This window comes from Cydia splendana, chromosome 9 (genome assembly GCF_910591565.1).
Source record: "Cydia splendana chromosome 9, ilCydSple1.2, whole genome shotgun sequence".
Classification (NCBI taxonomy): Eukaryota; Metazoa; Arthropoda; class Insecta; order Lepidoptera; family Tortricidae; genus Cydia; species Cydia splendana.
The window spans coordinates 16,357,574-16,408,741 of record NC_085968.1 but is presented as its reverse complement, the minus strand read 5'-3'; the positions used below and the strand labels follow the sequence as shown (position 1 = coordinate 16,408,741).

Genomic DNA, 51,168 nt, shown 5'->3' with positions numbered 1-51,168 from the left:
TTTAATGCTAGTGGTAAAAATAAACAGGTTTTTTTCAAATAGGTAGGTTAGGGTTATTTTTTTTGATGACCCTATAAACGAAACTGCTCCCAGAGATAGGTAGGTTAGGGTTATTTTTTTTTGATGACCCTAAAAACGAAACTGCTCCCAGAGATAGGTAGGTTAGGGTTATTTTTTTTTGATGACCCTAAAAACGAATCTGCTCCCAGAGATAGGTATGGTTAGAGTTATTGGCTAGCAGCGTTTGGTTTTTTACTTGTAGTTTTTTAGATTATGTTTTAATTTTAGTGTTTTTGATATTTGTTGTATGTGAAATACCTACAAGTAACAAATATAATTACTACACTATTAACATACAGTAACAAGAAAATATTATCCTAGATATTTAAAAGAACGAAAACTATAAGGAAAAGATTAATTTAAAAATATTAAAAATAGGCGATTGCGGAAGAAAACCATTGGGAAAATATGGGAACGGAGTAATTGCTACCGAGAATGAATGATTTCGGGAAATTATGGGCAACGCAAAATATGAGAACGGAGTAATTGCCTCGAAGAAAAAATTATTTTCGGAAATTATGGGCCACACTCGCGCACGAAGCTTCTTAGTTGCAGTGTACAGGTTAATTCAAAGGTAATGTTGGTTTCCTAACATAGGTAGAGTTAGACCAAGAAAAGTCTGCAGAGATTTTGACACTGGCACAAATAACATTGGCACTGCGTGTGCTGTCAAAATCTCTGCAGACTTTTCTTGGTCTAACTCTATCCACTTTTCTATACAATTAGTATGGCGACGTGTATACTTAAGGGGCATCGACCGTACACTGACATCGGGATGATATTTTTATCATGTTATTTAGTAGTCATCGTGCGTCTCGCTTGCGCCAATACATGTACGGACAAGAACGAGTGAAATGCACGATAACTAAATGACATCAGTTAGATGTCTTTCTGATATCAGTGTAAGTTTGAATTGGCCTGTTAGCCAAAAATTGTTTCGTATGTCCATATGTTCTACTCTACAGGTCGCATATCTAAACCAATTCCCGAATTTTGTAAGCAATTGATAGTTAAGTTTTTATGGTCAAATTAGATTCTCGAAATTCTTCAAAACAACGGAACCATACATTTATTCAGTTTTAAACTCTGCTCGCGAGGTCTACAGCTCACAGAGCCACTAGTATATTATGCTCCGACTCAAGATGATTGAACATTTATCAGGGCTACCCTGGGGCTACCATATAATTTTGCTGCTTTTACAATTCATACGTGGCATCATCATAAAGGTTACTAAAGTGTCATTCTATGGAACTTGCTAACTATGTAAACAAATGTCACTAGTAAATTCATCATTCAGAGAATTTCAATATGGCGGTTTGTTTACATAGTTAGCAAGTTCCATAAAATGACACTTTACATAGCTGTAATGATACCATAAACTATATACCTTTAAATATTACTACATACTGCACTACGGTATCAAATAATGTAACATTGCTTTATAACTGCCACATCTTTATAGTATTTTTCAAACTCTAAGGGTACGCTGATCGGTGTCATCTCCATAAAATTTATAACCTAAAAATACCAAATGTCGCAAAATTGTCTTGATTTGACATCAATCAGCGTACCCTTCCAGTTTGATAAATACTATACAGGGTGTGGCCTGTAATAAGAGCAAAAAATCAAACTGGAGATTCCTTGGAGTACCCAAAGTTACCACCAAGTGGTCCCGATGGTTCAAAATTCTTAATTTAGGAGAAATTTTAATTTAAAGTCAAGTTTAGCAAGCAATGGATTTTCACATTGCGTTACGGTCGCTTATCTGGCGTAACGTAAGATGTCATGGTACCGGGACGTCTTGGTACGCGCCTTTTAGTACAATTAATTTTAAAAATGAATACAGAGAAGCTCTTATTATTAGGAAATCAGAACTCATTCAATGTGCAATGACACGTTATGTTTTGTTGACAAACTCAAAAAAACTTTTTTTTCTATGTAATGGAAACAGTTTTTAAAATAATTTAATTTCGTAATAAAAACCTCCATAAAACACTTAACTTCATTACCTACCTATTTGAAAAATGCTTTGAACTTTGTCAATATTGACAACTGTCAAGCGAATGCACAACAATTATTTATGTAATCCAATCTTATTTATGATTGAATTACATGATTGAACGGTGGAGCCAGAAGACGTTCAAACCAAGCTGTTGCACCGCAAACGATTTCCCGATAGGAGGCATACTGACAGTGACATCGTCAACGTTGAACGTAGTGCCACGTTTGCGGGACAACGAGCCTGCCTGTGCCCGGGGCCCGGGACGGCGGTGCAGCCTATCAGCCAGCGTGCAGGCGGTGATATTCGAGTCAGTTGCTGGCGGTATACCAGAGAATACTCCGCAATTTTGGACAACTACCAGTACCAATAAATCAAAACTATGTGTATTCTATTGATCTGACCCAGAAGTCGATTAGAGGAGAAAAAGTACCTCATACATAATGAAGTCATTTGATAAAATAAGGATACTTAATGATACATCACATCGAAAAAAGAAAAAGCACAAAAGCAGTCTATCGGGCAAGATTATGAATGGAAACTGAAAAGTGTTATTCTTATAAATTTGTTAGATGTGTTAATGTAAGTACTTGTGTTATGTAGTTGTTTATGATTAATAAACGCAGTAACTATACGTGTTTGTTCATTATTTTTTTCTTGGTGATGTAATTATTTACATAAAGCGAAAGATGTAGAGGGATATGCTTAGCCCAATTTCCATCGATGGGCAACTAATCACTATGTGCGATCAGTACAAGTATCTGGGTAGTATGATGCACCATTCTGGGAATGTGGATGCAACATTCAACACCGAATAGCCGCAGCTTGGCTAAAATGGCGAGAAGTGACTGGTTACGTGTGACAGAAGAGTGCCGGTCAAACTCAAGGAGGGTCTGGTATACAAAAGTATACTAAGGCCGGTTCTTATGTATGGCAGCGAGACGTGGGCATCGACTCAAAGACACGTAAGTCGCCGAGATGAAGATGCTGAGGTGGATGTGCGGCGTTACCAGGCTTGACAGAATCCATAACGAGTACGTACAAGGAAGCGTAGGCGTGCGCGACATCGCCGATAAAATGCAGGAGAGCAGGCTGCGATGGTATGGTCACGTAAAAAGAAGGCCTTCTGACTACGTAGGAAATTTGGCACTACAACTTTCCATTACAGGTCGAAGATCTAGTAGGGCAGACCCAGAACAAGATGGAAGGATGTAGTGCTAAAGGACATGAGTGACTGCAAGTTATCCGAGCACGATGTCGTGGACAGGGCGAAGCGGAGAAGGTTAAGCAGGAGAGCTGACCCCACCACCATGTGAGAATAAATAGCTAGGAAGAGAGAGATAGACGTAGCTACGACCTGGTCAAAGTGATCTTTGTATGAGAAATAAAGCTTTCCATTTCAAAAACTTCTTGGAAACTTTCACTTTCCACAACTTCCACATCTGTAGGTACTGTACATGGCTCTAAAGCGACCAACTAACCAAATTGGTTGGCCGTTCTTTAGTGTTATCGAAGGTACTTTATCACGGAAAAGAACAGAAGGCCGAGCTAAGATGCCAATCGTTTGCGCTTGTAGCGAACGAAACGGTTATCTCTCTCTATCAGTCGTCGATATTAGTGCGACAGCGAGAGAGAGAGAGAGAGAGAGAGAGAGACATTAGCGTGTCGTTCACTACGGCGCAAACGATTGGCATCTTGGCTAAGCACCCTGTACATATTTAGTACTTTGCTACAACAAGTACGTTGCGTTTTATTATAAGTAAAGTTCATAATACTTCTTTTCATTACGCACAGACTCTACCACTGTTTTCTACCGGAGTGCGTCGCCTTTCAAAAAGTTCATAATTATTGTATTAAACCTTCACAGTCACAAGACATAAACCACGCATTGCAAATTTTTTAGGGATTGTTTACTCTATTCCTACATACATGACAATGTACGTCAAGTTGCAAAATCAAAATAAAGCAAAATACAAATAATAAAATTTATTATGAATTAATCAGTTATGCACGTGAAATATGTAACATGATATTAACGAAACAAGAGTAAATGTTAACCGAGCTTTATTTTCAACTCAGAGCTACGAATGTGGGTGCACCAAATTGATTCTGATGGTGACCGTACGCCGTGTACATACAGCCAGATGAATTAGCTGTGAAATTCTTCGTTCGTTTTGAGACTTTTGAGAAGGCCCTACACCTAGTATTGCACATGTCGATGTCGTGTCGGAGCGGAGTCAAACGGAGAACAGGTTGTACCGTCGTTCGTAGTCGTTGTCGTTGAAAGGAAACATTCTTACAAAATTTTAAAAGTGCAAGTTATCTCGTGAATCGTGAAGTTATCCAGTAAGATTGGCATAATTATTATCAGTGATTTTATAAAAGTGCGCATTTTTTGTTGGAACTGCTTAATAAACAGCTCAAGTTACTTTATAGCATCTCATTTCGCCCTTTTGCCCGTCAGGTCCATTTGATAAGAAAACTGTTAAGTAATGTTGAAAGATGTGACTATTTAATTAGAATTGCATATGCTTATAAAGCAATATTGATGTATTTAATACGTTTTTCAATATTATTGAAAACGATCGTAAACGTCAATGTCAAGTATTCCGACTGGACACATAATGTCTGCAGTACATTGCTGGGTCGATTAATTTTGTTAGAAAATAATCAAAAAAATTTTTTCATTTTAATTAATTGAAACTATTTGGTCTTAATTCCTGACTAGTTAAAGGGTGTGTACTTTAATTTTTTGCTCTTATTACAGGCCACACCCTGTATAAGTCATTGCGAGATACTACCTACAATTCGATCATGATATCAACATATTTAATATAAAAGTTACGCTACGCTACCTAACTAAATAACCGCAAAACGATACCACCAGCACTTACTGTCACGTTAGGAACCACATTCGGCTCCCCAACATTTTTTAGTATTTTTAGGATTCCGTACCTCAAAATCCTAATAAACGGAACCCTTATAGGATCACTCGTGCGCCTGTCTGTCCGACCATCCCCCCCCCCTCTTTATCTCTGAAACTACTGGTTTTTCCCCTAAAAATAACCTCAGATTATTGAGTAGCCGTCTTTATACATTATCAGCAGAACCTGCTTTAGATAAAGCTTTCGATAGTATCATATTTAGCGGCATTTACGCATAAATCAATTACACCGATATCAGTAAGAACAAAGTTAATTGACTTTTAAATTCCTACCACGTATGTCACACCGCGTTATCATCAAAGAATTTTAGTAAAAATCTGTTAGTGTAAAATACTCTTAATTCAAACTCGAGAAATGCAGGGCTGAAAAACAAAAGACTAAATTATTTTGTCCTAACGTGTAAGCAAAACTAAAGCTATTCTACATCGGAAAGAATAATTGCTTTTGATGTCGTTAAGTATTTTTGTTATTGTACTTATTTGTAAAGATTACATTGACAAATCCGTAAATAGTCGATACCGTTATAAGAGTGACACATTTATATTGTCTACCCTTAAAACTAGTAAAAATAAATAAAATCGGATTTTATATTGTAGACAGTACTCCCTTACCCACTTACTACCTACTTACTACATATATCCGCACCGCAGGTCCAACGCCAAAGACGGATTAATCGGTCACAGACCACAGAGCAACATAGACCTACGTGCATATGCATAAAGTTCAATTTCAGTTTTGACACTTCGGTGACGTGGCGTCCGAAAAACAGCATTTGTGTTTGACACGGCGTCGAAAAGGTTAAGTGGCTTTGATTGAGCATCGCCCGCTATGAAATGGCTATTTATTGTTTCGTTTTTATATATTACATACCTATACATAAACCTATTCCATCAATAGGTAGGTTATAATTAGGTAGGTACAGTCGCCATCAGATATATCGGAGCGGCCAAGGTGTTCACAATATCTGAACACGCGCTCTAACGCCCTGACAATAGAGGCGTGTTCCGATATTTGTGAGCACCTTGGCCGCTCCGATATATCTGATGGCGACTGTACACTAAAAAAGCATTAGGTACGTCTAAAACTATTATCCGATATCATAAGTGTGATTTAATCGCAAATCATTCAAAAACAAATACTTAATTATCACATTTGTCGCATTTCCAATGTTATCGCTTCATTATCGCTCAACTTCCTCTTAAACGATATCAATCGATTGATAATAATGATTATCTTACATGAAGTTAGTTTCATATACATTTTTGTACACGTTGACGTACACAATACAGGATATATATATTATAACAGCTAATATTGTGCAACAAATAGTATTTTATTTATAAAATTGTACATACGAAAGTGAGATACTTATACAACGTGTGCCTAAGTTAGGAAAATCAGTAAACAGTATTTCACCTACCACCTACGCGGTATTGTGTGATTTTATTGAAAGTGGTTTGCGTATAATGGTAATCCAAACAAAATGGGATTTAGGATGAATTATTTATTCATCGGGTGCCTTCTGGCATCGATATACAGCAGTAACGGTAAGTTTTGAGTATATTTTTATTTTTATTTTATATTATAAAAGGCCATAAACCAGCTAAACGAAGGAACCGTAATATTTTTGAGTAGTTACCGTATAATGTTCCCACTTCGCTCTCTAGAGTGTAATGTGCTCCAACAGTTTTTTTTATACGAATACTATATCACAAACTCATTTTAGTGTAACAACATGATAGTAGTGATGGTCTTCTTTAAATCAGCATAATATATGTAATTGTATATAACTACCCTACCACAAATGAATACATTTATAATTGAAATTCAACTTCTAATTCAGATACAAATTTTAAAGCAAAGTAGGGACATTTTACGGTAAGTAATAATAGTACTCGTAGTAACTAACCTAATGTAATTGATGCAATGCCTAAGGTTACCGGACGCTTAATATATCAGTCAAAATAGTTTTATAGTGGGGTAACATTTTAAAACAAAATTTACCCTATAGCTTTCGGACCAAATCCTTAGTCTCATTGTAATTCAATGAAGGTAGGCCTATTTATTTAGGGTAGGAGCCTACAAAGCAAGTAGAGTATTACCGTGAAAGCTTACACGGCTAAAATCGCAAACCTCATAAATCTTAAAGGCTTGGTATTTGTCTTCCGGGGTCAGTAAGGGGGTTTAGTAGGTAAATACAGTTTAAGCTCTGCTTTAAAAGACTTGACACTTCGACGGTCGCTCTAGTAAAGTTAAATACCCATTATCATAGTGAACTAGAGGAAACCCTAGCCTACTCGTATTCTTGCCGGTACTCACTCTGGGCTGGGTCACGCGTATTAATAGTTGACCGTCATGTATCCGGAGCTAGTAATCTGAATGGGTCAGTAAAACATATTCTGCAGTGTATAATTATAATTCCTAGATTTTTCTAAACGATTCACATTCGAGAACTGTTCAACATAATGTTAGCTTTATTCTAATTATAGTATTTTACTTTTTTCCCAATACCTAAATGTGCAAAATTTTAAATGACACGAGAGTTCGAGTTAAAAAAACTGAAATCGTTTCGTCATGTTTCCTTGAGCGTTTAGTACTTTTATTATTAAAATAAAATATATATTACCGAACAATCTTACATGAACTACCTAGTCCTACAGTAAGCGCAAGAAAGCTAGTGTTGTGAAAACGAAAGAAAAAGTAATACCTAACTATTTTTTTTTTTTATCAACAAACTTTCATGAAGCGTACTTACGTTAATGTGAATAATGGACAAAATCATTTGACAAGTTCCAACTACACGAGTTAGGAACATTTGCGTAGGTATCTAAATCTAAAATCGTTAACATAATAATTCAAAGGCGTTATTAAGTAGTATGTACATACCTATATAATAGTCGGCGTCATCAGTCACAACAGCCGTAGCAACAACGTAACAGCCCTTGGAAAACAGTTTGAATTTTCAATCTATTGCACCAAAATATGGTAAACAATTAAATGAGTTTATGTTAGTAATGCGTGGGAGGTCATTGGTATCCATATTACAGACTTTACTAAGTGAGGTACAGTAGAGGTTTATCAAAAAAGGGGTGTACATACAGGTTTTTAAAGGGTCGGTAACAATGAGCATGTGACACCCCTGGAGTTGTAGCCACCCATAGGCTACGGTGACCGCTTACCATCAGGCCATGGACAGTTTGCCACCGATGCGAAAAAAACTAGGTCCATTTCTGTAAGATTGTCACCAAATACGTATTAACAGGCGTAGGAAACTAGTGCGTTCGGGCATTAACGGCTCCGTTCGGCTCACTATTGCTCCAAGCAATTATTAGGGTTGGCACAACTTGACGTCCCTTTGCGTGTACAACCACAGATAAGATAATACCCTGAATCTTGACAACCCTAAATAGCCTAAAGCTATAGTACCATACATAAGAAAGGGACAGCATGATTTATCCCTGAATCGCTGCCAAACTTCGGTTTTGTAGGAAGTTTCCTTTTTGTACGGTAGTACTATTACTTATTCTGTGATATTAATAAATTTCAGGTTGCACAATGGAAGGTGTCACGACTTGGCAGCTGCCGATCACCGTTGGCATCGAGGATTATCATGAGGGCATTGTTTTACAACGCGCTGTTGCTGATATTGGAGGTGAGATTGCAGTTATAATTGACAGTGGATTAATATGGCTTATGGCTTACACGAAATTAAAAACAAAACAACATCGTTTCTGAAAATTAATATTTAATACAAGTGGACACATGCACATCTCACAAGTGTGTCGCTTAACTTCAAACTCGGGTAAATCCATTCGACCCTCTCGGCAAATATCTACCCTATTACTCCTCCTCCTTCTTCTTCCTCGCGTTATCCCGGCATTTTGCCACGGCTCATGGGAGCCTGGGGTCCGCTTGACAACTAATCCCATGATTTGACGTAGGCACTAGTTTTTACGAAAGCGACTGCCATCTGACCTTCCAACCCAGAGGGTAAACTAGGCCTTATTGGGATTAGTCCGGTTTCCTCACGATGTTTTCCTTCACCGAAAAGCGACTGGTAAATATCAAATGATATTTCGTACATAAGTTCCGAGAAACTCATTGGTACGAGCCAGGGTTTGAACCCGCGACCTCCAGATTGCAAGTCGCACGCTCTTACCGCTAGGCCACCAGCGCTTCTCCCCTATTACTACCCTATAAATAAAAATATATACCCTATTACTATTTACTATTTTCTTAATACCAAAATCGCATAATCTGACAGACGGATTTACCCGAGTTTGAAGATAAGCGCCACAAGTGTCACTTTGATGATTCCATCAAAGTGACACAATGAAGTCAATTTTGACAGATTATGAATTGAGCCTCATATTTACGAATCTAAGACCTACCGGTTAACTGACACTAAGGATATCATTAAATAAGGGTCAATTCATAATTCTTAGCTGCGTTAGACTATAATTGGGCGTTTTCAGAAATAAATATTGAAAACCTGATTATTTCACATCTGGACGTTCTTGGGCTCATTCTACTCAGAATCGACAGCATTCTCCATCCCACCATTAAAAAAAGATGTCCCTAAATGTCCATTCCATTACGTCACGTGTTAGTATGAAAAAATGTTTCACTTGTATGTGCGTGACGTAGTGGAATGTACAATTTTCATACAAATTTTTGGGACATTTTATTTTATCATCAGAATTGAATATGCTAGTGATTCTGAGTTGAAAGAACCCAAAACACCGGGATCTGTGAGAATCGGGTTTTCGATATTTATTTCTGAAAACGCCCAATTACGTTATTTCCGTCATTTCCGTGTTAAGGGTTCTCCAATAATCAACGCCTCACTGGCTTCAAAAATATTTCCTTGTTCTTTGAGTTCAATGAAAAGACAATTTTATTCGGAATTCTTCAAAGTCATTCGAAGCGTATTTTGACGCGCACGCTAACTGATAGCTCGTTTAAGTTATAAAATTGTGTTTTGATCGACAGGCAGCAGTTTGCTTGCGCCTCATCCCTTACAATGCTCAAAAAATTTTTTTTTTTTGAATAATAAACAATAATATTTAAATGACAATGATAACTTTTATAATACAATTAAATTAAAATTACATTAATCAAAAACAAAATATTAACATACACTATTCTAAATTAATAAAAATAAAACATCCCTAAACCTGAATTGCAATAAAAAGTCACCCCTGGGCAAGTGATTCGGTCAAATTGTGTTTTTTGAAAAACAAATTATAGCCAACATTCGATGAATGTAGTATGATACCTTTGGGTATGGTGCTTTACGCACACTAGCGTCCCATGCCCTCCCCCTGCCGCAACCCCCCCTTTTAGCATGAAATATGTCCCATTTGACAGTTTTTTTTATGTTTTGGGGGAAAGTATACAATATAGGAAAAAAGTGTCAATGAAAGAAATAATCGCTATTAAATTCTTAACAAAAAAGGTTACATTCATTTGTTTGATATGACGCACCATATTGATGTTATGGCTAGATGAACTTCGGTAAAATTTAACCGTTGAAAAACTTGTTGAAGATCAATATAACATAGTATGTGATAGTACTGAAAGAAATTTTACACGGAGAATAATTTTGCAAGCTTATTTTCCGTATAAGATTTCTTTCAGTACTATCACGTACTATGTTACATTGAACTTCAACAAGTTAATACATGGATATGGTGAGTCTTACCAAAAAGTTGCATGTAACCTTTATTGTTTAAAATTTATTAAGGATTATTTCTTACCTTGACACTTTATTCCTAACTCTAATACTTTTCTCAAAAAATAAAAAAAGCCGTCCTCCGGGACATATTTCATGCTAAAAGGGGGGGTTGCGGCAGGGGAGGGCATGGGACACTAGTGTGCGTAAAGCACCATACCCATAGGTAACATACTACATTCATTGAATGCTGGCTATAATTTGTTTGTCTTCCCTATACATTAGAACACAACTTGACCGAATCAAAGGTGCCGTAGATGCTGGCAGCATTACCCCGCTGAATTTCAATACTAATGCGTTGTACGAGGAAGCTGCCAGTTTTCAATTAAAGCACCCACGGCTAGGACCCACGGCAAACAATAAATCGGTAAAATTGATTTCAGGCTTCACCCTTACATCGTCAAGTGATCTCAACCAAGGTCCATACATCGTTGCATCACTCGAAAATTCCGCCTTTGTCCTTCGTACAAATGACGCGTACAGGCTGTTTGAGGAATACGAGACTGCCGACCTTATTAGCTTGACGTACGCCTTCACGTGCACGAACGGACAAACACCGTCGTCTCCTCTTGTAAGTAAGGGAGCCTTCAAAGCAAGGAAATGCCTCTTTATGCAACCTTAAACTCCCTGGTTGTGTAATATAAGCTGTGTTTGTTATTAGTTGTACAGTAAGCATCAATAGTAACACATTTACAACAACGTGTACGAAAAGTATATGCCACGCTATAATGTAAGTAGATTTTTATATAAACACGTATCATTAACCCGCTACATATAAGAACAAATTTCTTATCTGTGCAAATGTATTATTGCGTAATAATAACGTCGATTTCGATTAAATATAAAAAAATATGACATACACATTATATAGATGGTCATTCTCAAAAAATATGTCTCCGGTCTAATTGCCGCGACCCATCATTGTCGTTTCATACAATATGCTAGATGACAAATTTTCATGTATGGTATCAATCAATCAGGTTTGTTTTTAGAATCAAATGTCTATATGGGACCCATTGCATTAAAGCAATACAAAAGTCAGAAATGATAGCCAAAGTCCGACAGTCGTACTTCACTCGCGAAACGCCCCTAACAAAACGATAAGTGACCGTGACGTCAAGGTCACTGAGAGTCCATCTTGAAGTATGAACAAAACAAGAAAATTGCGTTTTTGTCGGTGAAATATTGCGTTTATTGCTATACAATCTTTTTTTGGATAAAATGTGAGAAATCAAATGGTGTCTTTACTTATTTCGTTTTTGGAAGTTAAAAAAAAAACTTAAATTTTGTAACTTTCAGGTGCTGTATTTTTGTATTATTTCCATATATTTTTTTAACATCCACAATATGTCATAAATTGCTCATTTGCTATCTATTTTACTAGATTTTGTTATAAAATTCAACATGTGTGTATAGTGTGTCATCATCCCTATACATACGTATATAATGAGTCGTGGCAATTAGACGCGACCGCAGACATATTCTCATAGAATGACCCAGATACAGATATGCATTTTGGGAAATTTTAATTTTGATCAAAGTAACTTTTGGGGAATTGCACTGTAATTGTCCGAACATGTATTTTTTAATACATTTTGGAAATATTACGCGTTAGTAAAGAGATTTTTGTATTAAACAATGCTTTGACGGTTTTGATGATTGAAACACTAGAAATTTTTATTTGTAGAAAATATCGTTTTTCCTTGTAGTCCGCATGTAATTGTCCATTTAACGACTGTAGTTTTTTAAACCGACAATAATCAGCCAGATATTATAAAAAATAATTTGTTGTTGTACAGACGATCCGCATAGAAATAAACGACAACAACAACAATCCGCCATTGTGGAAGACACCAGACACCGCCGCATCAGAAACCACCACGTATGAGTTTACCATCGCTACGCCCGTGCCGCCCGGATTCCTAATCACCAACTGCGTCAGCGATATAATCGTTCGAGATATCGATCTCACTACGTACAGAATCGATTTCGGTATCGAGGACAATCCATATATTGGCATCGAGTATGATGAGGCGGCCTCGACCGATGCTAAAGAGTTTAAAGCCGTATTGAAGAGCACTGCGTTTATAAGATCTATTTCTGAGCCGATTATTCTGACAATCAGTGCTACGGTGAGTGTCAAACATTAAGAAATTAGGTTAAGTACGGCTTTTCATCTTCAACAATGGACTTTCGCATGTGTTATGATTTTGGTTAATTGATAGTAGTTTATTGATCAAACGAAGGTAGGTAAGTCCGACAAGGTATGCAGTGAAAGGACTATAAATTCTTGCATCAATCTTATAATGATAATCGGCTTCGAAAAATCTGTAATATAAGTAGGTATTTTATTTCCTTCTAGTCCTTGAGCTTAACCCCCTTTTTTTTAAAGAGGGGAAATGCTTTACGCATACCATCCGGCGCGGGGACGGGCCGGGATGGTTATATGAGACTCCCTGTTGTAGGCTAATGAGACCCCAGGTTTACCCACTAAAACCCCTCTGTTGCCGCCTCGCTGCTATACGGCGAGGTCCCAGGAACGCCGAAGTACTCTTCCGCAACTTGAGCTTAACCCCTAACCTAACCCAGCTCCCCGTAATTATCTGAACACTATATAAATAGGCTGAACAATATCTGAACACACACTAACGCCTTGACAATAGGCGTGTTCAGATATTTATGAACGCCTCGGTCGCTACGATATATATATCTGATAGCGACTGTACAACGCTGTCGAGATGCGCTCGCAGCGACATCTACATGCTTTAAAAAACCTTTTACAGGACGTCGACCTAACTGGAGACCCTCCTATAACGAGAAGCACAACAGTAACCATACATGGTAGTTCTGACTTCGAGCTGCCCCTCGAGCCGATTTTCAGTCAGGCGTTCTACTTAGCAAGTTATACCGAAAACGACCAAGTTACTGTGGAACAACCGATCACGTTGGAGCAAGGCTACGATGAACTCGTACAGTTTAGTTTGGAAGGAGGTATGACATCTTGTTAACATTGTTCTGCTAACTCTACACAGACATACAGAGAAACCTTTGCATATGTCAAGGGAAATTAAATCTTATTTTCAATGCTACAAAGACTAGCTTATTGTTGATTTCTTTAGGCTTGTCTCTCAACTGATTTATTTGTCCGTTTAATTTAGTCCCTATTACCGTTTAAAATAATATATGGAAGCAGTCGCCAAATATAGTAGTAACACAATTTAACATGCGCTTTGTTGTCCCAAAATAAGACAGCTAAATTAGCACCACCGAATCTGATAATAGCTTTTATAAGTCACTAAGAAAATTATTGACATATTCGTTAGAACAATTTAAAATTTTACTATCATATTTCATTTGTATCCCGACGTGATGAGGATTTAACCCTTACTAAAGATCGTCCACCTACACTAGATCGGGCCGGGGCCGGGCCGGAGCGTCCGGCGCTTCGTTTTCTATGGAAATCACCACGCGATCACTGCGATCACCGATAGAAAATGACATGTCGGACGCCTCGGCCCGAGCCCGGCCCGGCCAAGGGTGAATCATCCTTAAATTAAATTACATAACCCTAATGAAATTATTTTATAAATTTTCCGACAGATTACGCAATTCATTTCGCCATTACTGTCAACGGTAATCTAGTGACTCTGTCAGTCACAGATGCTTTACCCGCAGCAGCGTTACAAGAAGGACGTATTTACTTAGTGGTACGGGCTTCTCGGGAGGACACAAGCGGAGCATCCGCGACCATTGTAGTAGAGCTACCTGAAGGTTAGACCTCATTTCAATACGCACCTGTACGTCTGAATAAAATCTATGATAATATTGTAAATAGTCTTAATTGTAATGAAAGTCAGTTCTTGTTATGTTGCTTTTATAGTATGTAATTTTATGAGACCTCCTTACTATTTATTATAGTAACAGACTCAAATAATCAGTAGTGATCGGTAACAACGTTTTAATTTCATGACAGCATGGTCGAGTTAAAGTAAAGGATAGTATAACAATTTTGAAGAAGACGGTCAATTAAGGTTCATATCACGGTTCATATAAAGGTTGTTAACCTTAATCAATAATTTGTATCTATATCTGAATCCCTAAAGTCTTTTCTCTTATTTTTGCATTCCCTAATATTGTTTGTCATAATGATCAGTTGTCCTAACACTCGTGTACCCTAATTTTGGTTTCCCTATTATCGAATGGCCGATTTGTTTTTGTCCTAATATGTTTTTCCCTAATGGCACTTTCCATATTGAGTATTTATCCTAATGTTATGTAGCATAATTCCTTTTTTGCCTAATTATTGTTAGGCCTAAAAATTATATATCCTAACCGTCATGTTACCTAATTTTACTTAGCCTATCGTTGCTTGACCTAACACTCGTATGCCCTAATTTTGATTTCCCTATTTCGTTTCGTTTTTACAATGGTCGCAGTTCTAACCTAACCTAACCCACTTTTGTGGCAGCAGTTCGTTTTTGCGAGGATCACAGTTCTAACCTAACCTAACCCACTTTTGTGGCAACAGTTCGTTTTTGCAAGGATCGCAGTTCTAACCTAATCTAACCCACTTTTGTGGCAGCAGTTCGTTTTTGCAAGGATCGTATTTCTAACCTAACCTAGTTTTAACAGCAGTTCGTTTTTACAATGGTCGCAGTTCTAACCTAACCTAACCCACTTTTGTGGCAGCAGTTCGTTTTTGCGAGGGTCACAGTTCTAACCTAACCTACCCCACTTTTGTGGCAACAGTTCGTTACCATTCATTATGGAAAGTAATTGTTATGATAATTGATCAATAGGAAAAGTAACTGTTATGACAATTGATAATTAGGGCAATAGCCATTAGGTCAAAACAGTTAGAGCATATTATTTTATGCCAAACATTGTTAGGGATTTCGAAGAAAATGGTAAAAAAACATTAGGGATCTTGATAGTTATGGTACAAATGCTTAGGACAAATGAGTCTTAGGCTAACCATTACATTATGGAAAATAATCGTTATGACAATTGATCGTTAGGGCATGTGCCCATTAGGACAAACCAGTTAGGGCAAGTGACTTTAGGACAAACGTTGTTAGGGATTCAGAAGGACACCCAATAATTTCAACTGAATTTTACATTACAGATACAACGCTGCCATGAAATTAAAACGTTGTCACCGATCACTACTAATCAGACACCGCGTTATAAATTTTTACCGAAAACGGGTGGTCACCATTCAAGCAGCACTGCTGAGTTGCATCTCACACCATTTTATACTAAAGAAAAGACGCATCCACATAGATTTTCGTACCTTAATCCGCCTGTTGCTATCTCTATTGCACGTGCATAATTATATTGCTGTCTCGCCCATGACGCCGGTTGTCAATGTCACTGTGCGAGCTTGACAGCAATATAAATTATGCGCGTGCAATAGAGATACCAAGTTAATGTACGAAAATCTAGGTGGATAGTGTCTCTGCTTTATGTGGACTGTGGAAATATATTTAATTTACATGAGTACCTACTGGACCCGATTTCATGAAAGTACAAGTTACAAGGTACAAAACGTCGTTCGACTGACGCTTGACCAATAGTAGTTTTGGTCAGTGTTCCTGCTTTATATTTGTTAAATTGTTACTTATAGCTTTATAAAACGCGATGCTACTAAAATAAGCGATGGCGGCTGCAATACTAAATCAATACAGGGGCGCCTATGTATGGTGACCGCGGGTTGTCATAGCTCATTCTCTATTTGAGGTGATCTGTGGTTAATGGTGAAGACAAAAAGTTTCTTCATTTAAACTTATTACTTCATGGAATCGTTTCTACTAATTCAAATTGTTTAATAAGTAAACACTTGGTTAACAATTGAGCAAGAAATAGTACAGACGGAAATTAAATTTACAATACAAAGTTAGGTAATTGACGGGGGTATCTAATTACTTAGTTTTATTCTTTAACCCGCCTACCAGCGACCTACTTACTATCTTCCTACGAGTCAATGTTCGATGAAATTTAAATCATTTTAACTAGTTGAATTTGTTTTGCTTCGTTTGATTTTGAAACAACACTTTGTTCCTATTTTCTTGCATTCAATTTATTTTGTCTGGTGAATCGTCGCTAGACAGAATATATATGAAGAATACAATATTTATACCTTTCGCTTCGAATGATCCTTCACGTATATTTTGGTTGGGCTTAATTTATAAAAAAATATTGTAAAACATATTGACCACACGTACACTGTACAGCCACTTTCAATATTATGTTGAACAACGAAGTGCGCCAAAATATCTGAGTCTTACTTGTACCCGCAAGAACTTGTCACATATTTTTCGTTTTTATAAGATAATTTTCCAGGTGACGGCACGATCAATATAAAGTGATATACGAATAAAAAAAATAGGAACGCGACAAGTCGTAAGACCGTACAAATGTTTTTGCCACTTTGGCAATAGTGATAAATTTATGGGTACATTCGAGACAACGCGGCACAAATTCACAACACAAGTTATGTAATTTTGTTAGGATGAAATATGTGTTTTGCCTCAGCACTACCCCGTTCGCATGGACCGCATCGTAATTTGTGATCACGAGTGCTGTAAATTGCTTGCCAGAAAAAATGTGTTAACATTGTTGTTAGTAGATTTTTTTGTATCGCTTAGTTTCAAATAAAGACCAGCATATAACAAAGACTGTTGATAGGTACCTATATAAAGTTGCGTTTTCATCATTGTTCAAATTTCGTAGCCTCACCACGAGTTTGACACTGACATATTCACTAGCGTGTGCGTAACTTACTTTCCATGCATCTCGCTCGTACTGGCATATTAATAGGGCGAGCCTCGTGCTTAAGGCTAAAGGTTTCTTTAACGTGTTTTACTGCTTGAAACTGTAAAGCCGTATATTTGAATTCACTCAGATAGTATTCATCTCAACAATGACGAAGAAATAGAGCTCGACTTTGTAACGATTATGTCACCAACTTCTTATACTTCATGACGAGAGGCTCTTTACCATCCCGTCTCCCTGTCACAGATTTTATTTTATGTTTTAACAGACTTTATATATATCTTTAACTTATCTCTGTTTTCAACGAACTGTGTAATCGCTCTCGGAATTCCTGTATGTAACAGCTTTGACTATAGCCCTAACTTTAATTTTCAGTTGTGCACCTGGAATTTGAACGGCCTCATTACGAAGGAGAGATTGCGGACAACACTCTGCACTTAACGCAATTAATTTTAAGTCAAGGATACGAAGGATCTGTTGTAACTGTCACTGTCGAAGGTAATATACAAAATAATAATAAATAAATATTAGGGAACATCTTACACAGATCAACGTAGCCCAAACTAAGCAAATATACAACAATATACATACTTATATAGATAAATACATACTGATATAAGTCTCTACAAATGGTTCAAGTCTCTGACAAGTTGGGTAGAACTCGAATTTAGACTTTATTTTATGAGTCTTAAAGCAGAGAACTCAAAAGGACTTGAGTCTTAACCAACACTAATTTGCTTAAATTACTTATTTCTGAATTTATTTCAATAAATATTTCAGAAAAAAAGTGACTATTTTATATTTTCTTCTATATGCCATTTAGCCAGCCATATATACGTTTGGCAAGAGTGGATATTTTGCAAAAGACATTTCATTTTTTGGTACGTTTACTCTTGCATACTTTACCTAAGTAGTTATGCACGACCAGGAGCGGTAGCGTCCAACCAAAAACCCGCAGATTTGATGTGAAATTGTAGCAATAAACTACGACAATAATCAGTTTTTTTTACTACTAATTATGGTTGTAATCAAAAGAAAGAAAGAAATTGTCTTCATTTCAGAATTTTGCACATAAAATAATATTCGTTGTAAATTACGGTAATTTCACGAGCTTTAAGGGTAGCTAAACACGAAACCACACACAAGGCTGATAGGCAAGAAAATAAAACATGTTGATCCGCTTCATTGTCTTCTTTGTGTTCAAAGGAATTTTATCTTAAATTATGTAACATTTTTCCAGATTACTCCTCGTTTTTTTCCGCCACGGTCGTTGGAAACACAATAACCCTGTCGATGACTCCCTTGGATGATAGCATTATCCAACAGAATAATTTTATTAATTTGAGAGTCACCGCGTCTACTGGCTATAGCTCTGCTACAACTATAGTCACGTTAGAGATCGTGAAAGATGACGTCACAACTCCAGTATTTGATCAGAGTTTGTATACGGGAACGTACGATCCAGCCGCTGGTCTGACGGTGGAACCAATTTTATTGGCGCAGGGATATGATGAAACCGTCTCTGTAACTCTTTTTGGAGGTAAGATTAGAGATACATTTCTAATACATGTACATATATATGCTACCATGTTTTAAGACTAAAGTGCATTTGCCTATACTGCAGTCGTTTAATTTCCTTTACATATTGGTAAAGTATAGTACTTCATGTAAAGAAAACAATTTCAAATTATAAAAACTAATTAAAGACAAATCAAAATGCAAAAAAAAAATTGGGTGAACGTCACTTTATAGACAGTTATATACCTAATTTGGCACAATTAAACATTACAGAATACGAAAGTTACTTCGAGTTGACTCGGGATGGGCCCTCGTCAACGCTCCGGGTGGCCGGTGACGGCCTGCCCTCGCATATCTTAAGCCAGAGCCACCTCCACCTCTCCGTCGAGGCCGCAAAACCGCGAACCGTCGGCGCGAGCGCTGTGGTGGCCATCACTTTACCCGGAGGTGACATATTTAAAATGCTAATTGGTTGACTTCCAATTCGAATTCGAACTTTCAGTACAATTGTGGAAGCTGAAATAAATCCAGGAAACAGATGTTCCAAAGTTTAAAGCTTTACTGTACTTTACGGATCCGTTCCGCATTCTGTGGTGTGAAACTGGACAGATCGCATGGTCACACTCTGCATCGATTGCTGAATAATGTGGGCACTAAAACAAAGCACTATGTTGCTTTGGTCGGGATCAGATAGTAAGACCTACATGAAATTACTTAGTGTTAAGTAGGTACATACTTACAGTGTTTTTATTAATACATATGTGACTTTCCGTCAGAGAAGGGTCCTTCTCCTTATGCATCATGTGCATCACCCTTGAGAAAAGATGGACAGCTACATATAATATATTCGCATTAAGACTATACAGCGTGTATTTTTAATACTACCGCATATCGAAACAATAAAAAAAATATTTAGCCTTAACTAACAGACTATAGGTAATTTTTTTTTGGAGGGGCTAAGTATTTCGTACCTACTCGTATGTACATAGTCATCATTTGTGACAGTTATGACTTCGCGTCAGTAAGTGCGACATAAGTGCGACGTTTCGAATAATAACAAAGTAGGTACTTAATGATACATAGTGTGTTAAATTATATTATATGGAAAAGTGATAAAGCTAGCATACGAAAGTTAATTTCATTTCATTTTCATTTATTTCATTTTCAATTAGGTAATTTGGGTCATCTATACTAACTATATCCTTGGAATATGTGATCGTATCAAAAAACCACGCTGTAGGTACATTCATAAAAAAATTAACATTAAGAACGATAACCACAAATGTGTCTCACAGACTACAGGAAGTAATTTGCTGTTTCTAATTTTCGTTTCCTTTGTTTCTTCTTGCACACTTCTTTTCTCTAGTCTAAGACTTTCCTTTTCTTTTCTTCACTAATCCTTTTCAGCAAGGGAAATGCAATTTGAAGCTCAATCTTACAAAGGATCGGTACAAGACAATATATTATCACTAGACACGATCATTTTAAGTGTCGGTTACGAAGAAGACGTGACTTTTTCGCTCTCTGGCGGTGAGTAAACTTTCCTTTAATACAATTTTAAGTGGAAACTTTAGGTAAAAGTATGGTTGGCACGATATTACAACTTGGATTAAAAACACGATGAGCATTTTAAGCTTTATTGAAGTCCAAAACAGACACTATAGTCTTCTCAATAGTCTTGATATTTTATTGTCAAAGCAAGCCTGACCTCATAAACAGGCTGATCCCAATTAAGATCAGTATCATTCAATATTTGTCGCCTTTCAGTTATTGTCTGCAATTTTACCCACAGCTAACTTATCTTGGCGCCGTTCCAGATTACTCAACCTCATTCGTTGTATCGAACGTGCAAAATCAAGTGACAATAAATATGCCAGCACAGCTTCCTCAAGAGGTTATTTCAGAAAACAATTTCCTAATGTTGACGCTGTCGGCTGAAGGAGTGAACGCGCTGCCGACTACCACTGCTGTGTTACTTGAGATAATCAAAGCTGACGCAACGACGCCTGTGTTTAGCCAGCCCATTTATGATGGCACATACTTAGGTTCATTAGGTGTTGAGTTGGGGAATATAAATCTAATACAAGGATACGATAGCAGCGTCACGTTCAGGATTCAAGGAGGTACTAATATCACGCGTAAATTATTACCTATTATACAGGATGATTTACGGTACACCATGCCGAGCCACTTCCATAAAATATATTCTGACTTAAATATATTAGGTACGATGCAAATCACTTATTTTGCAGTATTTTTTCTTTGTGTATTTTATGCAGTTAATGCCTTTTTGACGTATGTTACCTTTTCCCAGACCTGTTAAAGACAGGTACCTATATCACGTTTTTTTTAAGTCGAAAATTGCTCGATATGTTCGCTCCATATCTAGAAGCTTCAACCGAAGCACGCGTTAGTGGGTCCGATACGTGACAAACTGGTCGTTATCGAGACTTGAGTTACCTAGCCGTTACCTATTATTTTATAGAGATCGACACTAATATTGTTATTTTATTTACAGAAAACTCTGAATATTTTTCTATTACTCAAAACGAAAATAGTGTAACATTGACTGTCCAATCAAGTATTCCTGAAGATGTTATATTCCAAGAAAAGGCATTTGTTTTCAACATATTCGCCGACAAACCACTGACAGTAGGCGCTAACGCTGCCATCGTCGTAAGATTCTCGGAAGGTTGGTCCATGTTTTACTTATTACATATATGTCTTTCCCATCACGGAACAATGAGGTTCCAGATATTTAGGAGGCATGCGTGAAGCCGAAGGCAACACGTAGAATCCCTTTTGAGACTTAAATTACATATATGTAATTGTTAAAATCAATCAGTTCATTAGATAAACACCTTTTGTTATTTTTAATCAATATTCATAATCAATATTACTTACCTTCTTCTATGTTATGTGTGAGTCTGTCGAGTCGCCTTCTGTCACTTTTGAGTAAAATTGGATCCCAGAAGTAATGTGTCTACAAAATTTATACATCTGAAAAATTGCTGGTGCCACTTGGAATATCGTTGAAAGCCATCGATCTTACTAACTAGGTCTCTTTGTCAAGAAAATTGCCCTCTCTTTCTGAAATACCCATGCAATCTCAGTATATCGACCAAGCCTGATTGGAAATCAATGAGCTCAATTTTCACTTTTTTTCAGACCTAATAGAGTCTACTGTTATGGAGTTTGCTAAAAATACTTATATCGGAAGCTTAGAAAACAACGAACTCGCACTGGAAAACATCGTTCTCGAGACAGGGTTCGCTGTTGGAACACAGTTTTATCTTTCTGGAGGTATGTTAATTGATAAACATCATTAATTAAACTAACCATAACATATCCTTGTATCACTCTGGAATTTTTTACGTTATTTTGTACAAAGTAAACAAAAATATTCCAAAAATATCGATAATTATTAATGATTTCTTATATTTTTTACAGACTATGCAGAATCATTTACGCACACAGTCACAGCCAACATAGTAACTCTTTCAATGACAAGTGAACTCCCCGCCGAAGCCCTAGAAAATAACAAATTTATAGTTTTAGAATTAGAAGCACGTAGAGACAGGGCGGTTTCAGTCGTCACTGGTATTATTATAGACATAGTCGAAGGAGAAATTATAACGCCCGTGTTCAGCCAAGCATATTACAGCGGAGTTTATACAGAGGAAAATGCTTTGCAGTTCCAAGATGTTATTACTCTCACGCAAGGTTTTGACGACACCGTTACTTTCGGGTTGGAAGGGGGTAAGCATAATTATTGTTATAGTAATTTCATTTCACAACGGAATATCAACCCAAAGTCAGGATTCATCCTGCATAATTTCTTTGCGGAGATAAAAAAGAGGTCCCATTAAAAATCTTCAAAGTACTTCAGTACAATGTTTATGAAAGAATCTCCGCTTTTAATAGTGTAATATCAGCCCTGTGTTTACGGCAAGCGGTGTTTTTTATTTTCAATTACGTGGTGCGTTTTACAGTTTAGACGGAACATTGAGCAAGCTTTTGTTATTTCTTTTAGAATCTGCAGGGTGGTTTGCGGTGGAATGGATTGGAAATTCCGTTACAGTAGTGAGTACGTCTCCCCTGCCACAGGATGTACTGGACAGCTATCACCAGCTGCTCTTCACTGTGGTTGCATACAAACCTAACTCCATCAATGGACGCGCTGCCATTTCTGTTGAATTACCTACAGGTAAATGACTCATCTAGCCGACACACGGTTGATTGACATCAATATTTATAATATATTTAAATATCCGCCCTTGTTTATAGGCTCATTTAATAGGTTTAGCCGTAGCCGTAGTTTAGGTCTAGCCGTCATAAAATTTTAAATATACCAATTATGTAGTACAAAAAATAGATGTGTCTAGGTACACACGTGCCTACTTGTTACCATTAATTAAATTCGTGATAATTAATTAGATCTACCGATAGTTACCAAATTAATAAAATTCGTGATAATTAATTTGATATACAAACAGTCTCGCAAACAGGCCTAGAGAGTTAAGATTAGTAGAAAATGAAGTCATTTCTGTTTTTGTTTTTATATTTATTAAAGAAAAATTCAGTATTTTTACTTAATGGAATAAATATTCAAAAGTAATAATTGCCACATTTTTCGTAATTTAATTAAACGCAGTTAGCAACTAATTTAAACTTTAAATTGGGTTAATTGTTTACAATCTTCGTACTTTTCAAAGCTCCTTCTTTCGTATAAACAAAAAGTATAATTCCAGTCAAATATAGAAATATAAATTTTATTCGCGGCAAAGAATTAACAGATAGAAAAAAGAGGAACAAAAAAACAAACATACCTACGCATAACATTACATAACACCACATTACATTAATAACTGGTACCATTTTACTTATTTTTCATTAACGGGTATAATTTTATGAATTAAGTTTTTTTTATCATGGCAGATTTATTAGAACAAGAAGTACTACGCTTCGTCCAAAGCAGTTACGAAGGCCAGCTAGACGGATCTCAGTTACAAGTGCCAACAATTACGCTGAGCAACCAAATTACGGAGAACGTGATAGTTTCAATCTCTGGAGGTAAGTTGCGCATTTTTAATTAAGGCTTCTTTGCGAACTTTTAAGGCTACATATAAATTACGCTTATTAAACAATCTAGGTATACACTTTTATAAGCATGTACAATGTAACTACATAATATATACAAAAAAATGTAATTCTAAATCCTTATAGTGCTGTGTGTACTTAGGCTTTTAGAAAAAAAACTTTCATAACTACCCGTTTTTAAACATGTTCTGTAGTTTGGATTCGAACCCAAAATAACCATAATCGTAGACAGAGTTACTATCAACTATAGGCTAACTAGAAAATAATCAAAATGGAAACTTAAGTCATATTAAAATAAAATAGCAACACATCTTTTAACACTTAGTTGCTTAACAAATATTTTTGTTACAGCTTACGCAACTTATTTCACTGCAACCCGTGATTCAAACACTGTTCATATTGAACTTTTGAATGAACTGCCTTCAGAAATAATAACCAACAATGAGTTCATAGTACTTGATATAATTGCTTCAAAAACAGACGCTGTAAGCGGTTACACAGCTCTCATTCTAAGTATAGTCAAAGAACCGATTATCGTTACACCAGTATTCGAACAAGCTTACTATACTGGTGAAATATCAGAGCAAGGCGAATTGCTCTTTGAGCATACGATGCGATTGATCCAGGGATTTGATGAATCTGTTTCATTTACCCTCAGCGGAGGTGAGTAGGTCAATGCCGATATCTAAATTTATTGACAAGACTTCGTTATTATGTGTAAGATGAACTGTTATTATATGTTATTATAGATGGATCTGAGAGGTTTATCCTTACGCAAACTGGGCAGAATAGTTTATCGCTATCCATCACTCAAGGAGGAATAGAAGGGATAGAAAACATTAGCCATTTTGTTTTTTCTGTTGTGGCTAGCAAAGCTGGAAGTGTTTCAGGCCACGCGGCTATTGTTATTCATAACACGGGTAAGAAAATTATCTGAACGATTCTGTCCTAAGCAAATAAGGTATCAGCCAGGTAAGTAACTAAGTAGTAATAAAAATAACATAAGAATTAGAACGAAAACCACAAACTCGAAGTAGTAAGAAGTAGTTATTGTTTTCATAGATACATGACTTAGATTAAAAGTGAATCCATAGAAAGAATATATAATTATGTTAATCAGAAAATAAGGAAAAAATAGCTACTTCAAGTTCATTTTATATTAAACGTATATGACAATTTGCATGATTGTTGAAAATGTTATTATGTTTTCACCGTTGCTTTTTTGTTATCCAAGCTACCGGTCAAACATAATAATTAACGCGATACGCTTCTACGGAAGCATAGCCTGCTATCATTGAACCATGCATTTTATTGTTCTATACAATTTTCTTAGATTCCTCCACAGCTAGAACTATTAGCTTTTCTCGTAATCACTACACGGGGACACTGGAAGACAATGTTTTGAACATGGAAGCAATTAGCATCGTAGAAGGTTACGGTTCGGATGTCTATCTCACGTTAAGTGGAGGTAAAGTTTGACTAAATTATTTAAAACTATATACTCTTTTATTAGCTCGGGATTGCAATATCTAGTTTCTTTTAGACTATATGGAATATTTCCAGTTGGTCGGACAGGACGGCACGTACACATTGCAGCTAGTGTCTAACGTTCCAAATGAAATAATTGAAGCACATACTATGTTGGTATATACTCTTGAAGCAAATGGAGACAATGGAAGGACCCATGCCACAGTTATTGTAGAACTGGTTAAAAGTAATGAAGTGATCGAGGCCTTAGGTTTTGATGGAGCCTACTATGTTGGCTCTTATTCTGCAACAACTGGTCTTATGGCAGATATACTGCTGCGAGTCGTTACTGGATATGATAGTGACACAGTCTTTACTGTACAAGGAGGTTGGTAAAATGTTTTACAACAGTGCAATTTACTTTATTGTTTATTTATTCATTGAAACCTAAAATAATTAAAAACATCTGTACAAAAAGTTAATTAAGAACACAAGATTTTGTCCAACAGCGTTAGTTGCAAACAATGTTATTTATGATTTTTAAAAAATCTTTCAGATAACAGTGCTTGGTTTTTCGTTCAGCACTCGGAAAGCATGGTGACAATAAGTTTAGCTGCTCCTTTGCCAGTTGAACTATTTATTGACAACCAGCCAGTAATATTTGCCATCAATGCCGTCAACTCTGGTGGCAGTACAGCAGTAGCTACGATAGTAGTATCTTTAGAAGGAGGTAACACAACATTTTATAGTTGTATCCTCTTTAGTTATTAATATGGTTTCAAAAATACCGAATATTTATACAGTTTATCATTTAGTTCCATCTTAAGTATAACAGTAATATTTATTTTTCTAGAATTATCTGAATTAACTGTTCTTGGATTCGAAAGAAGTAGTTACCTTGGAACAATAGAAAGTGATACATCAACGTTGCAGCCTATAATCCTTACCCAAGGATACAGCACAGAAGTTTATTTCACGTTACAAGGAGGTAAACAACAACTACAAACTCAAACTCAAAATATACTTTATTCATGTTGGCCTAGCAACAAGCTCTTATGAATCGTAATTAATCTTAATCTAATTATCAGAGCAATTTATTGATGTTAATATTATTCCATAATAACTTTGGATTATTATACAGATCAAATTTAACACTAAGAATTTCACAAAAGGATCGTCTAACATAAAAAAATTTAGGTATAAAAAATACTAGTCTAGAATTTCTAGAATAAAATCTAAATGTCAAAAATAACATAACAAAAGAAGTACCTACATTCATCGGAATATCCATTTCCTCATCAATAATCAAATATAATTAATAAATAAATAATCATTTCGAATAACAATTAATCCCACGTTGTATTATCATTCATGTAGTCTTGTGTGGTATAATAAGCTTTAGAAATGAGTTTACGCTTTACATAATTCTTAAATTTATTAATAGATAATTCAGTAATATGGGTTGGAAGTTTATTATAAAATCTTACACAAGTACCCATGAGAGATTTTATAATTTTATGGAGCCGCATGAAGGGCACTGCGAGCTTATGTTTATTTCTAGTATTAATATTATGAATTTCACAATTTTTCCTAAAATTTACAATATTTTTATGTACATACAGAATATTCTCATAAATGTATTGACAGTGCACTGTCATTATGTCAATTTCCTTAAATTTATCTCTAAGTGGGTATCTATGGTTCATTTTGTATATTGCTCGAATAGCCCTCTTCTGCAGAACAAAAATAGTATTTATCTCTGAAGCACCACCCCACAGTAAAATACCATATGCCATAATGCTATGGAAGTAACTAAAATATACTAATCGAGTAGCAATATGGGGACCCCACTGGAGTTTAGAATCTAAAGTTATACCAAGAAAAACTGTACTATCAACTAATTCCAATTCCTCATCCTTCACAATGACACTTGTTTGCACATGCCTTACGTTACTACTAGTGACAAACTTAATACATTTAGTCTTTTTCTCATTTAACAATAAATTATTAACATTGAACCAATTTACTACTTTTGAAATAGCATTGTTTACATCATTGTAAGCTTGTTGCTGTCGTTGGACTTTGAAAATAAGTGAGGTGTCGTCTGCAAACAATACTATATCATGTTGGGTCTTAACAAGGAATGGCAAGTCATTTATGTAGATAAGGAACAGGAAAGGCCTAAATATTGATCCCTGTGGTACACCCATAGAGACCAATGACCCAGGTGATCGCTGTCCATTCACCTCGACCCTTTGTATTCTACCATTTAGGTAGGACTTAAGTAAATTCAGTGCCGATCCTCTAACTCCATAATAATGAAGTTTCCTGATTAATGTTTCATGACAAACGCAGTCGAAGGCCTTAGACACAGAAAACTGTGTTGCCGAAACGGTTTAGTTTTTAAGATTATTATTGCTGTTTGGATGTTAGTCTGTAAGGTGTATTATGGGCCTTGGTTGTCTAAAAATATGTACATATATCATATTTGATTTTATATTGATTTGATTACATTAATATTGGTATCTGATTGGCGATTGAGAATTAAACACAAATGCCTTTTCCAGATTTGTCCAACTATTTCACCATAAACCAACAGGGTTCTTCACTAAACGTAGTACTAGAAAGCACTATCCCCGCGTCAGAATTACCAGCGAATGGTATTATCGTTCTTGAATTACAAGCTACTGCAGTCCAAGCCGTTTCCGCAACTACGACTATTGTTTTTGAGGTGGCTGATGGAGAAGATCTCAGTTTCAGTGCTGCATACTACATTGGGCAATACAGCGAAACAGAAGGCTTAACTTTCGACACTATCTCGCTAGATATGGGTTACGACCAAGATGTGCAATTCAGCTTGGAAGGAGGTATAAAGTTTAGTGTACAAATCTCGGTAGTGGTAATTTAATTACACACTACTGTAACGTATAACCATTTTTACAGAAAACGCTCAATGGTTCGCTCTGCAAGTGCAGGGGAACACCGTCGCCCTCATTATGACTAGCGCTATTCCGCCTACGATCTTAGCCGACAATCATCAACTGGTATTTATGGTCAAAGCACAGAAAGAAGAATCCAGAAGTAACATCGCCACAGCAACCATAGTCATATCATTAATTGATGGTAAGCACCTGGTACCAACAGAACCGCGTAATTAACGTAACTAACCAACTAAAATATTTATATTTTGTTTTCTTGTTCATTATAGAATCTACCGTCGTGACCATTCTTAGCTTTGAACAAACAAGCTATCTCGGTTCTATTGCAAACGATGCATTAAGTATAGAACCAATTGTCCTAAATGAGGGGTACACGGAAGCCGTCACTTTGACACTTTTTGGTGGTAAGTTCATTGATAGCAAGTGGTTAATAGTGTAGCTTTTAATATACCTAAGTACTGAACAGTTTCAAAATATTTATCGTTTCTAGATCTGGCCTCATATTTTAATCTACAACAGCAAGGGTCAACAGTCAACATCGTACTACAGAGCTCCATTCCAGAGGAGACGTTACCTGCTAACGGCATAGTTTTACTTGATTTACAAGCGTCAGCACCACAAGCCATTAACGCCACGACTACGATTGTTATTGAAACACAAAGTACCGCTTATTTTGAAGAACTTGCTTTTAGTGCTGCGTATTATGTTGGAGAGTATAGCGAAACTGGTGGCTTCACGTTTGACTCCATTATCTCGCTAGACGTGGGCTATGATCTAAACGTTGAATTCACATTGGAAGGAGGTACGCGGTTCTCATAGTCTGTAACTATACAAGCAAAAATAATTATAGTTTGTAACAATGCAAGCGCAAAATGCTATAACTTTATTCCATTTTCAGAACACTCACAGTGGTTTGCCCTGGAAGTTCAAGCCAATGCTGTCACGCTCACTGTGTCCAGTGCCATTCCGCCGGCAATCTTAGTTAACAACCATCACCTAGTTTTTATTATTACTGCACAGAAAGCGAATAGCAATATTGAAAGAGCAACCATAATCATTTCATTAATAGACGGTAAATAGCAGATGAATCACTAATGAATATCTAAAAATATTCTCTCAAGAATTCACATTCCATACATATATTTTCAATACTTACACATTATTACCTTATTATTTCAGATTACACTGACGCAATTGTTCTCGGCTTCGAGCAAGCAAACTATCTTGGGTCTATTGAAAATGATGCATTAACTATAGAACCAATTGTCCTCAACGAGGGGTACACGGATGCCGTTACGTTTACCCTTACTGGTGGTAAGTACATCGGTAATATGTGTAAATAAATTTTGACTCCTGCTTAAATATAGTAAGAAATGTTTTTCGTTTCTAGATGTCGCCTCATATTTCAATCTACAACAGCAAGGGTCAACAGTTAATATCATTCTACAGAGTGCCATTCCAGAAGAGACGATGCCTACCAACGGTATTTTGTTACTTGAGTTGCGAGCGTCAGCATCACAAGCCATAGCCGCTACGACAACAGTAGTAATCGAGGTCCAGCAAGCTGCCGATATCGAAGAACTTGCCTTTAGTGCTGCTTACTATATTGGAGAGTACAGTGAGAATAGCGGCCTCTCCTTTGACTCTATCATGACACTAGACGTAGGCTACGATCAAAATGTACAGTTCTCATTGGAAGGCGGTACGTGGTTCATTCAATTTGTAACCATTATCAGCGCAAGTAAAAAAATAAATTTGCTATAACTTAATCTCTTTTCAGAACACTCACAATGGTTTGCCCTGGAAGTTCAAGGCAATGCTGTCACGCTCACTATGTCCGGTGCCATTCCACCGGCGATCTTAGTCAACAACCATCAGCTAGTATTTCATGTTACTGCACAAAAAGCCAATAGCAATATTGCAAGAGCAACCATGATCATTTCATTAATAGACGGTAAGTAGCAGATGAAGCTCTAGTGATTGTCAATTTTTTTTCTCTAAATTAAATCACATTCGATAAAAAACATAATCATTATATTTTCAATACTCTCTTATTATTACATAGCCCTTCATATTTTTCTTCTTTATCTATTTCAGATTACACTAACGCAATTGTTCTCGGTTTCGAGCGAGCAAACTATCTTGGTTCTATTGAAAATGATGCGTTAACTATACAACCAATTGTCCTTAACGAGGGGTATACGGATGCCGTTACGTTTACGCTTTCTGGTGGTAAGTACATCGGTAACATGTGTAAGTAAAATTTGACTCCTGCTTAAATATAGTAAGAAATGTTTTTCGTTTCTAGATCTCGCCTCATATTTCAACCTACAACAGCAAGGGTCAACAGTTAACATCGTTCTACATAGTGCCATTCCAGATGAGACGATACCTACCAATGGTATTTTGTTACTTGAGTTGCAAGCGTCAGCACAACAAGCTATATCTGCTACGACAACAGTAGTAATCGAGGCCCAGCGATCTGCCGATATCGAAGAACTTGCTTTTAGTGCTGCTTACTATATTGGAGAGTACAGTGAGAACAGCGGCCTCGCCTTTGACTATGTCATGACACTAGACGTAGGCTACGATCAAAATGTACAGTTCTCATTGGAAGGCGGTACGTGATTTATTCAATTTGTAAAGATTATCAGCGCAAGTAACCAATTAAATTTGCTCTGTAACTTATTCTGTTTTCAGAACACTCACAATGGTTTGCCCTGGAAGTTCAAGGCAATGCTGTCACGCTCACTATGTCCGGTGCCATTCCGCCGGCGATCTTAGTCAACAACCACCAACTAGTATTTCTTGTTGCTGCACAAAAAGCCAATAGCAATACTGCAAGAGCAACCATAATCATTTCATTAACAGACGGTAAGTAGCAGATGAAGCACTAGAGTGATTGTCTAAAAATCTTCTCTAATGAAATCACGTTCCATAATAAACATAATTACATAATTATATATTTTCAATACTCACATATTATTACTTAGCCCTTAATATTTTTTCTTCTTTATTTATTTCAGATTACACTGACGCAATTGTTCTCGGCTTCGAGCGAGCAAACTATCTTGGGTCTATTGAAAATGATGCGATAACTATAGAACCAATTGTCCTTAACGAGGGGTACACGGATGATGTAACGTTTACGCTTTCTGGTGGTAAGTACATCGGTAATATGTGTAAATAAATTTTAACTCCTGTTTAAATATAGTAAGAACTCTTTTTCGTTTCTAGATCTGGCCTTATATTTCAATCTACAACAGCAAGGGTCAACGGTTAACATCGTACTACAGAGTGCCATTCCAGAAGAGACGATACCTGCCAACAGGATTTTGTTACTTGAGTTGCGAGCGTCAGCACCACAAGCCATAGCCGCTACGACAACTGTAGTAATCGAGGCCCAGCGAGCTGCCGATATCGAGGACCTTACCTTTAGCGCTGCTTTCTATATTGGAGAGTATAGTGAGAACAGCGGCCTCGCGTTTGACTCTATCATTTCACTAGACGTAGGCTACGATCAAAGTGTACAGTTCTCATTGGAAGGCGGTACGTGGTTCATACAATTTGTAACTATTACCAGCGCAAGTAAACAATTAAATTTGCTATAACTTGATCTCTTTTTAGAACACTCACAATGGTTTGCTCTAGAAGTTCAAGGCAATGCTGTCACGCTCACTATGTCCGGTGCCATTCCGCCGGCGATCTTAGTCAACAACCACCAGCTAGCATTTCTTGTTACCGCACAGAAAGCCAATAGCAATCTTGCAATAGCAACCATAATCATTTCATTAATAGACGGTAAGAAGCTGATGAAACACTAATGAGTATCTAAAAATATTCTCTTATGAAGTCACATTCCATCATAACCATGATTATTTATTTTCAATAGTTACATATTATGACTTAGGCCTTCATATTTTTCTTCTTTATTTACTTCAGATTACACTGACGCAATTATTCTCGGCTTCGAGCGAGCAAACTATCTTGGGTCTATTGAAAATGATGCATTAACTATAGAACCAATTGTCCTTAACGAGGGATACACGGATGCCGTTACGTTTACGCTTTCTGGTGGTGAGTATTGAAAGTGCATTGTTTAGTCATTCTAATTTGTAATTCGTGTTCAAACAGCTGGTTTTATCGTTTTTCGTTATCGGGTTGGTAAACGATGTATTGTATATTTTTTAATGTCGGAAATAAGAATTTGTATTTTTGTTATTTTTAGACCTAGCTTCATACTTTAGTCTGCAGCAACTAGCTTCCACAGTCAATATCGTACTACAGAGTGAAATCCCAGATCAATTGTTACCGGCAAACGGTATAGTGCTATTAGAGTTGCGAGCGTCAAGACCGCAAGCAATAGCCGCTACAACGACTGTAGTGATCGAGACACAGCGGACTACTGTTGTGGAAGAGCTTGTCTTCAGTGCTGCCTACTATATAGGAGAGTACAGCGAAACTAGCGGCCTTGCCTTCGATGCCACTATTTCACTAGATGTGGGCTACGACCAAAACGTTCAATTCGGCCTGGAGGGAGGTAGGAATCTGTTATACTTATTGATCAAATGTCGTCGCAAGTAATGACTCAAATATAATCACTGACGCTTTTTTTTTCAGAACATGCACAATGGTTTGGTCTGCAAGTCCAAGGCAATGCTGCTACGCTCACTTTGTCTATTGCCATTCCGCCCTCGGTTTTAGTCAACAACCATCAATTGGTATTTACTCTTACTGCAGAAAAACCCAATAGCAACACCGCAAAATCAACCATGGTGATATCGTTAGTTGATGGTAAGAATATGATCAATATACAACACGTCTTTAGTTAATAAACGTTTTAAGTTAGAAATAATAACTTGATTATTTTCTTTATAATTCCAGATTATACAGATGCACCAATTCTTGGTTTCGAACAAGCAAGCTATCTTGGTTCTATTGAAAATAACGCGTTAAGTATAGAACCAATTGTTCTTAACGAGGGTTACACGGATGATGTCACTTTTACTCTATTTGGTGGTAAGTATTACCTACGCTAATAATCTATTAATGAACTTTATTTTGCTATACTCGAAGATATTCCTCAACTTTGATTATTTTCAGATTTGGCATCGTACTTCAGTCTCCAGCAGCAAGGTGCCACAGTAAACATCGTTCTGCAAAGCACTCCCCCAGAACAAGTGTTACCCGCCAACGGCATATTGTTGTTACAGTTGCGAGCATCAGCAACCCAATCAGTACCCGCTACGGCGACAATAGTGATCGAGGTTCAACGGGCTGCTATTGTAGAAGAATTAGCCTTTACTGCTGCCTACTACACCGGAGAGTACAGCGAATCAGGTGGCCTCGCTTTCGAAACTGCCATCTCGCTGGACACTGGCTACGACAACGATGTTTTGTTTACCTTGGAGGGTGGTTAGTTTCCAACGTTAATCGTACAACTTTCTCTCATTTACCACATATTTCGTATTTGTTTGGATTCAGAATATTAGCATTTTTAATTAGTTCTTTAAAAGAAGGGAGCGTTTTTGTCTCATTTACCAGCACACAGGTATTTTAGGAGAATTTGTATTAGAACATTTTTTTAAGTGAATGCAATTAAATCAATTTTGAAGTAAACGCAAGTTGCGTTTACAAATTGAAAAGTTTCCATAGCTTGTTTATTATTCTTCCAGATAATGCCCAATGGTTTGCGTTATCCATAATTGGAAATTCGATAACACTAGTTGTGGAGCAACCAATTCCTCCTGCAGTACTGGTTGATCTTCGAAAAATTATTATGATTGTGAGAGCAGTAAAATCAGAGACGACTGCGAGCACAATTATCATCATATCCATAATTGACGGTAAGTCATCATTTTATTCTTCATTTTAGTTACGTTATTTTATAAATAATTTTCAAATCCATACTGTATCACTTATCAGAGATTCAAGGATCAATATATTGGGATATTATCCTATCTTCTCTAAATATTTTGATTTACAAGTACTTTATACAATAGAGCTAATATAATCATAGAATGGAGATCAAAGATTGCTTGTTTTCGTTATCGATGACATGTCATCTTTTCATTTCCTGTCACTCGCTACATTATCCATTAACACAAAACATGTTTCCTTTTGATAACGTTTGATTACAATAAATTATTCTCCATTTACATTATAGATATCAAACGTATCTTGTACCTTGTTTATCTTATCAAGCGAGGGATTGAGATTATTCATGTTCGAGCCCGTCATCTCCGATTACACATGAATCGATAGGTTGTCTCTAACTAAGGAGCATATCCTTTGTTGTTGATCGTTTTCCTTCTTGTTCATTAATCGTCTCATTTTTTCAGCAACGTATTTAACAATATTTATAGTTGTGGTTTTCGTTCTTAAATTAAGATTAGTCTATAGATCTAGTTTTTAAGGAAAATGGTCAAGCCATTTTAAGTTTTTTAATTTTTTTGAATTTTACAGATTCAGGATCCGTGATAAATGAGGCATTTGATAAAATCTTGTACGAGGGAACCATCAACAATAACGTGCTTCAACATGAGCCAATTACTATCACAGGGCACGCGGCTGGGATCGACATTGAAATACTTGGAGGTAAATTTTAATCTAATTAATTATGGGTTCCCCTCATCTGGCATAACATTGTTTGTCAGAAATACACTTCGCATAACATGTATCGCAGAAACACTTTTAGTCGAATGATAATTTTGCATAACTATTACTTGGCATTACTATTACTACGCATACAATACATTTTGCAGCATATTATTTAGCAGAAGATTACTTTCGCCGACTTTAGTTTAGTATAATTTTATGTACCATAATCATCCTGCAGCATACTCTTATTATGGCATAGAGATATTTTCTGCTATTAGCAGAAAAGTGGGTTAAGTTAAGTAAGAACCGCGACCCCAACAAAATTGAACCTGTGCCAGAAAAGAAAGTTATATTAGGTTGGAACTGCGGCCTCCTATAAAAACGAACGGCTGCCGGAAAAGTAGGTTAGGTTAGGTTAGAACTGCGACCCCCTACAAAAACGAACAGCTGCCAGAAAAGTAGATTAGGTTAGGTTAGAACTGCGACCTCATACAAAAACGAACGGCTGTGAGCAAAATAGGTTAGGTTAGAACTGCGACCTCAACAAAAACGAACACATGCCAGAAAAAATGATTAGGTTAGAGCATAACATTAAGATAGGTAACTATCATTAGATTATGAAATTTATATCATAATCTTTTTACCCGACGGACTTTATAGTTACTGATTATTTTACCGTATAAACACACTTTAAAAACTAGAAAAGAGCAATTCCATCATAACTCTATCCGTCTGTATATTACCTCATCACGCTTAAACCGCTAAAGTGATTTAAGAGTAGTGGAATTTGGTCTGCAGATAGTTTGAGACTCGTGGAAGGACAAAGGGTAGTTTTATTCAATCTTTAACACCATTTCTCGTAGACGAAGACTCAACTTGATAACTTTATGCCACCTAAATGTTATGCAATACATTTATCTGCGAAAACAATATTCGTTTAAAATACTATTATAAACATCAACAGTATGCCAAAACATGGTTCTGGATTTTAAAACTCTGCGAAATTATTGTATGCTAAATGATATATGTGAAAGGTAATTCTGCCAAACGACATTTCTGCCAAGTAACATTATGCTATACAAAAATATGTCAAAAAACTTTCTGCAACACATTAGTAAACCAATTAATTATATTTAGGTCAGTAGATACGCTACATGATCCAGACACGACCGACCCTGTCTTCGATGTCATCTATGTCTACGTCCATTCTCTGGTTATTTTGTCTTGACTTAACACCTTAGAACGACAACCTTCCTTATAATATTGTTGAAATAAAATAAAATTCGGATACTAAAAACCCAATCTTAAAAATAATTAAAAAATCCCTCTTTTATTATACTCGTAACTACATTGAGGAGGGACTTGAGTATTTCCTACAACTACAATTACTTGGTTGCGAAAATTAAATGGTTTCGGAAAAATGCTAACTTAATAGAAAAAAAAGTACCTATGTACATAAGATTATTTGAAAAAGTATGTAGGTACTTATGCCCTTACAAAATAATGATCACGAGACCAGAACCTGCAATTTACAGCGAGCTGCAAAAGTGCATACCCGCTGTATGAATAATTTCCATTCATAAAGTGGATTGGGTACCTATGCACTATTACAGCTATGGGCACAACGAAATAATTCATAAAGTGGTCATGCATTTTTGCGACTACGTTTTAAATTTTCATGATGGTTATCAATGTATGGAGCTTAATTTCGACGATTTTTTCAAAACTATCATATTTCGCTGTTTGATACGGATCAAACACGACAAAACTAAACGCAACATGTACTTATCATGTCGATTATTGCTGACACTGAGTCAAAAATTAAAAATAACTCAAAATGTCCTGTGTTTTAAATGCTCGTAAAAAAATACGCTGGTTTGCGTTACAATTTTCCGAAAAACTTGTGCGTTGTTACATGTTAAGTTAAAAGCTGACTTTGTGCAAAAGTATAATCTCCAAATTTGCCCGTCTTCAGTTTACAGGGAGCTTTTCTCCGCCTCTGTATCGGGAGATACGGTAGTAGTCGGAGATGCTGGCAACCTGAATCTGCCTGAGGGAGTCTCACACGTGGCGCTCGAGTTGCGAGCGGGCAGCGCAAGCGCAGTTGTCATTTTCGAAGTTATACAATCAGGTAAGGCCACGCATGCATCCAAGTCATAGTTGGGTAATTACTAGGGTGGGTCATTTTTCCTTTTTTTAAATTGAATAGGGGGCACAATTAAAAAAAGGTGCCATTTGGTAATTAATTATTGCACGTATTTTTATTTTATTTTTAGCTTTAATTTTACTGCCTCCGGATTGTAGTCAAAGTTTTTGTTAAATGTATGGACATTATGAAAAAAAATGTTTCTTTTTGAGTATTTTTTTATTTATTTATTGGCTCTGAACCTTTACCATGCTATTTCGAGCTAATAATGGTATAACTTTTTAGCTAAAGTTTGAATAAAGAGACGATACATAAATATACTCCGCAGACCATACAAAATATAATAATATTTATACGAAAACTTTGAAATGGATCCGGAGGCAGAAAATGAATTCCGATTACAGAATAATTTGAAATACTGTATATTGGCATAATTACGCAACTTTTTGTAACTGTGCCCGAAGGATAACTAATACTTTTTTTTTCTCCATACACGAGTGACCCACCCTAGTAATTACATCTCTCTTGTAGATATACCGAAGATTAAGGGCTTTAAAGCCTAAATTTTTGATTGAACCTTTATCTGCATAAAGAAGTAGGTACCTACTCGTATACTCCTATTTTACCAATAAGGTAGTTATGGCCAAAATTTAGAGTCAAAAGAAACCCTACGCCCTACGGGACCAACACGACGCCCAAAAGAAATACCGAGTGTTTCCTGTAACAGGAACAGTTTAGGAGTATAATCTATGTTTTAATTATTTGCTCGTGTTACAGGCAACATCTATGTCCTGTTTATCAAAAGCTTGTAACTTGTAATACAAGTGGAAGTCCCTTTCTAACAAAAGCTGTCAAAAAGGGCACTGGATATAAAGTATCTGTCAAAAGCTCAGAGCGGCCATAAGCATTTGTTTTTAAATCTTTCCCATCCTATTGAACTTCGTTACTCCGAACCAGAGATGTTGCGGATGTATGGTATAATAATATACTCCGCCTGGTACTCCATTCCGAGATTCGCGTATGACCTAACTGACACGCGCCTACGTCATCATGCTGTTTACAGGTTCTTAACTTTGAAATGTGGGAGAATTTTAACCAACGGTGAAAATTATTTTAACGGCATTAATTTTAAGTTATTCATGTAGAAACATAGTAAAATAAAACAAATCTAATGTATTAAATTAAACTTTATTTATCTATACAAGACAAACGTTTAAAAAACTAATTCACAGTTACACATTAATTACCAAGCTTACGACGTGAAAAGTTTGGAAAACACTGCGACTGCTGACACTGAGCGAGAAGGAAATAACAATTAACACGCGTTCGACAAGGATGACGGTCAGGGCATGAAGTTATCTAGATCCGAATTGTCAAATGTGCACAGCGCTATCCTGTGTTGCCAGTAGTATAAACAGAATTACCCGAAAGTCTGAAATTTCTTTCGTGAATCGGAAGATATTGCTAACGAGTAATTAAAAATGACGTGTTATTGTAAAATTTAAGCTAAAATACATATAAATGAAAATTATAAAATTATAAAGAAATATTTTAACTTATTAACCATAGGTATAATGTACCCATGTAACATGTTATGTTGAAATAAAGTGGCAATGTTATTGTGACGTAGGCCCGTGTCACTCTGGGAATGGAAGACCATGTTTTATTAGACCATGTTGCGGATGCAGATTTTTTGACATCCGCGGATGCGGTTGCGGATGCGGATGTCAAGATTAGGTATTTAAAAACGTCAAATATTAAATTATTAGTCATTTTTATTTAAAAAAAAACAAAACGTTTAGTATTTGAGCAAGAATATAGATGCGTTATATTTAATAGGTAGTAGCTTGGCCGACTTTTCTGGATCTAAACGATTTCGTTATAGGTAATGACACTAATGACGAAATTACCTAGCACTTACGCCGCCGCTAAGACGTTCCTGTACCGACTCGTTCGACACCCGCATCCGCATAAGCTCTGCATCGATTTTATGCGGATGCGGATGCGGATGTGATGCGGAAGTTCCGCGGTTGCGGATGCGGATGCGAATATTCGCAACATCCCTGCTCCGAACTTAGTTAATAAACGCTGAGGTCAAGCAAGTATATGAAATAAAAAAGCAAGCAAGTATATTGCACATTAATCCTCCAAGAAATTGCATTAAAAGGTACCAATCGGAAACCAATACACCTGAAACTGTCCGTCGGTTATCTCGCTTTGGAGCCCGGTATTGACATTAGTCACTCATAAATAATTCGAGGGTCACCTGCAGATCTGCAGTAACGATATTAATCCTATGTACTCAGGCAAATTGATATTTCGGCCTCAATTAATAATAAAAGCAAACACTTCTACCCTTACTTAAATTAAGGTGGGCTTGGTCAAACTAAATAACTCAACATCCCTAACTGTCAAACTGCCTATACTTAACCAAATTGGCTTAGTTCTAATTACAAGTGTCAAGCGTTCTATTTTTAAATAGGTACCACAAAGTTCTCATTTTTATTTTTTTTTTCATTTCTCATGCTCTAAAAGAGGGTCATTGTTGTTCTAAACGGTGTGCAGAAAATTATACCGACGCAGGAAAGGAGAAATTGGATAAGCGACATTTTCAGAGATATTGCGTTATATACATCGTTGGAATCGCCAGATTTTTCTGCATCGAATGGACTAGGTTTCGTACCCATCTGACGACTTTAGTGTCGCTTATCCAGTCCGTGATTTGGAGAATCACTGGTACATTTAAGTTACTAAACGACTTAGTTTTCAACAAATTTTGGAAAAATGGAGATTAGATGAAAAGTTATTCGATGTAATGAACCTTAGAGTTTTTTACTTATTTGCCAGTTCAGCTTAACCTTAACTTGGATAATTTTGCCTTATGACAACTAACCTTTCACTGTCGGTTAACTATTTTTACCTGACCGAATAATAGGTTTTAATGTCATATGGATAAATTTACTTAACTGTCAAATGTGAACTATTGGCGTTTATCATCATTTACCTAATTTCAGATATAACATTTTTGTCGTTTATTCCATTTTACCTGAAATGTGTTGGAAGTACCTAGTAAATATTTTTAACTTAAGTAGGAACTTTATTTTTGTTGTTATTTTACATAATATTAGAAAATGCCAAGTAAGGGAAATAAATAGATAAAATAAAATAAAATTATGTTAATCTAAGGTATGAAAACACGAGATAATATTTTTTCCTATTTTGGTTTCAAATATATCCCATTCTTACTGGTACCTCGTAATTAAGTTGACCCTTATAAGCAATTTTGATCTCAAATAGAAATGGTACACTTGTTATCTTAAGACTCATTACATAACTTCTTATTTGAAATAAAGCTATACAAATTCCTTAAAGGGTGTTTTTTTATATGCGTAGGTTTGACAATCATTTCCTTGTAGTTGATAACTATAAAACTTATAGAATATAGATGTATCATAGGTTGAATGACTGTGTCGCATAAGCAGCTTATCGAGTTTGAAATTGCTCCAAAAAGTGATTAGATAATTTATCTTGATTTGTTTTTTGTCAAATTTTACGTAAAGTCTATTTCAATAGAACTTGCTAACTATGTCAACAAAGAACGTAACTTTGTTTTATCACTGTTTCTCTTTGAGTTTTCACACCACCTCATCAAATACCATTGAAACCATACACATATACACTATTGAAACGGTCCGTTCCGTAAAATACATAAATATATAACTGTATCTTGGATATTTAATTAAAAGTTTAAAATGGGTTCATAAGTTAGGTTATTAGGACCTGTTGGAATGACGGTTTTGTTTCTTTTAAATTCTACAATTGTCTATGATGGGTAGTGTTGTGACTAAAGTTTGTGATATAAACCCGCTACACACTACCCAACCCACGCTCTGTACCTACCGCCGCGGTTATAAAATACATCAATACATCATTCTTAAGTACTAATTTGTCTTCTGATCGTAATTAAACAAATTAAAAATAAATAACTACTTGTTTTTTACTTTTGGTATTTTATTATTCGATATGGTTTGACATTAGTAAAGTAGTACGTAGGAGTCTTGCCCATCACTAGTAAATTCATCATTCAGAGACAATTTCAATATGGCGGTTTGTTTACATAGTTAGCAAGTTCTATTGAAATATACTTTATATACTTTTTTGCTAGACTATAAAATAAGCATACTTTGCAATAAGATAGCTTTTACTCGATCAATTTTGACAACAAATTTAGCTTGGAGTTTTTACCTGACTAATTTCTTGTGAAACATGTTGGTAAGATAAATTTACCTAAATTTATTTTTACGACCATTTAGCTTAAGCGACACTAAATTCTTAAATAACTCATTTGAAGGTAAAATAATAATAGGATAATGTAGAATACATCAATATAACCATATAAAATTTCTCATTTAGGAAATTCGTCATCATTAGGAATTGTAATGATTTTTTTTTAGAAAGTATTGCAGTTTTTTCGCTCCCCTGTAAAGTTAGCTGCGTGTCGCTTATCCAATTTCTCCTTTCCAGCGTCGATACGTTTCTGCACTAGATCATTTTAGGTTCCAAGTACGACTTGTATCATTTTTTTACGATAAGCAAATGAAATTTGGGTATAAATGGATTTGTTATACAATTTCCATTCTGATATTTGACTCCATAAATAACGATACTTTTGCCTAAATTGTTAATTGAACTTACCCTAAAAAAATACTATAAAATTATAAGTATGCATGTTTAAAAAAAAATACAAACCCAATTACTTTCCTCGTATTCGAATTGAAAAGTAGAGTGTTTAACTCGGGTGAAAGGCATCATTTCATCCCTTGGTTAACAATCTACTATTTCATCACACTTACTCGAAAAAGATCTTATCTCATGCAGGTGTACGTACTGAAGGGTAAAGGCCTATATTTTTCTCGTGGAAGTTATGGATTGTGAAAAAGCATTTTTTATTATGTCACTAATTCATACGAACCAAGTAGGTTATAAGTAAAATACTTACCTAATTTGTTTAAAGTCAAGTTATAAGGGAGTTTTACTTTTAAATGACGTTTATAATTTAAATATTCAATTTGATTAATTTAATAGCCGTTTAAAATATTTTTACACAATTTCTTCAATCGTGGCTGAATGCCGACGATGCCTAACCTATCAGGAAATGACAATATGGCGGACGAATGTTTGAAATGTCACCGTATTTAATAATTATTTCGCTTAAAAAGTAGTGTTTCTTCGCAAGTGTGATGAAAAAAATTGTGTCTCTTCGGGGGTAAGAATATTGTGAGCTCTCTTCTCTCTCTCACTCCCCCCCCCCCTCCCACGTTGCACAATTTACTATTACCCAACTTCTAAAATCAGACTGTCTTTTCTTAGGTATACCATGTTGCAATGACCGCCTGGAAAGTGGCATAATTTTATCTTATGAGTATGACTACGAAATGAGAACAAAGACTATAATTGCGCTCTTATTTATACTTTTTCACGTGAAAACAAAAACGAAGTCCAGTTTGTAACATTCGTCAAGAATGAAAACGGGTCACTTTTATTAAAATTTCCATACAAAGCCACCTGTTTTCATAATCTCGCATCATAGACCATACGAGTGTTGAGTGTAGGTATTTATAAATTTGCAAACATTTACAGAAACCCCAGAACTACCAACGGTAGCGTTCGAGTCCCCATCATACGTGCTGCGCGCTGACATGACGCAGACAGGAGTACTAGGACTGGTCCAAGCAACAGCGAGCAACGGCGAGAGTATAGCGTACTCCCTAGCTGTGGATGATGGTAAATATTAGAACATGGATCGGAGACCAGAACGGATACAAGCAAATTTTCAAAAGGGAATCTTAGTTGTAGGTACAACTACTCGTCATCTTAACTTTTTCCCGGTTGCATCTTAAACTAGGCCGAGGTGACCGAGGTTTGCTTTGGCAAGGTAATCCCAAGAATTGACACTGACACTATTCTTTATATGCAACTGCCATCTGATTTTCCAATCTAGATGGAATAATAGTCTCAAAAACCCGTGTACTGGGTTCAAAACCACCATCATCGCTTTATCACTAGGCCACCAACACTCAATTCTACCATATATGTATAAAACTGAGCCTAGATTATGCTTCCAAACACGAGTTAATTGTTGGCCGTGTTTACCGCTAAACATTAACTTTCTTTCTTTTTTGTTCCAATTTCTAAAACTAAGGTCCAGTAAAGCTTTATGTCTATTTACAACGGGTAAAGATGGCCATGTAACTAGTACTCGAAGATTTATAATTTAAGCAGACATAGGTTAACGAGCAGAACATAAAATCATAATCTCTTGAAAAGCGTAAATCCGAACGATATCTTATTTTAAAGCGTATGGGTCACTTTATCAGATTACCATCCGTAATCTGCAGCTTATAAGTTAAGCCGACATTCGTAATCCTATTTAATTATATGACGGACGATAGGTACATGAGATTTCAAATCGTAATGAAATTAATATCATAAAATTACTGTAGTACTTACCTGTTTATAACAGAAAATGGTGTGATATAATTGAGCGCCTGGTTAAAACACATTAGCAAGATCGCAGAAAAAACATTTATTACCAATAGGTACCTAATAAATGATTAGGCACATATTTTGCGTAGTGAAAGATATATAGTTACCTATTTCACCTAACCTCTAGACACTGCTACATGGTTGGTGTAGATAGCACCTAATTAGTAGCCACTTTTGCTTTGTGCGTATTTATAAAAACCATCATCTACAGTCTTCTTACTGTTAGTTAGTTATAAATTATAACTTCGAAACGAAATACCTAATACTTATTGGATTTGTCTGATCGCTAATTGGTACAAAACTTTAAAGAAAGGACAAAACATGCATTTTATATTTTGTATGTTTAAATAATGCCCAAATTGCGATGTCTCCGAGAAGGTCAAAAGCAACAATTTACTGTTCTACTATTGTGTTCTATTCTTAACACAACTTCATTTGTCTCTCTATCCAACACTAATACCTACCTACTGCAAGTTTAACATTAACACAAGATTTTATATGGCACTTTGAATACAATTATTAAGTTATTAATTAAAACATATAAAAAATAATATTTACTATAAGTAATTAACAGTTAGGTGGGTAGTTATATATTTGATACAAAGAATGTAATAATAATTTTATTTACACAATTCAACAGTACAGGCATCTCGCGAAAATAAAATCAATTCATCGACCTCATATTAGGTATAACTCCCACGCTCATATTAGGTATCAAGCTTATCAAGCGACGCATGCGAAAGTTTATTTAAAAAATTCTCAAACATTTTTCCTTAACCCCCTATCTTTGTTATTAATGCGGCCAATAAATTGTTAGCATTCGTCACACTAAATCCATTATCTGCAGCGACAAAAACACTTATTTTTCACTTGTCTTTGTTTCCAGCTCATCTCCGAGAACGAATTTCGATTAACAGCGTTGGAGAAATACATTTGTCTGCACCAACAAATACTGGCGTATATAGCTTCCAAGCGATAGCTACATCAACTATCACCCAAGTCCAAGCTACAACGGCGGTAAGAAAATATAGAAAATATCTAATATTATAAGTAAAGGCTTAGCTAAAGAGAAAGGTGTCTAACTAATCACATAAATATTTACTAGATTCTAAAACGAAATGAGCCAATATTTTTACTAGGAGTCTAGTTAAACTTGTTTTTAAGTAGGTATTATACGTTCTATCCACGTTCCAAGTTCAATGTGTTAATGTTCAAACTATACCTAACTTTAATAGCCACTTACATGTAAATTTCCATAGAATGTTCCACTTCATTGCTCTCCGGTCCATTAGACTGAATTTCTTTATCTTAAGTGTAATTTCTTTCATGATTTTTTTACACTGAGCATGCATGTCATTAATAGTTACTGTGCAGGTACAACTAACAGTAGAAGTAGTCGCAACATGCGGAGACGACCACGCGCTCCCGCCTCTCATAATCCTGGACAGAGACGAAGAGGAACCACACACTAACCTCGTAGTCCTCGACAGCGAAGCGCAAGCTGGTTGCCAGTTCAGGCTGACCAACCGCTGGCCCCTCGACCAAGACTGGCTCTACGTTGACAACACTGGTCTACATGCAAGAGCAATCGATCGAGAAGACCTGCGAATAGCTTTCATGGCATTGTCCCAAGTTCAAGTAGAACTGGTATTAGAATGTGATAGTGACACACAGAATCGGGCTAAGCGGTCCACAGTAAACCCGAGACTAGACTGGCTCGGGCCCTACGAATACGGAAGCAACAGATGGATACTTACTGACACAATTTTATATAACTCTCGAAGAAGCTTCGTCAACTTGATAGTTAACGATATTAACGACAACTACCCCATATTTGTCGGCAATGAAAACGAGCCCATTGTGTGTGGATATCCTATTCCTGAACTTGAAGATATTGTGCTCCCTCGAGCTTTGGCAGAATTAAAGGTAAAATATTTTTTTATTTTATTTTAGAATTAAATTTGATATGATCAATGGGTTTAATTTTACGTACTGTTTACTTCTTTAAACGTAACTTTATACTTTAAAGCGTCTTCAGTAACAAATAATAACGTAAGATTAAAAATACGCACCTAACATACAAAAGTGGGCATTTACATGATTTTACGTCTTAGACATCAGCACGCACCTAAATCTCCACTTTGAATTTACCCTTTGAGCGAAACACTAATTTCCATACCAAATGTGAATCCAGTGAGTTAATGTTTGAGCTGTTATTGCGAATGCTCCCGCAAAAAAGTCACGCGTCATTTCGTGACTCCAATCTCAAGTCAAGTTAGATGAATGTTCATGTATTTTATGGGATATTGGATTACCTCAGGCCACTGACGCCGACGTGGGTGAGAATGCGGCGTTGTCATTCTGGAGTGCGTCGGAAGTTTTGGCGGTGGCGTCAACTACGGGCTACGTCCATGTCAGAGATGGAGCCAGCCTGTCGCAAGACCAGCGCCTCGTTGTGTCAGTCACTGACCTTAACGGGAGGGAAGATGGTCTAACTACATCTATAGAACTTCTGGTAATTCTTATTTACATATTATTATATTTTGACTAAACGTTAATAACAGTTTCAAATTCTCTGAATAATAGGGTACCTAAATTTGACCCCCAGTTTCATAAAATGCCTTTGTTAAATTTTTGCAAATGTCAAACGCAATTGTCAACGTGCGGGATAATAGATAAAGGGATATACATTTTTATTAATAACTTCACATTATACCTACTAAAAGGCAACATGTTAGCAAAAAACAAGTAATGTAGATAAAAAAATATTTGGATAATACATTTTTATCTACATTGCCTACTTATTTTTTATGTAGATAAAAACCAATTCATACCTAAAAGTTTTAAGCGAGCTTTGCGAAAACTTATTTTAATAAGATTAATATCGTACTATTTAATAACTTTTACCATACCTCCCATACAACTCAATATTAACAAGTAAGGATAGCCATGTATGGAGTGAGCATTCTAAGCTCACATACCTATTTCTTTGTGGTGTTAGTAATAAATTACATGGACTTTTCAGAACATGATAGTAAATTTTGTTATAGTTAACAGTTAACACTATGAGCTAATCATCTGGGAAAAAAATAAATTAAATCATTTATGTTTACTTGTCAATAAACAGTCAATAGGTACGGGATGGAAAAACCTATGACTATAATTAACTCTCTCATTCCAGGTAAAACTATTAGATACGAGTCATATTGCTGTGGTTACTGTCCGCAACGCATTCCTAGACCAAGAGCAAACTATTTTGGAAAATCTGAGTTCGGCTGTGGAGTACGAGGTCAAAGTCCTCAGCTCCGCGGTCATATCCGATGACCAAACCGATTCTGCGAATACAAGACACAAACGAGAAGTAACCACCGAAGGAGCGTCATTACAGCTTTATGTGTATGGCTTAATTGATCGGGAACCGGTGGCCGTTGACCAGCTTACAAAGTAAGTCAATAATCAATTCGATTCACTATTCCAAAAACGTTCTCGTTATTAAAAAATACCTTTTAATTTCAGCGACATAACCCGCAATTTAATAACCGGGGTTGATGTCACGAGCACAGTATCTCTGGAAGATTATCTAGAAGGCCGCGAGATATACGGCGGAGGACGTGATACAGGTCTATTAGTCGCAACAATAGTCCTGAGTATCCTGCTCTTCATACTAATGCTGCTTATTGCCTTATGGTTCTTCCTCAGATGGTAAGAGTACCGTTAATAACATATATTTGCTTGTGTTATCATAGTTAAACTAAATCACGTATTCACGTCATTGTTCACAGGAGAAAGGCACGAAATTATGAACAGTTCAGTGACGCTAATAGTTTAGCCTCTCATGATGAATCACTGGAATCACCTCAAAAGATTGACAGTTTGAGAAAACCAAGACTCAATATAGATGAGTTGAAAAGAAGTGAAAGGAGGCTTCAAGAAATGCTTGACGCTCCGATAGAAGAAGTTAGCCCGAAAGCCCAAACCTCGCAAGTAGATCCCAAAGAATCAGTCGATACAGTAATAAATATGGCACCGACTCGTGCCACCGACGTTACATTGCCCATAGTAATACAATCCATAGACAAGCTTAAAGACGACGAGAATTCAGGAGAGGAAGATGAATTTGGCGAAAGGAAAAACAAGAGCAGGAGGAAATCAGTAGTTACTTTTAACGAGAACGTGGAAAAGATTATTCACGTAGAAGACATCCCGGATGATAATTCATCGGACTTAGAAATATACAAGTTTTAAACTGCTATCAAGTGCAAATAAATACATGTAAATAATGTAATTAAACATTTTTTATCATTTTGATAATACGATTAAAACGTTTAATCTGTTTCCTTAAATAAATTCATTAGTATGCACATCCTTTTGTTAAAATCCAGAAGCATGAGTAAGCTCGAGCCAACGACCTCTCAACGACTAACAGATGTTATCACTTTTATTAAATCTCAATAAACACTGTAATTTTTATAAAATCATTTATTTACTTACTTCAATCGATAATTCATTTAGTCAACAAGATCATAAAATCAAACATCTTAATTTAGCTAAATACAAGATTTTAACTGGACTCAAACATGAGCCGGCAAAAAAGGTAGATTTTATTAGGGTAATTCGCCAGTAACTGGCCACTTTTATTAACTGGCCCCCGAAACTAAAAATGTATAGTATAAGGTGGCTAGTTATTGAAAGATGGCCAGTTATTGAAACCTTATACTAAAATGAATTCTGTTTATAGGTGAATAGAATTCATTTTTAGTTTAGGGCGGCCAGTTACTAAAACCGGCCAGTTACTGGCAAATTACCCTATGTCGTTTATTACTTAGGTCACACTGAAAGTTCCTATCATCTCAAAAACTGTAGTAGATACCTATGCAACATTTTGTATGGCCCATTTTCCTCAGACAATTTTTATATCAGGTTGTTGTGGGGTATTTACTTATGTGTGTACATGTAGGTTTTTATTTTTTCTGATTCTGCTGATATGCGATTATTTTGGAACTTTTTATCTTTGAGCACATAACTAACTGCGATTGTAGTTTATAGCGTCTCTACTGAAAGATGTCCTTCTCGGTTATCCCCCGTAAAATTAATACGAAAGCGACTAAAATTGTAAAATGTACTACAAACATTATAAGCAATATATATAAAACCGTTAGACATAAAATTTTCTAACTGCCGGCATTCCTGAAGTTCTGGCACACCACACCCAAATAAATGAAACCTCAAAAAATACAATAATTATCATAGACACTTCTTTAGCAACAGAGTGGTCAAGCTTGGAACAAACTCCCAGAGGACGTAGTATCGGCCCAAAGTGTCAATGAGTTTAAGAATAAACTAGATACCTAAGCACAATGCAAACTCTACTCAACACTGAAAACTCGGTTGATGACTCTGGATACAGGCATTATCAATTATTTGAACTGCCTGACTGCTAATATATACAAAGAGTTGTATTTTCAAAATATAAACGTTTTCTTTCACTGCGAGATAATAAGTGGCTCATTATAGAAGCTTCCAGTATTACCCTCATACGAGTATGAATATGAGCTAAATATGTCTCATGAAAATAGACGCGTAACGCAATGTGAGTACACTATTTTTTATACTAAAGTCTGTCTAAGCTAAGTCTGCACCAACTTTTTAACGACAAAGTGTGGTCGATCCATTATAAATGTCATGTTTTAATTTCGACGTTTCTGGTGCGACTTTCAAGTCTGTGTAGAATTAGCTTGGCCTGACTTATTTTATAGCAACAGCAACCTACAGTATTATTGACCAACTGATTTAAGCTAACAATAAAATCGTACCCAATCAAACGAGAGTGTTTCGACATTCCCGTCCAGGCTCTTGGGATGTGACTAAATATGATTGGCCTCGACATAACAAAGCCTTTCTTATGAGGCAGACAGGTATTTCACTGTCTTATTGTTACGTTATCAAAAGAACCCTCGTCTTGTAGAAGGTTCGTATTATGTAGAAGGTTTTTACAATAAATGACTTTCTTTCTTTATTTTATCGAAACAACAGCAGCAACAACAACAACAACAACAGAAACTACAGCATATTATTAAGATTATATAAATGTTATCTTAGTTTTTGCGAATCCTATTTCAATACATTTTAAGGATATGACATTTAAGCCACGCCCGCTATCTCACAAAATATGTTAGACACCATATGACCGGACGAGTACAGTTATCTTTCGGGCGGTTGTTTTAATGGCCATTTAAATTATTATTCGAGTCACAGTCGTTTGATAACATCTGAAACACGTTCGAATTTTGCAATTATGTCAATTTTTAAGGACTTAACTTGTTAAAGGACAGGACTTTATATTAATATGTATTAATGAAGACAAACAACGTTTAAAAGCGGCTTGATTATGACTGATTAAAGAAATACTCGACCAGAGTTTTTCCTTCACGAAATTAACGTAACTTAGTTCGTGCTTTATTAGTAAGTATTTATTACATATAATAATTTAATTTAAAGCATTAACCCTTCGATGTCTAATTGTCTAAGCACTGATCAGTGCGCATGAATTTAAATCAACTGTTTAATACATTAGGTTTTAATTCGTTCGCGCTGATCAGTGCTTTTACATACGAAGGGTTTAACTCTCCAAACTTATAAACAACATACTTTACATGGTTACAGTATTGTGTTCCATTTGAACCTCCTCATTCTCACAGTTTTAACCTTACATACAATACAACCATGTTTGCGTATCTAGATACATGTATAAGTAGACTACTAAAATCATAAACCATCCCGTAGTGTCTAGTAAATAGGACGGGTACAATTGGTACGGAAATTTTATACCAACTATCTTAATGAAATCCCTTAAACAAAAGCCGAGCATGTAACAAAATGTACCCAATCCATTTTCATAACTCAGAGTAAATACTGGTTGTGCCTAAAAAACACCCATTGCATTAAAATTCACAACCATTTTTATGGTAGGTACACATATAAAAAATGCTGTGTAGGTACAGTCACCTGCAATAATATGTTACTCTTCAAAGGCTGCAAAAATATGTGACAAGCTCTTATGGCGCTACAAATAAGATCTTGTCAGATATTTTTGCGGCCTTCGTTGTGTAACGTATTATTGCAGGTGACTGTACTTATCTAAATTAAATCTTGTTACGAATACCGCATGAAACACAGTCTAGCTATAAATAATACCTCATAGCATTAAAATGGAAAGAACCACCAGATTTGAATACCGATGCAGGTATAGGTAATACATTAACTGCTATCGACTACCTAGTCGTTCGTTTGAAAGTTGACCACCTAATCAACTTTTTACGATTCTTGAAAGCTTGCTCAAT

The 51,168-nt window shown here is 36.1% G+C and overlaps 1 protein-coding gene across 2 annotated transcripts; it reads left to right on the top strand.

Moving 5' to 3' along the window:
• The first annotated feature begins 6,412 nt into the window (after positions 1–6,412).
• On the top strand, positions 6,413–48,303 carry LOC134793737 (uncharacterized). 2 transcript variants are annotated; one of them, XM_063765392.1, is made up of 51 exons: positions 6,413–6,551; positions 8,552–8,656; positions 11,122–11,309; positions 12,538–12,870; positions 13,522–13,729; positions 14,339–14,509; positions 17,888–18,010; positions 18,753–19,052; positions 19,304–19,477; positions 20,438–20,560; positions 20,848–21,153; positions 21,549–21,722; positions 22,199–22,333; positions 22,481–22,789; positions 23,064–23,237; positions 23,969–24,103; positions 24,482–24,793; positions 24,880–25,050; positions 25,464–25,598; positions 25,674–25,985; positions 26,154–26,327; positions 26,451–26,585; positions 28,165–28,464; positions 28,541–28,720; positions 28,806–28,940; positions 29,027–29,338; positions 29,435–29,608; positions 29,716–29,850; positions 29,927–30,238; positions 30,317–30,490; positions 30,634–30,768; positions 30,845–31,156; positions 31,237–31,410; positions 31,563–31,697; positions 31,774–32,085; positions 32,164–32,337; positions 32,479–32,613; positions 32,765–33,076; positions 33,157–33,330; positions 33,421–33,555; positions 33,640–33,951; positions 34,212–34,382; positions 35,002–35,133; positions 37,112–37,267; positions 42,923–43,066; positions 44,715–44,845; positions 45,203–45,754; positions 46,149–46,343; positions 47,010–47,272; positions 47,345–47,530; positions 47,611–48,303. In XM_063765392.1, the coding sequence occupies exons 1-51, from the start codon at positions 6,488–6,490 to the stop codon at positions 48,071–48,073; spliced, it is 10,686 nt and encodes a 3,561-aa protein (XP_063621462.1). In that variant the 5' UTR covers positions 6,413–6,487; the 3' UTR covers positions 48,074–48,303. The 2 variants fall into 2 exon arrangements, with proteins under 2 accessions (XP_063621462.1, XP_063621463.1); XM_063765393.1 differs by lacking the exons at positions 30,634–30,768; positions 30,845–31,156; positions 31,237–31,410.
• Positions 48,304–51,168: the final 2,865 nt, after the last annotated feature.

Coding starts and splice junctions, on each gene's coding strand:
- LOC134793737 (XM_063765392.1), top strand. CDS start 6,488: ATGGGATTTAGGATGAATTATTTATTCATCGGGTGCCTTCTGGCATCG. Junction 19,053..19,303: donor CTCTGTAACTCTTTTTGGAG/GTAAGATTAGAG, acceptor TAAACATTACAG/AATACGAAAGTTACTTCGAG. Junction 31,698..31,773: donor AACGTTTACGCTTTCTGGTG/GTAAGTACATCG, acceptor TTTCGTTTCTAG/ATCTGGCCTTATATTTCAAT.